The sequence below is a fragment of the Juglans regia genome, chromosome 6 (assembly GCF_001411555.2).
Source record: "Juglans regia cultivar Chandler chromosome 6, Walnut 2.0, whole genome shotgun sequence".
Lineage (NCBI taxonomy): Eukaryota > Viridiplantae > Streptophyta > Magnoliopsida > Fagales > Juglandaceae > Juglans > Juglans regia.
Genome location: NC_049906.1, coordinates 13,240,094 through 13,312,182, shown reverse-complemented (window position 1 = coordinate 13,312,182; position 72,089 = coordinate 13,240,094). Strand labels below are relative to the sequence as shown.

The 72,089-nt window shown below is 35.5% G+C and overlaps 5 protein-coding genes and 1 long non-coding RNA gene across 12 annotated transcripts in view; 5 read left to right on the top strand and 1 right to left on the bottom strand.

The window, feature by feature from the left end:
- The first annotated feature begins 3,769 nt into the window (after positions 1-3,769).
- On the top strand, positions 3,770-6,273 carry LOC108999742 (protein FAR1-RELATED SEQUENCE 5-like). Its single transcript, XM_035690669.1, has 5 exons — positions 3,770-4,669; positions 4,780-4,965; positions 5,116-5,913; positions 6,011-6,064; positions 6,178-6,273. The coding sequence occupies exons 1-5, from the start codon at positions 3,770-3,772 to the stop codon at positions 6,271-6,273; spliced, it is 2,034 nt and encodes a 677-aa protein (XP_035546562.1).
- Positions 6,274-11,457: 5,184 nt separating this feature from the next.
- On the top strand, positions 11,458-15,572 carry LOC108982805. The gene is made up of 6 exons (XM_018954267.2): positions 11,458-11,765; positions 11,860-11,967; positions 12,057-12,187; positions 12,688-12,788; positions 13,167-13,226; positions 15,192-15,572. The coding sequence occupies exons 1-6, from the start codon at positions 11,495-11,497 to the stop codon at positions 15,274-15,276; spliced, it is 756 nt and encodes a 251-aa protein (XP_018809812.1). The 5' UTR covers positions 11,458-11,494; the 3' UTR covers positions 15,277-15,572.
- Positions 15,573-17,063: 1,491 nt separating this feature from the next.
- LOC108982804 (putative S-adenosyl-L-methionine-dependent methyltransferase Mvan_0910) lies at positions 17,064-19,466 on the bottom strand. Its single transcript, XM_018954266.2, has 2 exons — positions 18,954-19,466; positions 17,064-18,016 (listed from the first exon to the last, which is right to left on the bottom strand). Exons 1-2 carry the CDS (start codon positions 19,333-19,335, stop codon positions 17,385-17,387), a joined length of 1,014 nt encoding a protein of 337 aa, XP_018809811.1. The 5' UTR covers positions 19,336-19,466; the 3' UTR covers positions 17,064-17,384.
- An 18,149-nt stretch (positions 19,467-37,615) lies between these two features.
- On the top strand, positions 37,616-48,701 carry LOC108982993 (DUF21 domain-containing protein At1g47330). 6 transcript variants are annotated; one of them, XM_035691042.1, is made up of 13 exons: positions 37,616-37,926; positions 40,285-40,361; positions 40,484-40,567; positions 40,688-40,801; positions 41,025-41,111; positions 41,314-41,453; positions 41,540-41,627; positions 45,035-45,108; positions 45,303-45,493; positions 46,204-46,466; positions 46,887-46,933; positions 47,181-47,304; positions 48,078-48,701. In XM_035691042.1, exons 1-12 carry the CDS (start codon positions 37,752-37,754, stop codon positions 47,293-47,295), a joined length of 1,455 nt encoding a protein of 484 aa, XP_035546935.1. In that variant the 5' UTR covers positions 37,616-37,751; the 3' UTR covers positions 47,296-47,304; positions 48,078-48,701. The 6 variants fall into 6 exon arrangements, with proteins under 6 accessions (XP_035546935.1, XP_035546936.1, XP_018810042.2 ...); XM_018954497.2 differs by having other exon boundaries at positions 37,643-37,926; positions 46,198-46,466; positions 48,078-48,632; XM_018954498.2 differs by lacking the exon at positions 48,078-48,701 and having other exon boundaries at positions 37,644-37,926; positions 47,181-47,589.
- Positions 48,702-49,868: 1,167 nt separating this feature from the next.
- LOC109018054 lies at positions 49,869-55,599 on the top strand. The gene is made up of 4 exons (XR_002000505.2): positions 49,869-49,943; positions 50,216-50,277; positions 51,323-52,106; positions 55,448-55,599. It is a non-coding gene; the product is annotated as an uncharacterized LOC109018054 (long non-coding RNA).
- Positions 55,600-66,922: 11,323 nt separating this feature from the next.
- The window catches only part of LOC108982991 (probable methyltransferase PMT28), a 13,331-nt gene continuing 8,164 nt past the window's right edge, over positions 66,923-72,089 (top strand). Inside the window, exons 1-8 of one of the 2 annotated variants that reach the window (XM_018954494.2) lie at positions 66,923-67,187; positions 67,689-68,555; positions 68,666-68,815; positions 69,280-69,550; positions 69,673-69,765; positions 70,565-70,739; positions 71,575-71,817; positions 72,045-72,089. The exon at positions 72,045-72,089 is cut by the window's right edge and continues 150 nt beyond it. In XM_018954494.2, coding sequence (XP_018810039.2) covers positions 67,695-68,555; positions 68,666-68,815; positions 69,280-69,550; positions 69,673-69,765; positions 70,565-70,739; positions 71,575-71,817; positions 72,045-72,089 — 1,838 coding nt within the window. In that variant the 5' untranslated portion in view covers positions 66,923-67,187; positions 67,689-67,694. Of the gene's footprint in view, positions 68,556-68,665; positions 68,816-69,279; positions 69,551-69,672; positions 69,766-70,564; positions 70,740-71,574; positions 71,818-72,044 lie in introns of both variants that reach the window. The other variant, XM_018954493.2, reaches the window with a different exon arrangement.

Below are 72,089 nucleotides of genomic sequence, written 5' to 3'. Positions count from 1 at the left end.
TGTTAATTTCGCCGTTTACAATTCCCGGCGACCGGTTATCGCACTGCTCCAGATTATTCCTGTTCTTTATAATTCCCAAGTTGTGCCCAATTATTCATTCCAGCCTTTTGATCAACTCGATGAATGAAAGTGCAACCTTCTCTCTTACATCTTATAGATATTGCATGCAACTCTTGCAAACGTATTTTTTGTCATTTTATTGGTGTAATTAATTAAAATAATTATTTTATATTAAAAAAAAAAGTGATGTAGCCAATTACGTCAGTAAAATATGTAAAAAAACGTAAAAGTGACTGTATATAAAGTTTTTGTATATATATTATATATAAATTATTTGTATAAGTTTCAAATTGACAAATCACATACAAATCCTTATAAAAAAGTAGATCAAACTTGAAAAGAAGTGAAAAAAAAACTATTTTTTATTAGTGTGATCAAATTTTTTACAAAAGCCTTGTATAAAATTTATCTATTTGAAACTTGTACATTGTATTATATATATATATATATATATATACACACTAGGAAACAGTCCCTGGTGCGTTAGTCCAGGGGTGCACCTGATAAAATGATTTAAATAAAAAAAGTAAAAAATTCAGTAGCTGATTTGTTTGGAAAAAAAATTACAAGGTTAAAGAAAGATAAAAAATCAAGATTAAAAAAAAATATAAATTTCAACAAAATATGAGCATTGGTCAATATTTATATTGGATTATCTATTTACTCTTTATATAATAATAAAATATTAGTAATTTAATAATTTTTTTAATTTTTAATTTTATGACATTTTATAGTTCCACTAATTAAAATATTAATAAAAATTATATTCTAATCAAATTAATAATATTCAATATTAATATTAATAATAATTATATTCTATTAAGGAGACGTTTGTATTCACAGCTCATCTCAACTCATCTCAACTCATCTCACTACTATTTATTACTATTCAGCAACTTTAACTCACAAATCTCACTACTATTCACAACTCATCTCACTACTATTTACAATCTATCTCAACTCATCTCAAGTCATCTTTGAATCCAAACAAAATAGATATTAAAATAAGGGTCTTTTGGTAAAATAAGATTTAATGGACTTAACGAAAAAATAATAAAAATTACTATTTACTTATTATAATAAAATAGATATATATGTTTGTGATATTTGTGGTTGGGGAGGTTTTCTCATCTCAGGACTCAAAGCAATACTTGACTATTGGTCGGGGCTTGGCATAATATTAAAAAGCTTATTGTCTAAACTAATCAAGGGCCCATTATGCATGTAAAGCACACCTTGAGAAGTGAAAGAAAGAAGAGACAAAAATCAGCCGAATGATAAACTAGAGTCACTTACTGACATACAAAAGACATTAAATAATTGACTTAAGCTGGTAGATTGATTAAGGGGAGGACATGCTATTAGAAAGAAGGAAAATGTTAGTGGAGTGTTTCAAATTTATTGTTGAATCTTATTGTTTATGTATTTTAATTTTTTTAATTTTTAATTTTTTACTTAATAAATAAGAAAATGATTATTAATAAAATTATATTTATTTTTTTAATAATTAGGAATATTTAAAAAATATTTTAAAAAAATATAATAACAATAAATTTATAATACATCTAACTATAAACGCTGGACGGTCTAGCACCGTTTTTAGAAACAGTAGTGCTAGATACTCCCAGCTTCGTATCCCCTTTGCGGCCTCGCGGCTGATGTGGCACATAATATTAAAAAAAAAAAAAAAAAGAACCCAGAAACATAACGCGGGAGAGTGGGAGAAATGTCGCATTTTGAAGAAGAAATTTAGCCCCAAACCAGAGCACCTCGCTTCCCGTCATCTGAGCCCCAAACCAGATCTTTTATGTGCCAATCTTCCGAGCCCCAAACCAGAGAGATTCTCTTCTCTTGCAGTCTTCGATCCCTGTGTTATTTCTCATCTTTGGTGTCTAAGTGCATTTTCTCATTTGAGTTTTAAGTGTAGTGTGTCATCTACATTTTTGGGTAAGAGAATGGCTTGTTGTTGGCTTTTTGGATTTTTCTTTCATAAAAAATTTAACTGGGTTGTTGCTCTAGGCTGCTTTTGTCTTTTTTGTTTGTATGTGGAAAATGACTTTGTTTGTTAGTGTTATGAACCCTCTTGAAATCTAGTTACGGTAATATGTTGCAATGTAATGAAAGTTGGGCTTTCTTTGTAATGAGATGAAGTTGCTGTAGAAAAATAAAGTGATTGTGGTAGAATAAAATTGTAGGAAATGTGTTTGTTTGGGGTGTATTTTTTAAGCTTAATGTTGGTGAGTCAAAGGCTGAGGGCATCAAATCTTGAGAGGAATTTTTAAGAAACTATCATTTAATAATTGGTTAATATATGAATTAAGTTATTTAGATCTTGATGCAGAAAACATACTTTGCTTGCCTTGTGTATTTTATGCACATCTTTGCAAATTACTAGAGTTTGTTACACAGCAGCTGTTTCTTTTGTTCTAATTAAAATGTGGTAGTGAGGAAGTTTTGAGTTGCTGGCTGTTTCCTATAAGTTTTGAGTTACACATGAAGTTTTGTTCTACTTGAAATTGCTTGCCTACCTATAATGTTGATATAGGAAGTTTCCTATAACTTTTGAGTTGTTTGAGTTGCCGGCTGTTTTGAGGGTTGGTTGCTCATGAATGCCTACCTATAATGGTCATTTTTCATCTACAATATAATTCATATTATCTCCCCCGTATCAATCATAAATGTATATGTGTAAGGGAAAAAAGTTAGTGGAATATATATAATGGTCATTGCAGGATTTCCTGTTAGTGGAATATATATATTGCTGCCACCAATGTTTTGAGTTGATGATTGTGGAAGTTTTGTTGCTGATGATTGATATATATATATCATCAGCCAGCAACCAATGTTTTCAATTAGAATATATATGTGGAAGGTCTGTTAGTGGAATTAAGGAATTTTAGCCACTGCCACAATATATATATATATATATATATATATATATATATATATATATAACACGGCCTTCTTATTAGTGGAAGGTCTAGCTAAGACTGAATTTTGGAAAAATTGATAAGACTGAATTTCTCCACATAAACTTTCTAAAATTTGTGTACTTGGGGAATTTGATAAGACTGAATTTTGGTTATTCTCTAAGTGAACTTTACAATTGCTTGGATATTGTTTTATTGTCATTGATTTTTACAATTCAATAGTTAATGTTTTCAGAATGGGAAACGGGAAAGAACAGCCAACTACGCAGACATTATCTAACTCAAATCCCCCATCCGAGGTATGTATATAATATGATTTAATATATCAATAATATTGGTATTTTTTAGTCGATGTTTATTTCCAAAATACATCAATAACTTTATCTAATAACATGTTAGGCCATACCATCAACTAGTCCAAACATCCCAAATTACATGACTGGTTACTTTGGACCAGTGCCTACGTGGTCACCGACTTTTCTACCATATTCGGTTGGCAACCAATATCCAATCACATACAGGTGGTGATAACTAATCATGATTTATTCTTAATAAGTTGGCTTCTTTGTAGGAGTTTAATTGCGGACTTTTTGTGTTTATTGTAGAATGCTGGTTACCCATTTTAATATATCATCGAACCTCCGACTCCTATCAGCAATACAAGCTCTGCCACAAGCAGAATAGTTGGTTCAGAGGATAATAGACCTGATGGTGGGGAAACTGAAGTGCCATGTACAAGTCCACAAGCTGAAGAATGTACTGAGGATAGGCCAAGTCCTATGGAACCTGGTGATGGCAGTGCTGAGAAATCTCAGAATGTCCAAGTGGATCATGATGATACAATTGAGGAGCCAAAATCAGGAATGGAGTTTAATTCCTTTGAAGATTTACTAAGTTATTATAAGGAATATGGTAAGAGGAGCGGGTTTGGGGTGATGACGAAGCGGACCGAGAGGGGAGAAGATGAGTCTGTTAGATATGTCACCCTCGCTTGTGCCCGCGGTGGGAAGGCCCGGAATAGGACGTTGAATGTTGCCAACCCACGTCCGACAGGGAAAACTGAATGTAAGGCAAAGATTAATGCCTTAAGGCAAGATGGTGTGCTTCGGTTGACGACAGTACATAATATCCATAATCACGGCCTCAGTCCAAAGAAATCCCGTTTCTTCCGATGTAATAGAGAAGTTAGTGATGCCGTAAAAAGGGTTCTCGATACAAATGATTTGGCTGGCATCCGAACGAATAAGAGTTACGGATCTCTTGTTGTTGGCGCGGGTGGATTTGAGAACCTCCCATTTTTGGAAAATGATTGTCGTAATTATATTGACAAGGCCAGACATTTACGACTTGGAGCAGGTGGTGCTGGAGCGCTCCGAGATTACTTTTTACGAATGCAGTACAAAAATCCTGGGTTCTTTTATATGATGGATATAGATGATGAGGGGAGGTTAAAGAACGTCTTCTGGGCAGACCCCCGTAGTAGAGCAGCGTACCAAGATTTTGGTGACGTGGTCACATTCGACACCACATACCTAACGAATCGATATGGGATGCCCTTTGCACCATTTGTTGGTGTAAACCACCATGGACAGTCAATTTTGTTGGGGGCAGGCTTGATTTCCAGTGAGATACCAAGACCTTTGTGTGGTTATTCGAGACATGGTTGCAATGCATGGATGGTATTGCTCCGAAGGCTATTATCACTGATCAGGATAGAGCGATGAAAAATGCGATCGCAATTGTTTTCCCAAAAACCCGGCATAGATTTTGTCTTTGGCATATATTAAAGAAAGTCCCCGAGAAGCTTGGCTCATATAGTTCGTACAAAACTGGGATGAAGAATGCATTGATGAAATGTGTCTACGACACCCAACTTGTTGATGAGTTTGAGAAATGTTGGGATCAGTTGATTAACACTTACAACTTACATGAGAATGCGTGGTTGCAAAGCCTATATGTTGAGCGTGAACATTGGGTACCGGCATTTCTGAATGAGTGTTTTTGGGCTGGAATGAGTACAACGCAGCGAAGCGAGAGCATGAATGCATTTTTTGATGGTTATGTTCATGTTAGGACAAACTTGAAGGAGTTTGTAGACCAATTTGATAATGCGTTGAAAAAAAAGATTGAGAATGAAAATCTTGCGGACTTCCAGTCATTTAATGCCACAATCCCCTGCATATCTAGATCTCCGATTGAAAATAGGTTTCAAGAGTTGTACACGAATGCTAAATTTAAGGAAGTTCAGCAACAAGTCCACGTCATCATTGACTTGAATCCAAAGTTACATAAAAGTGATGGTGTAGTAAAAACATATATGGTAGAGGATGAAGTTTGTTTAGAAGAGTTCACTAAGCTGGTTACCCATTTTGTGGACTTTAGTGACAAAGATGCAGTTGCAAAGTGCTCTTGTGGATTATTTGAGATGAGGGGGATATTATGTCGGCATATTTTGGCCGTTTTCAGATGTAACGATATTAAATTTTTGTCAGAAATCTACATTCTAGATCGATGGAGGAAGGATATTAAAAGGCGATACACATTAATCCACAGTAGCTACGATGGTGGGGAACAGCGGGCAGATGCTAGTAGATATTCAAATCTTTTAAATATCTGTTATCAGATGATTACTCACGCAGCGGGTTCGCAAGAGCATACTGAGGATGCGAGAACTAAGTTATATGCAATGATTAATTTGTATCGTGCCAATCAAGAACCCCCATCGATGATTCAAATTGGTTCCAATGTTGATAGTACGGTAAAGGACACTACGGTCGATGGTTCTAGGGAAGTACGTAGTCCGCGTGTTGTGCGAGGCAAAGGCAGACCTCCATCTCTAAGGAGAGCATCCAGGATGGAGATAGACATGCGGAAAGCTAAAGTAAAGACTAAGAAAGCACCAGCAAAGGGGAAGCGTAAAGAGGTGATGATATTTTAATATCCGCTTTTTATATATATTTTGTTGGCGAATAAAATTATTTAATTTTAATTTTAATTTTTTTTGTTAAATCAATCATTAGAGGGATGGAGGACATACCGAAGTCGTGGATAGAGGAGATACACCGATCGTAGAAGTATGCAGGAATTTATTTGGCTCTTCTGAGATGGTATATTCGATCCTATTTAAATATAAACTTATTACTAATTTCTATTATTTGGCTATATATTTACATTTGATTTCCATCAGGCTATTCCAGAAAGAGAAAGCGTGGCTGTAGACGTTATTGGAACCGAACCCCGAGAAACAGTGATGCAGAGTCAAGAAAGCTTAAGTGGTTCATAGCTTTTTTTTTTCAAGTAATATACTAATATATATTACTTGAATAATATTTTTTTTTTTTGTTTATTCTTTACAGATGCAATTTGGATTTGATGGATCACAACCGTTGCAATGATGGGTTCTAGGATAAACTTCACTTCTATTGAATGTATTGCACGGCATTTCTTTATACTTGTTGTAATGGTTGGATTTGATAATTTAGTTGTGGATTGGATATATTTTGTGTGTTTGAGGGAGGGACTTTGTTGAAATGGTTGGATTTGATAATTTAGTTGTGGATTGGATGAAACTTGACCATATCATAGTATGCTCAGATACGTGAAGCCCCCACATAGTTGCTCATTTACAAGGCAGAAGCTTGATTGTCTTTTGCAATTGTGGGCGGTATAAATCATCCACCAAAGGTACGATGGCATTTGGTATATTGTATCTATGTTCAATCATTGGCATTTGCCCACCCAAACTTATCAGATTTAGAACTAATAGCAGTTCTCTTCGGTCATGGCCAAACTTGTTCAGCTGTGAACTAATAGCAGTTCTCTTCGGTCATGGCCAAACTTCGCGGGTCTCAATCTTTATTAAAATATCCCATAATTTGATTGTGCTTAGGTCATACCACGTAATGCAAGAAAAGAAAACAAACAAAGAAAGAAAAAGAAAGAATATCATGGGTAAAGCCATGCCATGAGGCATGAAGATTTGTTTCAACATGTTGCACAGTTACGGGCATCACAATTGATGATAAAAGCAGGATAGGATCCATTTTAACTGCTCCTTATATTAGCTTCAAGCAAAAGAGTAGAAAGAATAATATTAGCATCAAACCAAAACTTCACTCATCGAAATTCAATTTTGGGGTCTACGCCGCGGCTGCATTCATCTACAAGAGCTAAACTTAACATTTCAGTGCAGAAATGATCATCGGATTTCAGTGCAGAAATCCTGATTTCATGACATAAATGGAAACAAATTCCAATCAGTAAAACAAAACCAGAGTTTATAATGCCATACTACTACTTGATACAACCATTCTCTAGCAACCAAGTTCAACATTTTCGCCATTTTAACTCACAACCATTCTCTAGCAACCATAATCTGTTTCTCTAGCAAAGATAAACTTAAGACAAACTGAAAACAAATGTACAAGTCCAATACAAATTTAAAACAAATGTACAAGTCCAATACCTAAACATAGAACTAACAACAATCCCAAATTACTTATATAACACTAGGTAAAATACATGTACAAATGCAAAATAGCAATAAATCCGAAGTAGCGTGCCTACACGCCTTATTTTAGCTTCTTGTGCATTAAGCAGCGACTCCTTTTGCATAACTTCGTCGCTTTTAGTGGATAGTACCATCTGCACCCTCTCGAGGCGATCCACTATCTTACGCAGCTCAATCTCCCTCTTTTCAAGAAGTTCGAGTATCTTCTCGACCTCTTTCTCTTTCTTTAACACTTCATTCATTTTTTCTTCAACTTGTAGCTCAATCACTTCATTGCCATCCAACCACTTGAAAAACTTACAGTATGGTAAACCCTGCTCATTTCATGCATATATTGTATTGTATTAGAAATGAATGAATTGTACTATATATGAAATTAATATATATAAAAAATGTTTCAGGCAACAAATAATGTAGTTACCTGGGTATTATACTTTGAACACCCTAAGAAGGGTCGTCTAGGATTTTTTGCAGTAGTTGACCATTTCAATGTGGCTTCGAGCTCGCAAAAGCACAATGGTTTTCCCAAAGTACGTTTGGGAAAAGATGAAGAAGATATTGATGAAGATGATGATGACATTCTAAGATGAACCCCCATAAAACAATTGAATAACAGTTTTATAATGATGGAATAAAATTAGTAGGCAAGAAGTTTTAATTAAGTAACTACGAGCCATCATTCAAGTTGTATAAGTATGCTATGAGTGTTTAATTATTTTGGTGTTCTTCAACTTGTAACAGGAAATCCAAGGATGAAGTTAACTATTTTCCCTTACACTGCAACCTTTGCAGCTTTTGAACTCCCTTTAACCCCCAAATCGTTACACTTGTTGAGAAAGTTAAAGCAAAACCCAAAAGTCTGATTTTTTTTCCTTTCATACACTCAAGTTGCTTATTCACATATTCTCCAGGATCCTAACTTGTTTCTCTTTTGGACCCAGGATAACTGCACTGCCTTTTGTGGAGTAAAGATGGCTATTTGATTCATACCCATTTATGGGATCCTTACAACCAAATGGGTGTAGAGATTAAAATTCTAGCGGCACATAATTCAACAAGTTTTTTTTTTTTTTTGGTCACAACTTCAGGAGATGGAGAAAGCAAAGGTGAATTTATAACATAGAAAGGCAATGGTACGTTTGTTAAGTTCCCAAACGAAACATCTAATTTCCTATAATTGCAATGTTTGGAACTAGAAGAAAAAAGCTTCTCTAGAACAATGGACTGCTTCTCATGTGGTCCAGCTGATACCATCACCGCTATTTATATAGGAGTTGTAATCAGACAGGAATCTACTCCAAATGTGCACCACTAAAACCTTTCTACTTCCTAGCTTAATTGGCTCCATTAAGCAAAGTTCTCCCCTCCATGTTCTAAGGCTCCGAAAGAGATTATTTGTTATATACATTAAGATACAGCAATGCCAATTTCCCTTTTTCCTATTTGTCTTTTTTTTTTTTTTTTTTCTCAAGCCCTCAAGAATCGTTTACAGTACACACACAGAAGCCCTACAAACCCACACACCCAAATATATTTCTAGCTATTCAAATGACATTTTCGGTTGTACATTGTTTCTCCTCGTAGTTATCTCTTGCACTGCAAAAAATATATTGCAAACTGCCCCATTGAATTCAAATGTAAGGTGCAAAGATAAATAAAAAAGCAAAAAATTCAAATTGCAAGGTATATAGCACTACTGATAAATAAACGAAATCCAAATAAACAAAATGTGAAAATCACAAGCACAAATTTGATTCATTAAAGTAAAAGAAAAAATCCAAATAAAACCTGGGGGTTAATCGAGCAGAGGGAGGACCGTCTCCAGTCGCGACCTCAGGGGTGAAGACGACGGGGATGGAGGTTCGGGGGAGAGGGAGGACGACGGGGATTTAACCATGCGGGTTCATGGAGAATCCGTTTCGGCTCGCGGGTTCGTGTGGGTTAGGGTTCGTGCGGAACAGAGGGATGCGGGCTATGGGTTAGGGTTCGTGCGTGGGGGAAGAAGAGAGGGGCGGGATGCGGGGGAAGGGTAGATTAGGGTTAGGGTTCGTGCGAAACGGAAGGGATTGGGTGCTATGGGTTAGGGTTCATGCGTGGGGGAAGAAGAGAGGGGCGGGATGCGGGGGGAGGGTAGTTTCGGCTCGCGGGTTTGTGTGGGTTAGGGTTCGTGCGAAAATGAGATGATGCGGGCTCTGGGTTAGGGTTCGTGCGAGAATGAGATGATGCGGGCTCTGGGGTTAGGGTTCGGGGGGAAGAAGAGAGGAATTCACCTTTGCGGGGGAAGGGAAGAGAGGGATGCCACGAAGCTTTGTGGAGGAAGGGAAGCTACCGAATTCAAATTAATCGATACGTCGTCGCATTAATGCCACGTAGGCGCCGAGGCCGCAACGGGGAAGATGCGCGGTTGCGTTTAGCATTTTGGTTTTAGAAAAAGGTCAAAAGCAATAGTTGATTCAAGTTGGCCGAGGAAATGACATAAAGCAAGTGTGTAGCTAGACTAGGGAGACGACATGTGACTAAGGGTAGATTTGGGGGGTGAGATGAGAATTTTGTGTTTTGTTTTGAAGTTTAAAATATTAAGTTTTAATATTATTATTGTTTTGGGATTTGAAAAATGTGTATTGGGATTTGAAAAAGTTGAATTGTTTATTATATTTTGTATGGAGATTTGAAAAAAATGTAATGATGATATGAGATGAGATGAGAATTTTGTGTTTTATTTTATGCCCCAAACCTACCCTAAAAAAGAGGAAACTTCTTCCGCAACTTCATCTTACCCAACCATTTCACCATTTTTATTAAGAGAAAATAGATAAAATTTATTTACAACTTCAACCACGCATAATCAATTTAAAAAAAATAAATAAAATATAGAACTCACATGTAAGAAAAATAGATCAGTCTTGATATTAGAAATAGGAAAATTCTATACACCATACTACTATTTCACTTTTATCTCTTTAAATATGATGTGATATATTTATCACCATTAAATGATCATTTATTACATTTTTGATATGTCATGTGACACTCGTCCTAATCAAATATTATGAACTTGAATGTATGTTTAAGCATTAATTATCTTATATTTATAAATAGAGATGAGAAAATTATCTATTGGAAGAAAAGTTAGAAAACTTATCCATAATAAATGTTTTAAAAAAATGAGTACTATTGGAGTAATTTCTTTTGGCGTGGCACCGTCACGTAGTGCAACGTGATTTATTAAATATATTAAAAAAAATATTCAAATAAAAAGGACATTCGAAAATGCAAAACGATATGAAGAGTAAGGGTCCGTTTGGGAATACTATCGTTCTCATGTATTTTTAGATATTTTTAAATATATTTTTTTTCAAATATCACCTAAACATAAGTTACTTTTCAATTTCAAAAATTTTCAATTTTTTCATATAATTATTATTTAATTATTATAATTTTTCTAAACTTCTAAACAAAACATAAAAAAAGATATAACTTTTTTAAATTTTAAAATAAAAATTATATTCAAATAATATATTAACTTAAAAATATTTTTATTTAATATTTTTTTATTTTTCAAAATTTAATAAAATATTTTAATTTAAATTATTTCATTACTATTCACATATATTTTAAAATATTCTTTTCATCCAAATCCAAATGAACTATGAAACTCTAATTTTAATTTCTTTTAATAAAGCAGTGGATTTACTGTTTACATAGCGGTCAAAGAGTACAATCTAAAAAGTAAATTTTAAATGGCTAAATAGCATTATTTAAAAAATATATATATATATATATAAATATAAATTATTATTAAAAATATTTATTTATTATGGTATTATTTAGATCATATATTTTTTTAAATAAATATTAAAAATAATCAATTAAAAATAATTATACAATAAATATAAAATATAAACTATTATAATCATAAAAGAAAAGAAACGAGTAGATATAGAGGTGGAGTGAGATTACAGTGGAAACAGAACACATGCACTAGCATCAAACCATGACAGCAGCATTGCCTCTGCACCGACTCTCCGCCTTATCATCATCTCCAAGCTGCCATCATCCTCATCACACCACCACTCTCAACGGCCTCTCTTTCTTCCCTCCAAATCCCCCAAATTCAAAACAAGCTCTCTTTCCTAAACCTCGAGATCATCATCCTTTCCGAATCCATATATCTCGCAGAGACGCTGCTTCCCTTTCCTTCCTTGCTCTAGTGCCTTTCTTCTCTCCGGTCGCGCCCCCTGCATCTGCCTTCTCCATCGGCATTTGTACGTATCCCTTTTTTCTTTTTCATTTGCATTCTCCGATTTCCTGTTTCTTGGTTCTTGCTACCCAGTCCCTAATTTCTTGATTGATACACAGCAGGACCGAAGGATTGGTTGAAAGAGCAAAAGAGGAAGGCTTCCAAATTCCTTTTGGCCCCTATTGACGCCTCAAGAGAAAGCCTTCGCGCTGCCTATCTCTTACTCAGTACTACTCTGTCCCTCTCACGCTCTCTCTCGAATTCATTGGTTTGGAAGGCTTTGTTTTGTCACTCAGTTTGGTTGGTTTGTGAACAGCCGCTGTGGGTTCTGAATATACCAATGAGGACTTAGAGAAAGTTCAAGGGCTGTTGCGGTCGGCCGCCAGGGATTGCGTTCCAGAGGATAGGAATTCTATTGTTAGCTTTCAAGCCAGCACGGGAGTCGAGGTTCGATCTCCTCATTTTCTTTCTCATGTTATAGTGTGTTTATCTCTCTCTCGCGCGCCCTCCCCCCCCCCCCAAAAAAAAAAAAAAAAAAAAAAAAAAAAAAAAAACAAAAAAGGGTTCATTCCGATTACTCTCGTTTAAAGGCTGCACTTTTTAATAAATGTTTTCCTAATTTTAACTCGGGTTCATATCATGTTTGATTATTTCACATGGACTTGGAAGTTTCGAGTGTCATTGACATGACATTCCTCTACGCTTTGAAATGTGGAGTTTTCAAGATTTTGTTGAATTTTCATGTCCTATGCAAAAAACTTTGAACAAATGATTATATTTTCTGGATACAACAAAGAATGGAGATGAAATAAGAATCTGAGGCCTCGAACGAGTTATGAAGAGAATGAATCATTTTAATATTCGTTCAAGTAACATTGAACAAGGGATAAGAATGTGAGCGACCGTTAAATAGTTAGAATCGTTGTTAAGGTTTCAATGATGGACAGGTTTGTACATTCCGATTGGTTGTGAAAAATGCAGCCTCACTGCTTGATAACAAAGATCCTGTGAAGCTGGAGGCTGAAGCTATACTGAGTGATCTTATAAGGTAGCCACCATTCTTTTGCTCGGTGCGTATACCGCTGGCTAGTACGCCTTTTTTTTTTCTTTTTTGGCTGAAGGCTAGTACACCTATTAGTGTGTAGCATGTCCTGTAAAATGATTGCTTGCAATATTAAGTAACCCTGCTGCTGCCAAGTTAGGCATAGCATATCAGGTTATTCAATCTCCCTTCTTCTGCATCTGAGAAAATGAGGGTAAAGCAACTTTAAGGACCAATTTGCTTGACAAACAATCCAGCTCTAAGCATTGTAAAACATGGACCTCCTTTTCCTCAATCTCCTCAATGCCCAAGAGAAGTGTCTGGACATCGATTTTATTTTATTTTGGGTATGATAGTTGACAGAATCTATGATTTTTGTTGCAGATCTTTCACTTCGCTGAATGGTCTAGCAAGTGAAGCGGATATTCAAGTTGCATCCAATAGGTACACCTTTCATGCCTAGCTTACAAGAAAGATGGTATAAGATGCATGGACAGAAATTTTATTCAATAAGATGCCTAACTGCATTTATGTAACTGCCAAGACAAATGATTGCTTTAATGAAAGGTGCTCAGTTGCTACTGAGGTGGCAATTGCATGGCATTCACAGATCACCTAACAATTAAAGAATGTGACTGAGATATATTGCTCATGGATACATTTTGGTAAAGACGTCTAGTGCCAAAATGGCATTTAAATTCCATGCGAAGGAAGCATTCTAGAGGGTGCTTGCCTAGCTAAGGCAGGATTCAAGATTTCCATGGGGTATGGAGGTCATGATCCTCCTGAGGGAACACTTCAAGGTTTTTGGGATGGGTTTTTTAAGCAAAGATATCATGGTGAAGGTGATACTAATACCTTATGGCAAATGGCTTGGTGCAAGGGTAATGCTTAAGCTAATACCTTGTGGTAAATTGCTTGGTCACATCCTTTCATATGTTGATATCATCATGCTGTCAGTCTTAGTGACACACATGACCTCATTCACCAACAATGTTAGATTGTGACATTTTGTCACAACTGCAAGATGCTTCTCACATAAGGACATAGGTCACATATCAACTTCCCCTAAAATGTACAATCCTAATCAAGGGAACTAGTACAAGAAGATGTATTACAAGAAGATGAACCAATTGGTTGGTCTTTGGGATCCCCACCATCTGGACGCTCATTGGTCCACAAAAGCCTTACCTTCTTCAGGATAAACTTAATTGCACTTGACAAAGCTTATTTCATTTCACAAGTAACTTCCATTTGCAAATACTGTAACAACCGAAAGAAAGTCCAACCCACATATGAGCTTATACTCCAAAATGACTAGTTATTGTTACATTTGGAGCCCTTTGAAATCATTGTAGAGGGCAAGAACATCTTCTTCCCAAGCAATATCGGATCTCATTCATTACCTTCCTATACTAAATTCTGGGTATTACTATCTCCCCCCTTAAATACTTGACATCCTTGTGGTCATTTCATCATTTGTGGCACACCACACTTCTTGTTGGAATTGTCTCTAATACCATAGCCACATCTGTACCATAATCATAAGAAGGCCAGTCAATTTGAAACTTCCCTAGAATCACCGGTCACGTATAAAACCCAGTTTCACTTAGTGCGTAGCCAATGTGGGACGAATTGCTCATGACTATTTTATACCCTATCCATTCTATGTTGATTATTCATATTCCCAATGTAGGACTGGGGTGTTACATATACTCATGTGTGATTGCCTTGCTTCTCTCCTCCTTACTATAGTCTAAAATGTTGTTCAATTATGTGATTGATGCACTTTTCTCAACTAATTAGGAATGTGCGGTGGTTACTACCCTCCAAGCGGGTAATTTCTTTCTCAACCAAAAGTCTAACAAAACTTTAATCTCAGAAATGCTAATAGTGAAAGGGAACTTTTCTAGGAATTAAAGGTCTCCTTGAAACATGTTTCCAAGCTATTAACCTCTATAAATATATTTGACAATTTGTCCCTGATTTAATTAAACTAAGTGATTGTTCCATTAGTAAAACTTGCGGAGATTCATCAACCTGAGCTAGGTGTATAAAATAATGTATCATGTTTTGGAAATACTAAGCAATAAGTACTAAATAGTTGTAAAAATCTAGTTTCTTTCTAGATCAATCAGCTAATAGTTATTGGCAACTGCGGAATAGGGCAGCTGAGACTGTTGCTTATATGACATCAGAGTGGCATTGAGTTCTGCTTTCTCTGCTCAAGTGTTCACCCAATGCCTGGCAATAAGCTTGATTCTCGATTCTAGTTTTATTGTGTGAATCGTTGTTAATTGATGTAGGGTTAAACACTGTGATACTTGATTCTGTTTGTGAGCCATTGCTAAATTGTTGCCATAACTGCTCTGACTCTTACCCATTTTACCTTTCTATTTTTAACTGCAGACAAAACGTAGCAGCTGCACTCATGGATACAATATCTTGTCTTGACAAGTTTGAGCAGGGTATTAAAGAATGCCTTGAAGTTTGACCATCATTTTAATGATTAAAGTAATCAAGTGTATATTGTGCTGGAAGGTTTTACGCTTCTGACTGTTGGACATGGAAGATGGTGGAAGTATGTCTATATTGAATTGTTCTTGATGTCCTGTAGTTCTCTTTCTAATGTCTCCTTTCCCATTTATCTCATTATTTTTAGTTGATGACTCCTTTTTCCTATGAGGCAAGATATTTGTAATTGAATGTTGTTATTGGAAGGGAGTTGATGTCAGTTTTCTTACTTGCTTGACCTATTGAAGTAAAGTTCTCTGGAATAATTATAGTCAATGCACTCACTTATCTCCACACAATGCGTTCTGACACACACATACACACTTGCACACGCATGCGCAAAATACACTTTTGTGTTCATCACTTCATTGTACTTTAAGCTTTTCGTGATGCTTCTATCTGTTGGAGTTAGAAGGTTGTGGGATTGTGGATTTAAAATGTTCTTTGCGGTAAAAAATTTAGTTGTTTTTTTCCCTTATCATCGTCTCAGTCCCTGCCCTTTATTTTTGCATTTGTTTCTAGCTCATTCTTTAGTAGTGGCGAGATATTTGTTTTCTGATATAATTATTCTGAAAGATTTTTGGTGTTGACCGTGGATAGTGTACTTGGGCTAAGCCTTTGTGCCCAAGCCTTTGTGCTCTTCGATAAAAGTTCCTATGTTGCCTGTTGCGCTTACTATCTCTCAATGTTTACTGCCGAATTATGATAAGGGCACATCCCTCTATCTCAACCAAAACTGCAGAAAAAGATTAATTTTATTACATGTTTCTGTATGAGTGTGTGGATTGTCAAATGCTTCCCTATCTCTGTCCTGTTCTGCAAATTAAACGTGACATAGTATATGGAATTGATGTGTTTTTGAGAATTTTGAGGCTGCTTGAGGTTTGGCCCTGGAGAAAATCTCATATGCTACTAGAATTCCCTGCGTCCATGATGAAGTCAACAAGTTTTTGTTTTGGGAATTGCGTATGAAACAAAAAACTTGTATAATCTTAACTATGTCGAAGATATAATTCTTTTTGGCAGTAACAAAGGTGAGGTATAACCTGGTAAGAAACAAATGATCAGTACTGTTTGGAAGCAGATCTCACCATTAATGTCAGGCAGTTTGTGCTGCTGCAGTTTTCTTCCCTTCACTATGAAATAAGTGCTCACAATGCATTAATTTTGCCAAGTTGAAGTATGATGCGTATACTTCATCTGAAATTGGGTTGCATATCAAGTGTGACTAAAAAAAGTTATAAACCCCACATGTTTGAAATGACATTGCTTTCGGTCCGACTTTCTTGCAAAAGCATTGTTGTTGTCGTCGTCGCTGTCATTTTTTGTCAATCTTTCATCCACCAGACTTGGGTTCTTCTCTTTGTGGTGAAGGGCACAGAACTATGTGAGTATAGAACAGATCCTTTTTAAGGTTTGGTCATAAATCTGTATCCTTGGAGACAAAAAGGTGACAGAAATCCAACCCTCAGTGCTAAGCATCTTGGTATAGTTATAAGTCAACTATTTCGTTTTAGCTATATTTAAAGACAATTTTGAGCTCTCCTTTACTCTGCTTTCTGTGCATACAAAAGGTTTACCAATGGTTAGTGGCTTGATGGGACGATGAGAATCTTGGCTGAACCTTCTGACCCTCATCCAAACAATCTGCTGTAGTTGTCCTCTTAATTGACGCAATAATGAAGAACCTTCATCAGATGTATCAGTTATGAATAACTTTCCCCCATCAATTTCACCTTTTATTTAGACTATTCCAGCTAAACCAGATTGCAGCAAGCAATAGAAGTAATTAGAATTTGCTATTAATATGACTTGATAAATACAGAACTATTAGAAAGTTTCTTCTCTAAGGAAGTCTTTATGCTCCATTTTTTTCTTGGAGAAAATTGGAACTACTTCAGAGCTTTGCTAGTTTATATACCTGCACAATTGCAGGAGAACCATCTAACGGCTATCATGTTTTCCTTCTGATTATCTTCAGGTGTAGTTCCTTACATACATTTTAGAGCAGTACTACAAACAATGATGCCTAAATCTATGCTATAACTGCTAGCTGTCTTCTTATATTATTACTGATCTCTTGGCTCTCTATGGAAGAATGGTTTGGTTGGGTGAACCAGAAGCCTGCACCAAATATAAGCGACAGCATGGTGTTCCATCATCTGGGTGGTTTTGTAGAGATCTAGGCAAGCTGCGAAGTCTGTTGAACAGATTTAGGGGATCATGCATTAACCCAAAATGAGCATCTGGATCACCAATTTGTGAAAGCTTAACATGAGAAAACCCGAGAGATGGCAGAAGATGATCAGGCCAATCACTGTAAAAGTGGAAGATGGAACTTGAAAGTGTGATTGATGATTTGTTCATGAAGTCTGCTAATAGGACTGTGCTGGTTAGGGCACACTTTTCAGCTATGGTCTTCAGTACCTGCATCGCCTGGGGCTGTGACAGGTAGTAAAGTATACCTTCAAGAACCCATATTGTGTTCTTCTCTGGCACAAAACCTGATATTTGAAGCTTTTCAAGCCAGTCACTATCTCTGATGTCAGCAGCCACCCTGGTCAGTGATTTTGATTTCAGTGTTAGATGCTGGTGTTCATTTGTGGTTTCCATTGCTGCCTGCAGAAGAGTGGTTTTCACTTGCAAAACTTTGGGAAAATCAACTTCAAAAACATCACTGTCCTTCAAACAGCTTAAACGGTATGCCCTTGCATCCATTCCTACAGGACAAAAGACCAAAGACATGTAATCTCAAAATAATAACGAATGCAGCTGACAATTTAGCTGGAGTTAACCACTAGGGAACGGCTCAAGTGGTAAGAACTTTGGTCTCGAGGGTATGCTACCCAGGTCTAAGGTTCGAACCTAGGGTGCAAACAAACAATTTCTATGGGCCCATGTGCATAAGTAGAAAAACCAATGATTAACCTAATCTGTGCCGTGTGGGTGCGAGACACGGGTGCGGGTTTAACTGGATAAAAAAAACATGTAGCAGTTGCACAGTCTCTAGAGTTCCTCGTCATCAAATAACATTTATCCAGAGTTAAAGAGGATTCCTCATTTGAACTGGGAATGCGAGCATATCTCATGCTTCTCAAACACTACCCATCTTGGATGCAAGTTATCGACATGTCAACTGGTGATGATCAAGTGTATATGGTAACTACTTTATAAATTGGCCATAGTCCATAACTTTATCGATTGAATTATCTTGGCTTTCTGTAGTGTGCATATGTATCTGCCAGCTATCATTAAAGATTTGTAAATCATGGTTCAGCTCTCTAGTTTAGTACAGAAACAATTTGCAAGAAGCTCTGGACCTATCATTTTCTTTAAAGTCGGGGTGTGGTTTTAATCAGCTGGTTTACTTCAGAGCAGGGTTGAGAAAGCAGGCATATGACAAGGTTTTTTATGATGAGAATCCCCAAGAAAGACTATACAAACGCAACATATCAAACATATGAGTCTATGACAAGGTAACATAACTAAATCACTTGTCTGGAATGATGGATAATCCTAGTTATGATTCGAGGCATTGGTCATCCAAAATTAGAATCTCTTTAGTTTCAACTGAATTCGTCCATATATAGTACAATGTAACATGATTGCTGGCTAAACATGAAATGCAAGAACTTGTGGTTAAGGAGAGTTACTAACCTGCACCGAGAATGACAACCTGCGCTTCTCTCCTAGTGAAGGAATTCAAAGCAGCTTCAAGTTTGGAATCAAACCAGAGGGTCCGGACAGCAAGAATCACCCCAGAAACTTCTCGTGCATTGTTGATACGGTCTTTCTTGATCTTCTCGTACAGGCTTGTGAGGTAAGTTTCTCCTGCAAGCAAGTCTGCAAGAGGGTCATGGATCAAATGCTTCCAAAGTGCTCTTCCTGCAGCTGTTTGACACGCTGAGCGCAGGAGGGGATCCCATTCATTTTCAATGGTGGCATGGACTTCTCTAACCGTGTCTGTAAATAGCAGTTCTGGGAGCTTAAGCTCAGGCCAAGTTGGGTCTGTAGGCAAGGCATTTTCTTGGTCTGACATGCCTGCAAATAACACCCCCAGAAGTTCAAGCTAATAAAAGAGAGCCAAGGAGATAATGCATGATATATAAGAGTGGAGAGAGATCACTCGGAGAGAAGAAATTTGTAGAGATAAGAAAAAGAGAGCCACACACAAAACCAACGCTGGAGAAAAGATCTTATATATCGTATGTCCTGCCTTCCTTGCCTTGCTCTTGTTGAAAAGGAGGGTGAAAATGTTGTCCACGACTGCCACAAATTCCACATGCCCCATTGTTTCCCAAAAAAGTAAAGCCCCAGAAATTGGCTCCACCAGAGATGGGTGACATGTTATCAGAGGTGAGTGGCTCCTAACAATATATTAAACTCTTCGAGTGTTTTGTCCATTAACGAGTAGTTTTTTTTGGCTGAATACGACCGGCTTGTCTGTAATGATCTGTATTCTGTATATCTCATGCCCTGAGAGCGAGAGAGAGAGAGAGAGAGAGCTCTGCGGCACGTCATCCACGTCGCCAACTGGTTGGCAGGGTTTTGGTGGGGAGTAGTTGACTAGTTGGGAGGGGTCTTAAAGGCAGTGCCTTTTCAGTTTTCACTTTGGGATGTTTACAACTTGAATAGAATTTAGCCACTCTAGTACTTGCGGTATTTCGGTCCCTCTCAATTGTTCGTCCCTATATACCTTTTTTCTTTTTTTTTTCCTTGCTTTTATTAATAAGAAAAAAATTTATTCATCATCCTCACACTACATATAATTCTTTAATTTTTTTTCTTTTATCAAATATGTGATGGATGGATGATGAATAAAAAAATAATTTGTATGGTAAGAATAAAACTAAACAAAATTTAAAAAAAAATTATAAAAAAAATAATAAGTGATGTATAGTGTGTAGGGATGATGAGTTACAAAACTCTCCAAATTATAGGTTGTGATGTCTTGTAACAGAAAAAATTTACTCATTATCCTTACACCACACACCACACATAATTTTTTAATTTTTTTCTTTTACCAAATATGTGATGAATGGATAATGAATAGACAAATTCAATTAGTTTAGGAAGAATAAAACTTAACAAAATTTAAAAAAAATAATAATAAAAAATAAAAATAAGTGTGGTGTATGTTGTGTAGGGATGATGAGTAGCAAAACTCTTTTAACTTTATGATTAATGAAGTATTTTTTAATGATTTTGTAAATTTTTATTTTTTCTAAATGCTTAAGGGGATTAAAAAAATACATAAAAAAAAAACAGAGCATTGCATGTCTCGGGAGGAATCCTCGGTGAGTGTAGTGCTGCCCTTATGTGATTACCTTGTTACAAGACATCACAACCCATAATTTGGGACTTTATAACTAGCAAAATTGTGTGTGATTGAAATGAAGAAAAAATTAATCAACAAATTCATTAGTTCTATCCTCTATTTACATAGAATGACGTGCCACATTGTGAAAAATCACAATACATAACTTATAATTTTTCAATTGAAAAAATTATGTATGTGATAATGTGACTGGAATGAAAAAAAATAAATGAATAAATTTGTGGGTTACATCCTCTATTTATAGAGAATGAAGTGGCACATTGTGAAAATCGACTTTTCAACTCAAAGTTATTAGTTTAAAGTATATAACTTTCATTTAAAGACCAATAAGTATACTTGGTCAAGTGGATAACCAGCTTGCACCTCTTAAGAGATGGCACCAGTTCGAGCCACTTAAGCTTAAACCAAAACTTCATATGTTAGGAACGAAAATACCGAACACATGATTCCATCCAATTTTAGCAAAATAATTCACAAACTTATTTGCACTAATCCATGTTTCATGAACATTTACCATTGTGTCATGCATAGCCAAATACTGATATCCTCATGCATACGAGAAGATATCTTTCGACTTAAACCTTATGGTAGAGTAAGTATCTCAATCGCTTAACAAAGTCTATGGTGACCTAATCTTAAACCAAAACTTTATATGTTAAGGAATGAAAATACAAAACACATGATTCTATCCAATTTTAGCGAAATAGCAAATTTAATTTGCACTAATCCATGTTTCATGAACATTTACAAAAGTAAACATTAAACTTTTGCTGGAAGTTGTCTCCATTTCTTATGTTCATATAGGTAAAGTTCATTTTGTATCTCTTTTACTTTAAAAACTTGCTAGTGAGAATCATTAAGAATATAATGTTCATCCTTCATTTATCGTAATAGTTAGCATTGAGCATCCTGGAATGAGTTTCTCAGATTAAATTAAAATCTTAGTTTTATTTTAGCCACATAACTGGAACTTGTTGTTACCCTCTAAATCTTAAACTATCTATTAATAGTGTAAGCTTGAGTTCCTATTACAGGTGACTTTTAGAAAAGAAAAAGGTTTCAAACTCATTTCACTAGATTACTAATCTCCAAATCTCTCTAGAGTACTTTGGTGAGAGGATCCGTCAAGTTTTTACTTGATCACACATATATAATAATGATAATACCATCACTTATTAATTGCTTAATATGTATAAATCTCTCATTATAGAGTTTACTATAAGACTTAGACATAGTAGCTTTACTATCATATTGCAAAGAAATGGCTGATATCAGTTGTAACTACAAATTTATATCAAATAACAAATTTCTCAGTCATTTGCCTATTTGTCTGTTGTCGCCAAGACTACAAATTCAGATTTCATTGTATAATGTTATATACTCATCTATTTCTTAGAAATTCTTGAAATATCTCCACTACCAAGTGTGACAACCAACCAGACATAATATTATTATCACTTATACTAGTAATCCAACTATCATCACAATATTCTTCTAGTACACTAGGAAAATTGATGTAATACAATCCGAACTAGTTCTTTTAAGCTACCCAATGACTCTATTAATTGCTTTCAAATGTTTTGTACTATGATTATTTGTATATCTAGAAAGTTTGCATACTACAAATGAAATATATACCCTAGTGCAGTGCAGTGCATATATTAAGCTACCAATTGCATTCTTGTTTAATTTAAATGAAAAATTATATTGGGTGTTTGTTTTTTTAATTCCAAGTGTTAAAATTTAAGAAGCATTTTTTTAACGTAATGAGATTGACATAAAATATATCTCCCACTATATCTCCCCATACCCTTAGGTATTCTAGTTTTGATTTTATGCCTTTCCATAGTTCATATGGTGGAACTTTAAATTTTGTAGAATATATTTTATTATGCAAATGGTATTTTGTAAGCAAGTCTTTCCCTACAAATTAAAAAACAATTTTGTATTCAAAATTGTAGTAGCATTTAACATATCAACTAGTTTCCTATTTTTTCTTTTTGCTAAGCCATTTTTTTGTAAGGTATAGGATGTGCTAGTTTGATGTATAATGGCATTCTCTTCTCAATATAAAGAAAAGTCAATGGGAAAATATTCTCTATCATTGTGAAGTATCTTAATTTCTCTTTTCTTAATTTTCAAGAGCAGACTTTTAACGTTTTGAACATATTAAAGGCCTTATATTTACTTTTCATTAAATATATATATATATATATCTAGAAAAGTCATCAATAAAAGTAATAAAATATTTATTGCATCATCTAGTTAAAATACCATTAAATTTACAAATATCAGAATGCACAAATCCTAATAATTGTGTATTTATGATTGTTTTCGAGAGATGTTTCTTTGTCATTTTCTATTAAATGCAAATCTCACATTTAGCATTATGGTCATGATTATATGAAATTAAACTATACTTTGACATAAAATTTAAATGTGTAAAATGATTGTGCCACAAAGTAGAAGACTCAACAATATACGTAGAATCATAATTTCTTTGATAAATACTCAGTTTAAACATGCCATCATAAGTGTACAATTTTCCAACAAACACTCATTTTGAAATAATCACATTATCATATTTAATTACAGTTTTGACATCTTTCTTAAAAAGTAAATTTGCAAATACAAGGTTTTTCCTTATTTTTTGGACATAAAGAATATTAACAAGGATAAGTTTCTTCCCAAAAGTAAACTGAGCTTCTACAGTTCATTTTCCCGCAAATTTTGTAGAGTTGTGGTTTCCCTTTTGTATTATATATCCATCCGTTGCATCTTTATAATGCTATTGAGATTGCCATTTTTTTTACTTTATTTCTTTTTGTACCTGCATTCCCATTTAAGATGCCCATTTTTTTTACAATTGTAACAAATTTTATTTTTCTTGTATTTGACACCATTGTTGGGAAACTAATTGTATTTTCTCTTGTTTCCTTCAAAATTATTTTAAAAACTATTCCCCTTTTCAACAAATTCACTTTAGAGCTATTTGTGGAAAATAATTTCTTATAATGAATTCAGGTTTCCTCTTCATATCGTAAATATTTTTGAATTTGCTCTATTTTGAAATCATCTATTGTGTATGATATGAATCCGTGGAAATAGAATTCACTGAGAATTCATTGAACCCACAATTAATTTGAAAACTCACCCAAGAAAGCCAAAATCAAGCTAATGGAAAATTTAGACCCGTTGAGGAACTTGTTTCAAGAACCTAGATTATATGAAAATATAAATCCATTAAAAAACTTGTCTCAAGAACCTAAAGTATAAGGAAGAACGCAACAAGAATTGTCATTTACTTTTGATAAGTTCAAAAGTTCATTTATGAACAAGATGAGATAAACTCAACTCACAATGAATAAATTCATCAAATTTCATAAACTAATTAAAATGAAACTACAAAGAGTATTTAAATCAAAACCTAATTAAAACCTTAACCAAAATAAAGTCATTTCTTTCAAAAATACCCCTGAATAAATAGTGCAGCAGTTACAGTAACTTCTTGAAACCCTAGTTTAACAAAATAAAATATATGTAGACCAAATATCCTCAAGCCCAATTATTCTAGACTAATAAAACAAATCATTTAAATGATTTAAACAAATTGAAAGCCTTCAATAACAATAGGCCCAAACAATAACTCTAAGTTATGTCTTCCACAACTTGTATCAAGTGGATCAAAACTAGTTCTTCTTCTTTGAAGCTCATCTTATATGTTGGGCTCTTGCTAGCTTCATCCCAAGTGGGTTGCACCAATCCTTGCATTATTTCCTTGATCTTCTTAGCTCTTGATCGTGTAATTGGCTCATCTGAAACTTGCAAAAGATTTTTAAGACTAGATCCATATTATGCCCATCATTCCCCCTCCTCAAAAGGATTCGACTTCGAATCTTCGCCTACATCAAAAGGAGAAATGTTAGAAACATTGAAAGTAGCAAACACTTTATACTCATCTGGAAGATCAATTTTATATGCATTGTCATTAATTTTCTCAAGAATCTAGAATGGTCCTCTTCTCGAGGATGCAACTTAGTCCGTCTATGGTTTAGGAATATTTCTTTGCGCATGTGAACTCAAACTCAATCTCCTAGTTCAAAAATGATATGCATTCGCCCTTTATTGGCTTGGGAAGCAAACATCTCATTCTTTTGGGTAATTTGAAGTCGTACCCTCTCATGAAGTGACTTCACTAACTCCGTCTTCTTTCGTCCATCTAAGCTACTCCTGCCATTAACATGTAAAGATATCAAATCTAAATATGTAAGTGGATTAAAACCATTAACAATTTCAGAAGGAGAATATGAAGTAGTTGTATGCATGATCTTATTATATGCAAACTCTATGAATGGCAAACAATCATCCCAAGTTTTTAAATTCTTATGAACAACAGTGCATAAAGGTTGAGTTAAAGTCTTATTAACTACTTCAGTCTGATCGTCAGTTTGTGGATGACAAGTAATGGAAAATAAGAGTTTAGTACCCAATTTCCTCACAACACCTTCCAAAAGTAGCTAAGGAATTTAATATCTCTATCAAAAACAATACTCCTAGGCACACCATGGAATCGCACTATCTTCCTGAAAAATAAGTTAGCTATGTTTGTTTGTAGCATCATCTGTTTTATGGTATGGAATGAAATGTGTCAGCTTACTAAATCTATCCACAATCACAAAAATAGAATCTCTAACCCTTTTTGTCCTAGGCAGCCCCAAGAAAAAGTTCATAGATATGTCTACCCATGGCTCACTAGGAACGGGTAAGGGTGTATACAACCCATATGACAAAACCTTAGATTTGGCATTTTTACATGTAATGCATATGCCACAAATGCGATTGACGTCTCTCTTCATCTTAGGCCAAAAGAAATGTTCATGCAAAATGTCTAAAGTTTTATTGACACCAAAGTGTCCCATTAATCCCCCACCACGTGTTTCACACAGCAATAACTCACACACAGAACAACTTGGCACACAAAGTTTGCTTTCTTTAAACAAATAACCATCATACTTGTAAAACTTATTAATTGCCGCATTATCACATGCCATATATACATAAAAAAAAGCCAACGTCATCGGCATACATGTCTTTCACATATTCAAATCCAAGCATTTTGGCACTCAAAGAAGTAAAAATGACATACCTTTGGGATAACGCATCAACAACAATGTTCTCCTTACCTTACTTGTAACGAATGACATATGAAAATGTCTCAATGTATTCCATCCATCTAGCATGCCTTTTATTCAACTTACCTTGACATTTGAGATGCTTCAATGATTCATGATCGGTGTGAACCACAAATTCCCTAGGCTATAGGTAGTGCTGCCAAGTCTTTAAAGCACGAATAAGAGCATAAAGCTCTTTGTCATAAGTAGGGTACTTTAGGGACACCCCACTTAACTTCTCACTGAAGAAGGCTATAGGTTGTCCATCCTACATCAAAACGGCTCAAATCCCTATTCCTGAGTGTTAAATAAAGAATACCCACTGTCATAAGCACCAACTCAAATGACAAAGAGAATCCTCTCATCAATAAAGGACACAGCCAACGGCAAAAGGAGCAGAAGCACTCAGTAAAACAGAGGCACCAAATACTCTGCAATGAAGGACATGGCGCACGGAAAAGGCCTCAAGAGCACTCAGCAAATGTATCAGAGCAGAGAAATGAAATACCCTTGTAACAGAAATGTACTATATCATACACGTGTCATCAGTCTAGAGGGAAAGTTTCTTATGACTCTGTGTATAAATACATGTAAATGTAAAAGAAGCAAAGTGTGAAAAAGACAGATATTATTTAATACATTTTCGCCCATTGAGGCATTTCACAGAACAGCTTTCGGGCTCTCCTATTCTCATGATTTAATATGGTATCAGGAGATCAGTAAGACTCACGTCTTCCTCACCTCATCATGGCGTCTTCACCCCTACCCCCACCCCCATGCCCAGCTTACTCTGTTACCAACACCAACAATACCAACAACTGTGTTCCCATTAAACTTACAATTGATAACTATTTATTAAGGAAAGCCCAAATGGTTCATTTTCTCAAAGGAAACCAGTTATATGATTATGTGGATGACACTTTATCTATGCCTCCCCCCATGATTAATAACCAACCAAATCCACATTTCACATAGTGGAACTTAGTTGATCAATGAATACTTTCTGCACTTAACTTTTCCCTCTCTGAAAATGTGTTGGCGCAGGTACTGGACTGTACCATCTCCAGCGAGGTTTGGCGTACACTTCAAGAGCTTTTCACAGCTCAATTCTCAGCACATCTTATGCAGACTCATTTTCAGCTGGCAACACTAAAAAGAGGTTCCGAGAGTATCACTGAGTATTATAACAAAGCTAAGTCTCTTGCATCCTCTTTAAGTGCGGTAGGTCAATCCTTATCATCCACTGAGTTTTATGTCTATCTCCTTGCTGGTTTAGGTTTCGATTATGAATCTCTTGTTACCTCACTCGTTACATGAGCTGATTATTTATCATCACAACAGATTTACAATTTTCTCTTAAATCATGAGTCTCGACTAGCTCATCAATCTCATTCTCTGTTATTGGGTAATCAATTTTCTGCCCACCTCACTGTCACCAAACAGCCTCCCACCACTTTTCATTCTTCAAATTACAGAGGCAGGGGTGGTCGTACAAACAGGGGTCGAGGTCGTGGTAATGGGAAAGGGCCCTCGAATTTTTTCTCCAACAGAAATGATTCTAGACCTACATGCCAAGTCTGTCATAAGCTGGTGCACACTGCACTAACCTGTTACTATAGGTTTAATCAAGCCTATCAAGCTTCCCCCCACCATATTTCTTGGCTAACTATACTACTACTCAGACTCCTTTTACCCCACCTATTTTTAATCAATTGTTCCCATATAGTGCAGCTATGACTCATTTTACAGGAGATGTTCACAATCTCAACTTGGATGCAATGTCTTATCAAGGCTCAGATCAAGTCAGCATTGGAGATGGCTCTTCCATTTCCATCCAACATACTGGTTCGGCTCATCTCCATATGCCAAATGACAATTTTCTACTCAGTCAACTTTTACATGTTCCTTCTATAACAAAAAATCTTTTATCTGTGAGACAATTTTGCTTGGACAATTCAGTTTACTTTGAGTTTTATTCCTCTGGTTTTCTTATGAAGTATTTACAAACATAGGAGGTTCGACTTCAGGGCACTGTTAAGGATGGCTTGTATGTCCTCTCATCAACAGTTTCGACCTCACCAAAAACTGCTTCCGCACATCATGCACTCATTGGCACTCGCACATCTCCCTCTACCTAGCACATGCGTCTTGGACATACTTCACCCAGCATCACGTCACTTGTTATTAACAGTTCTTAGCTTCCTTTAAATACTAATCTACTGCTCACACTTGTACAACTTGTTTACAAGTTAAATCACATGCTCTCCCACATCCTTCCTTTCCTTCCATCTCCGCCACTCCTTTTCAATTAATGTTTTTAGATGTTTGGGGTCCGGCACTTGTCCTCTACAGGTTACAGTTACCATCTTGTTGTAGTTGATGATTTTACAAAATACAGTTGGTTGTTTCCTTTGCAATACATTATTCAAAGACAGATATTATTCAATACATTTTCGCTCATTGAGGCATTTCACAGAACACCTTTCGGACTCTCCTATTCTCATGATTTAATACTGAGGGATCACATTCAATCTCAAAAACTTTGTTAAAGTCAGGTAATGCTAACACAGGTGCAAAGCACAACCTTCTTTGATAGTAGTAAAAGCATTCTCTTGATCAGCCCCTAATGAAACCCAACATTCTTTTTAATTACTTTAGTGAGTGGTGCAACAATGGTGCTAAAGTCTTTAACAAAATGCCGATAAAAGCTAACTAAGCCATGAACGCTTCTTACCTCAATGATGCTTTTAGGCGTTGGACATTCCTTGATGGCCTTGACTTTCTCTTCGTCCACCTCAATACCTTTTGTACTAACAACATAACAAAAAAAAAAAAAAAACTTTTTCCATGTAAAATGTACATTTCTTAAAATTGGCATACAACTTTTTACATCTCAACACATCAAACACATATCTCAAATGCTGAATATGCTCATTTAAGTCATTGTTGTAGGATATCATCAAAGTACACAACCACAAACTTCCATATGAACGCATGTAGGACATAGTTCATTAATATCATGAAAGTACTAGGCACATTTGTAAGTCCAAATGGCATAACCAACCATTCATAAAGCCCATACTTTGTCTTAAAAGCAGTTTTTCATTCATCACTCTCTTTTATTCTAATTTGATGGTACCCACTTTTAAGATTAATTTTACTGAAAATACATGAAACATGCAATTCATCAAGTATATCATCTAATCTAGGAATGGGGTGGCGATACTTTATCGTGATATTGTTGACCGCTCTGCAATCAATGGACATCATCCACGTCCCATCCTTCTTTGGCACTAGTAGCATTAGTACTACACATGGGTTCATGCTCTCCCTCATATACCCCTTGCTCATCAAATCCTCAACTTACATTTGAAGCTCATTTGTCTCCTCTGGATTACTCCTATAGGCTGATTGGTTTAGAATAGCAATTCCGGGTACAAAATCAATCTGATGCTCAATGCCTCTAATGAGTGGCAACTCATTCGGCATCTCCTCTGGGAATACATCCTCAAACTCTTGCAACAAATAAACAACCAAACTAGGAAGAGACCGGTTAGTTTCATCAAGATTAAGATAAGACTCTTTATAGAAAATAAAAATCATAGTGCGATCTGCTAAGAAAGCCATCTTAACCTCAATCTCTTTTGCTTAGAAACTCACTTTTGTCTTTCATTTTCTCTCCGCATGCTTTCTTTGTTTTTTTCTCTCGTGGCTCTACTCTTTTTTCTTTACTCTCAGGCACCTTTCTATTTTTTCTTTCACTTTTTTTTTTTGTTGCTCATTTTCACTCTCACTCTTTATTTTTTGTTCAATCTCTTTTTCATTCTTTCTTTTTTAATCACTCTCACTTCCATTCTTTCTTTTTTGAGCAACCTCACTTTTCAGTTTCAGTTGGTCTTCATGGACATGTCTTGGAGTTAAAAAAGCAAACTGGATTATTTTGCCCTCCTTTACAAAGCTGTACATGTTCTTGAACCCATCATGGGTTACCCTACTATCATAGTGTCACACCCTCCCCAACAAAATATGGCCAGAATGCATAGACACAATATTACAAAACACCTTATCCTGATACTTCTCAATGGAAAAAATAACTAACACTTGTCTATCCACCTTAACCTCTCCACAATTATTCAATCACTGCAACTTGTATTGCCTAAAGTGTTTCAAGGTAGGTAAATTTAACTTCTCAACTAAAGAAGTGCTAGCCACATTGGTACAACTCCCCCCATCAATTGATCATACTACATACATTGTTGTTGACGTGGCATCTAGTATGAAAAATGTTCTCCCTTTATTGCTCTGCATCATCCATATTAATATGTGTATTGAGAGCACGCCTGGCAACAAGAGATTCACCTGTCACGGCGTATTCCACTCCATCATCATCACTAGCATCAACCAACTCAGGCATCTCATCACTATCATTCTCATTCTCAATCATCACCTCCCCATTGTCACGCATAATCATCACCCATTTGTTTGGACATTGAGAAGCGATGTGCCCTGAATCCAAACATTTAAAATATTTAATATCTCTATTCCTTGAAGGTTGGATTTCTATGTTGGGTTTGTTCTTGCTAGTTCCCTCATCTTTTCCCTTAGGTGGTTCGGTCTTTCTCTTTGCTATAGTTTGATCATTCTTATCCCACTTTGATTTCCAATAAGTGCTAAAAATCGAAGTGTACCTTGTTGTCCCATTTCTTTTTAACTGTCTCTCTACCTTTATAACCATGTGCACCATGTTTTCTTTCTCCACATAATGATGCAATTCTACTACATTGGCTATTTTCCTATTCAAACTACTAAAAAATCTAACCATGGTGGCCTCCCGGTCCTCCTCTACATTAGTTCGAATCATCGCCAACTCCATCTCTTTATAGTAATCCTCCACACTTCTAGACCCATGTGTAAAATTTTGTAATTTCTGGTAAAGGTCTCTATAATAATGGCTAGATACAAATCTCTTCCTCATGAGAGCTTTCAACTCTCCCCATGTCTCAACACGCTTCTCATAATTCCTCATCCTATTGGTCACTAATTGAGCCTATCAAATAATAGCATAATCAGTGAAATCAATTACCGCAAACTTTACTTTCTTCTCCTCTGAATAATTATGACAATTAAAGATCAATTCTATCTTTTTCTCTCACTCTAAATAAGCTTCAGGGTCAGTTATTCTTTGGAAAGATGGTATTTTTATTTTGATGCTCCTAAGATTTCTATCTACTCCAACCCGACCCCTTGGGTTCCCCCTAAGTCATCTTTCACGCCTAACTCCTCTATGTCTGCCTAATCCAAGCATCCCAACTTCCGATGTTACATCTTCCTCATCATCACCATATTCGTCATTCTCATACCTATTTTCAACACTAGACTCACGTCGCCTCCTATCTCTCATGCTCTGTAGATTTCTAATTATTGCTTCGTTATGATTCATCCTATCCCTGACTTCACCCAACACCAAGTTCAACCGCTCAAACTGTTGTTGCATGGCTTGCAACACAAATGATGAGTTATTTGCCATCCCCTTTGGTGATGAGTCACTCCTATGAGACATCGTAATATGCTATACAAAAAGAATGTTAGTGAAAAACCTCACACACTCCCTTACGTGTTTATACTCGAATAATGACATTCCACTCGTTTTTCACTTTTAATTAGTTTTTCTCTGATAATAGTCTCACACTCTATTGCATTTTACCTAAATAATTTTTCCACTCAAGTTCTTTAAGAACTAGTTGAACTAAATCAAGAAAATACGACCTTGTATTATTCCAATCAGCAATAGGTTCAAGAAACAAGAACAATAAACAAAGAAGGAATAAAATGACACGAAACTCAAGGAATTTAAACTAAGAAAAGAGTAATTATAAAACAAGATATCAACTAGAAAGATGTATTCAACCTCTTTGATGATAAAACTCAATCAACAAATGTCTTTATTTCTTTTTATTATAATTATGTAGCAACTTTTGGATATGCTATCTTTCTTTTTTTTTTTGAATTTTCTTTTCTTTTCTTTTCCTTTCATTTCTTTTTTTTTTCTTTAATTCAATCACACAAATCAATATTCAATTATGATAATCAAGCAACTAAATTCAAACACATAAGAATTGACAATAAAATAGAAGAAAATCAATGGAACGACACTCCAAGCAATTGACAAAATTAGAGATGCAAGAAACTCTAGAATTTTGAAACCCTAGGTGATGTAAATTTCAGCCAAACAAAAAATCCTAAGAATTTCGATAGCCTACTTTTTATTTTTATTTTTTGTTTTATTTTTTGTTTTATTTTTGCAACCCTAGAACAATGTAACCCTAGAATTAAATTTGAAGATGCAATAATTTAAAGATAGAATCAGGCCTAATTGGAAGCCGACCTTTAAATACCAAATGATATGAACTCGTAGAAATTGAATCCCTTGAACCCACAATTAATTTGAAAACTCACTCAAGAAAGCCAAAATCAAGCCAACGGAAAATTTAGACATATTGAGGAACTCGTTTTAAGAATCTAGATTATATGAAAACCTAAATCTGTTGAAGAAACTGCCTCAAGAACCTAAATTATAAGGAAAAACTTCATAAAAATTGTAATTTACCTTTGATAAGTTCAAAAGTTCATTAATGAACAAGAGAAGATAAACTCAACTCACAATAAATAAATTCATCAAATTTCATAAACTAATTAAAATGAGGCTACAAAGAGTATTTAAATCAAAACCTAATCAAAACCCTAACCAAAATAAAAACCTTTCTTTCAAAAATACCCCTGAATGAATAGTGCTGCGACTACAGTAACTCGGTTACAATAATTTCTTCAAACCCTAGTTCAACAAAATAAAACATCCTCAAACTTAATTATTCTAAACTAATAAAATAAACCCTTTAAATGATTTAAACAAATTGAAAGTCTTCAATAACAATGTGCTCAAACAATAACTCTAAGTCATGTCTTTCACAGCTTGTATCAAGTAGATCAAAACTGGTTCTTCTTCTTTAAAGCTCATCTTGTGTGTTGGGCTCTTGCTAGCTTCATCCCAAGTGGATTGCACCAATCCTTGCATTGCTTCATTGATCTTCTTAACTCTTAATCTTGTAATTGACCCATCTGAAACTTGCAAAGGATCTTTAAGACTAGGTCCATGTTGGTGCCCATCAGTATGCATAAGTTTCTTTTTATAATTGTTCTAACTTGGAAGAAGTTCAGCACTTATAGCCCCAACTTGCAAAGGTTCAAAAAAATTAACCTTAAGTTCTCGAAGTTTGTTCACCATAACTCGCAACTCATGGACTTGATCCATCAAAAAAATATTATCATTCATTGTAAAATTTAAAATATTTTTTAATAAGGAATTTATCCATATCTTGTTTTTCGATTCTATACTTGAATTCTAATGCCTCCCAAATCTCTCTTAGAGACTTGATTGATGTAAAAATTCGTAGAGATGATCAGAAAATGTGTTTAGAATGTGTCTCCTCTATACACTACACTTTCTCCACGTTTCTTGCATTCAACCTTGATTTAGTCATTGTCACTAGATTTGGATTCCAGAAGTATTGGCAAGTTTAGATCTAAAATGTATGAAATTTTCAATGTAGTAAGAAATAATATCAACTTGTCACCATATCAAATTCGAATTCCGTTGTGGTTATCACCTTAAACCTATTGAAGAAGATTGAGTAAAATACAACAATATGAAAATAAATGCAACTTTTAGGTGTATAGAACACTATCTTTAAAGTAATAATTACCCCCACTCGAAAGATTTTGCTATTAAGTTACAAGTAATTCATCTTCACGATACAACAAAGTCAGCAATTTTAGACAAGGGTTTTGAAGTTTTTTCTTAATTTAAAGTTTCTATTCAAAATTGTATATGTGATTGAAATGTCAAAAAAATTAATGAATAAATCGTAGATTACATCCTCTATTTATAGAATAAAGTGACACATTGTGAAACTTAAACTCATCCCCTTGATACTAACATGTTCTTAATATTGAGCCATGCATCCAACATGTGCCATTAATTCAAAAGAATTGCTTATAACTTTAGCATGCCACATTCCACCAAACCTACCTATTTAGTCTCAATCTACAATAAATCAAACACAAACAACAGTTTTGACAATGGACCAATTCTATCCCAAAGCCATCAGTTTACAATTAGTTGGAAATCTGTTTCAGCCTCCACATTCATCAGGTTCAACTTACCCCGTTTGGATTCAGAAATGAGTTGAAATGATTTTAGATGAGTTGAATAAAATATTATTAGAATATTATTTTTTAATATTATTATTGTCTTGAGATTTGAAAAAGTTGAATTATTTATTATATTTTGTGTGAGAATTTAAGAAAGTTATAATGATGAGATGAGATGAGTTTCCAATCCAAACCGGGGCTTTAACTCCATCCAATGAAACTTTTTGTACTCACTCCATGATAAATAAAAAAACCCCAATCAAATCGCCTCCTACATCTCGAAATATCCCTTTCACCATATTCTCTTGGATTGTCCAGATTATATTCATCAATATTTATTTAATAAAACCCAACTAATGAATTAAGGTCACCTACAAATTTCATTAGTCCCGACAAGGGTATCGGTAGCGGTGTAATCGGTTTGGTTTTGAACAAATTTTAAAACCGAACCGATATACATCAGTTTTGAAAATTTAAAAATCAATACGAGTTGATTCATTACTGAAATCGAAACTTTTGGTTTTTCAATTTCGGTCCAGTCCAGTCCGGATTTTCTAATTTTTCATTTACAGGTGTGGCACTATAGAAGTTGTGACTTGAGAGCTGGTTCTTCTAATATTTGGTTTTTTCAAAATTAGATTTATATTAATAACTTAATATTAATACTGTCCATGTTTAAGATTAAAATCTTATATAATATTAATTTTATGTTATAAGATTAATAAAAATGAATAATAAGATAAAACTTCATGTTATATTAATTAGCAATTTAGCATATAACATATATAATATAATATAAAAAATTAAAAGAGATATATATATATATATATAATATACCGGTCTGTTTTAAACCGGTTTTCAAAATATGAAAACCAGTACTGAACTGATTTCGGTTATTAATAAATGGTATTGGACCAAACTAGTTATGAACCGGACCGAATCCATTGGTTCGGTTCAACCAATTTTTCTCTTTTTTTACACCCCTACTTACCGGTCCCACAATCCTAGCCAGATGAGCAGCTGCCTTGGTCACTTGTCCAGAGGCTGTGTGACCCACAACTCCCTCTCTTAAACTCTTGCCCAATTGCTTGCAATCTGACAAAAAAGAGAAGTGTTCAATCACTAAGAGATTCCATTAAAATAAACTCACAAACTGATATAATTTTATATGATATATTAGATTTATTTTACAATAAAAATAATTTTATAATATAACGTACCACATTAATTTATAGATTTACTTTTTTAAAATCTCTTTATAGTTAAAATATTTCTCGATAAAAAATTGTAAGAGATCTAAATTGATATACCACTACGCCTGTGATTGATCAAGATACAAAATAATTTATTCAAGTTAGCAAGTGTTTTGATCAAAACATGGACCAAAAAACTGTTGTTGCCTTCAAATTTAGAACAAACAAACATTAGTTTTCATTTGCTAAAGGACAGAAAAGAGTAAGGGTGTTGCTATTGTGAGTGTGAGGAGCGATCGATGAGTCCTCTCGATCTCTCCTCCTAGGCATATTAGCATTGAGTAATGATATACGTACAACATATTGTACAATATATTATACAATAATATTATAAAATAAATATATTTTTATAAAATGATGTTACTTTTATAAGATATTATATAAAAAAATCTATCATTTAAAATATAATTATATAGAATATTATAAAAAATATTACATGTAAATCATTTTCCATTAGCGTATTCCAAAGAATAATAGCCAATTGCGGATCCAATGGACATAATTTGGGGAATCCTACATTTTCTTTCATTTTTTGTTATTATCTTTCATACAAAGTCAATTTACTTCTTGGGGACCACTTGCTGGGAGCGACCCTACATGAGGCATATAATGCAACATTCTAAAGATATTCCCAGTCACTCATAATTATTATTAAAAATAAATAAACACATTATTAAATAAACATTTTACTCGTGCGTTTCTTTCAACTGTTTTTTTTTTTTAAATTATATTTTTATTTTTCACTTCCATTACTTTATTTGAGTAATGTTATATATAATCATGAAATGCGTAAGCATCACAAAATCATTTTAAAAGGAATAAAATTTATTATTAAAAAATTAATTTTTTCAAAGAAATTATCTAACACTTATGCATTCTATAATTATAAATATTATTATTTTTAATATTAAAAAAATACAAAAAAACGTTAATAATAACTTTAAAAGGTATATTTGAGAGGATTAGATAACATTTTTGTTATAATAATTATAAAGCTTTTTTTCCACTATTTATTTATCTCGAAACAATTTTTTAATTTCTTTTAAAAAAAATAAAAGAAAATAATATAGGACAAGAAAAATGATATAAGAACAACAATATGTTTACAACTAATTATAAAAAAATTATTATTTTATTTATTTTGAACTATTGCAAGTACATAAATTTTGAATGAAAGTAGAAAATATTAATATTTTAATATATAATAGTAGTTAAGTTGTAAAAAAAAATATTTTTTATTTTTTTTATTATCTTTTTATTATTTTATGATATAGTATTAGATAATAAATTTATAAATAAAATATAATAAATAATTTTTAATTATTTAATATTATATTATAAATTAATAAAAAAATAATAAAAATTAAGATGATAAATAATATTAATTTAAATTATAATATAGTTGGTGGTGGATCCTTGTCATGGGATAAAGTGGGGTCTCAAATCGCAATAAAAGGTGTTAGGTGTCGGCTTATGGTTGGACGTAAAAAAAGTAGGGTGTGATGGCATTGGAATGGGATGGGTATCGCCCGCTGTACAAAATAGAATCGGTATGTCTGAAAGTCGGGCTACTCTTTTCATTATTTCTGAAGAGTCGGCCAGAGTAGCCGCTCATTTGACCCCCAGTTATTTTTATAATTTTTTATTTTATTTTTTAAATATATTTAAAAAATAAAAAAATAAAAAAATATATTTAAAATCAATTTTTTAGTAAAAATAATAATAATATAGAGTAATGTTAAAGAGAAGTCATTATAGTAGTATACACTTTATACTCACTGCGTGACTGCTTCTAGTTAATTATTTCTAACACTTATTTGAAGAGATGTGTGATCTAGATGATGCCACATCATGTGTACAAAATAGATTCTCCTAAGAGCATTGGTAATGGACTAGTCAAATATCAATATAAGTCTAAACTTTAGATAGATGTGAGAAAAAACTTTCACATTGGACTAGCCCAAAGTTCAAAACTTAAGACTTGAGCTACAGTAAATCTTAAATCCTCTCCAAACATGATTAGCTACTATTCACAATAGAAAATAATATTTTATTATTTTATCACTTCTCTCTCTTTGAATGGTAAAAGATGCATGGCATGCACATTATTTATTCTATTAATTACGAATATTGATAGAGTAGATATATTATTTTTATAAAACATGAAGATCTAAGAAATATATGAATTATATTTATAAAAAAAAAAATTAAAAAAAATAATATTATATTATTATTTTAACTTTAAGATAATTAATCTAATATAAATTCATTTAGTCAAAAATTAATACTATAATTAAAAATTAAGATTTTAACTAAATTTTATACGTGGTAATGCCAATTGCCATGGCCAATGCTCTAATAGTAACTTCTCTATAATTATTCACAGAGGAAATAGGCAAAAGTTGGAGAAAAGTGAAACATTGAAGAAAGTGTCGAACCCGCACGGTTGCAGATTTTTCTTCAACTGAAAGAGAGAGGGAGAGAGATGGCGGACCTGGCGTGCTGTGGGACGGAGTTCTCGTTGTACGTGCTGGCGATTATAGGTCTGGTTTGCTTTGCCGGGCTTATGGCTGGACTCACCCTTGGACTCATGTCTCTCGGTCTCGTCGACCTCGAGGTCCTCATCAAGTCCGGTCGTCCTCAGGATCGCGCACACGCCGGTATTTCTTTCTCAAGTTTCATCCTCTTTCCTTTCCCTTTGTGTGTGAGTTTTTAAGCTGGAAATAAAAAGGCATGTGTGGAAGTTAGTGTAAAGAAAACTGTGAATCTCGACGACTTCGTCCGTTCATTTCCATTTTTACGGCGATTAGTTGGTTTCTGAATTAATTTTGGGACTGGTGATGAACGGTAAATAGATTTTGGTGCTGATAATTCACGCCATTTGCTTTCTTGAGCTTCTGAACTTGGAAGAATTAATATGGGTTATTTGTGGAGGTTTTTGTAGGACCCTTATGCAATCAAGCGGAGAACTTGCTGCTTTTCCATTGGTTTGTACGGATTCTATTTCAACTTATATAATTCCTCTTTTAAACAACTTGGGGATACTGGATTTTCGGTAGGAAATGCCTTCCCGGAGAGAGAAAGAAGGTTAAGGCTGTTCTTTCATCGTAAAAAATATCTACCAGAAAACATATTATGGAAAAGTACTACATTTTAAGTCATTTGGTCGGAATCCTGAAGATAATATAAAATCATTTTCTGATGTTCGGTTACCACTTGAAACTAATTTTTTTTTTTTTTAAGTATAAATCAATCAAAACTCCCATTATCACTTGAAACTATTTTTATAACAAGGAATCCTAGAGATCGTCCAAACACAACATGTTTTTTACTTGATTAAATCCCGGAGTGTAATAGACGCAGCCCCTAGAGATTGTTTGCACCCAAGGCTTCAAACCTTAGACCTGGATGGAGCATACCTCCAAAACCAAAATCCTTACTACCAAAAATTATTATCCTTTAATCTGACCAGAAACGATCTGAAACCAAAAACTATAGCATCTCTTAGCCACTTGCCTCATCCAAATCATCACACTCAAAATTGTCATAAATCTCCTGTTTAGATTGTGCAGGCAGATTAATTAAAGTGTAATACCCCCGTATTAGTTATAGGATGATGTTGAATAGGATCTGGTTTTATAATGATTCCGAATTGTTACCTTGATTAGTCCTTTTAGAGAATAGGGTCGGATTTGGATTTTCATCGGGTTCGTTACAGTATTAGAGCCAATCTCTAGTTAGAAGCATGGGACTTGAGTTGTGCCACCTATAATGAACTGACCTGACGAGGGGACCTCTAGAATTTAAGGGGGAACATCGTAATGCTCCATATTGTGTGGGAAGGTGGTAAGTGGGATCCTACAATGCTTGTGAAGGAAAATTTATTGCCTTTTAGAATATTCCAAGGGGCTCCAATTGTTAACTTTACTAGTCCTTTTGGAGTATAGATCTACATGCTTGAACTTTTCTGGGGTCATTACATAAATGGACCTTCTTTGTCCATGAGAATTTTGGTGCATACAGGATTGTTGAGGATCTATGGTAAGGCGAAATCTCAGCAACGAGATAACTGCTGTTTTATTAGAGAGAGAAGCAGGAACAATTATTAATTATATAAAAGTTTATACATGATATTGAATTCTAATTTTCATTGTATGCTCTCTTTTTTCTGTGTGTGGATATAGGAATATAAGATTTTTGTTTACATCTTTATCAACTATTTTTTGATAAGTAAATGACACTATTTTGTTTTCGTTTCTTCTTATGCTTGAGTTTCATCAAGATCAAAATTGCCACTCTCAGGTGCTCCTACGGTGATTCTAGAAATTTGTGTTTTAAAGCTAACCTTCTCAATAGATAATGTGTTTTGTGTGGGAGCAAATATTAGTCGTTTTTAGAAAAATAAGAAAAGAAAACTCAAGACTTATAGCTTACTTGTAAAATAAAATAAAATAACTTGGGAAATAAACAGGCTGATTGGTTGATTGGGTCCCTCGCTCCCCATTGAGTTTCGACATCTAAAGCCCATATAATATTCTCAACAACACAAAAGAAATCCAAACCTACATCAGAAACCAAAACACTAACCCTCGTTTCTATCTCCCCCATGGGGTGCTACCATCTCTTGCTTAGCTATTTTATATATACCATCATTTTTGAGTAAATAGAGAGGAGTGAGGCGAGACAGAGTAAGGCAAATAATCGTTCCCTCTTAGCAATAGCAGAAGTCATTTTCTGCCCATAACAGAGTTTTTCTTTGATCTCGGGGACATTTTTCCTTGGGTCGCATCTCTCAGTTCCACCAAACACCAGAAATTGTAGGAAATACTTTCCATCATGTGTTTTACATACACATAAACATAGCCTATGTTACATATCTTTTTGTATATTCACTTGGTTGAGTTGACTCACTGCATAATGAGCAAATACCTGAGCTAATAGTATTTGTAGGAAATTATCACATGGATTGGACTGAAGAGACAAAGTTATGTGATTTTTTATTTTTTTTTATCTGGCAGCTAAAATATTTCCAGTGGTAAAGAATCAGCATCTTCTACTTTGTACACTATTGATTGGAAACTCTTTAGCAATGGAGGTAACCATTTGATTCTAGGGGAAGCTAGAGTACATTGTTTAAAAGATTGTTAATCATGTCAGTTGTTATATTATCTTCTTTTCTTTTCTTTTTTCAAAATAAAATATTTTCTCACTCTTCAGGCCCTTCCCATATTCTTGGACAAGCTTGTGCCTCCATGGGCAGCAATACTGATATCAGTGACTCTGATCCTCATGTTTGGTGAGGTCGTTCATCATCAACTCAAAATGTGAATATTTTTATTCCTAATGTATTTTGCCTGCACTAATTATTACTCTCTCTGTTTTTTTTTTTTTTTTTCCATACACGTGTATATTTCATTACAGATTTTGCCACAAGCGGTCTGCACTCGCTATGGCTTGAGGGTTGGAGCAATCATGGCTCCCCTAGTTCGTCTTCTTCTTTTGCTGTTCTTCCCTCTTTCTTATCCAATTAGTAAGGTAGAATGAATAGAAAGATTATATGAAGTTATATGTTTGTAAACTGTGTTTTGTTCAAGTTGGGTTGGCTATTTGATTTAGTGTTGTGGAAAATAGTGTATGCTATTCTTTATTAATACATTTTTACTTATAAAAAAAAAAATAGCATATGCTATTCTTTTCTTATGTTCAAGCTTTGTATGTTGTTTTCTTCTTTAAATTAACACTATAGTACTAAGTGCAGGTGTTGGATTGGATGTTGGGTAAGGGACATGCCGTCCTCTTACGGCGAGCGGAGCTCAAAACTTTTGTGAATTTCCATGGCAATGAGGTATGATGTTCAGCTTTAGAGTTTCTGCAATATAAGTTATAAAATAGTTTGCATTAGACATGTTGTCTCCTTGGAATTTTATAGATGCTATTTATTTCCAGATAGATGTCCACCGAATGACTTACGTTTCATTGTGCTGGACTATATCCCACTCCCCCTGGTTCTCTGATGTAAAATGGTATACACCTGTTTTGTTGTTTAGGCCGGGAAAGGCGGGGATTTAACACATGATGAGACTACTATCATCACTGGGGCTCTTGAATTGACCGAAAAGACTGCAAAAGATGCCATGACCCCCATATCGAATGCATTTTCCCTTGATCTGGATGCAAATCTTGATTTGTGGGTTTCTGGATTCTTGTTTAGTTCTCTCCTGCATGTTTATGCATTGTGTTCTAACCTCCCCCCCCTCTCTCTCAACTATACAGGGAAACATTGAATGCGATAATGACAAAGGGTCATAGTAGAGTCCCGGTTTATGCTGGAAGCCAAAAGAACATAATTGGACTTGTTCTGGTATTTCATTTTCTTCTGTTAGAATGATGTGGTTTATAGTTTTTTTTTTTTTTCCGGTGGGTAATTTGGCATATAAATTTGTTGATATTCTACATGTGTTTTTTTTCATCTGCTTTGATAATGTACCTTGTTTGCGTGATCATGTCTATTTTTTCTGTTCTTTTTCATTTTTCCCTTTTATTAATGTTTGTGTTCAAACCTTAATTGAGATATTGACATTCTTAGATAAGTTTATCTTTGATAAGCTGTATCTTTATTTGTTGGTCAGATAGGAGTTTATCTTTCTCTTGTTGATCAGATAGGGTTCTTTTGAGATAGTTTGTAATTCAACTCCCATAACTCTTATATTTGTATTTCTATAACGTTACAGATCCTCAGGCTCTCAGAGTGCCTTATTGGATTAGTGAACCAATCTAGCATGCTGTGGAGTTGGGCCTGGTTCTTATTTGTATATCTTTATTATGTTATTCTACAGAACTCCCATTTTGTTGCTGCAATACAGCTCTTTGCTTACATGGGAGCTATAAATGTTCTAATCATATTTGCCAGTCTGTGCATGAATGGTTCAGAAGATTATAAATATTTCTAATCATTGTGCTGTTCGGGATGGGTTGCTCTGCTGGTTTTTACAAGTAGTTTTGTTTGGCAAATGGCTACTATTCTAGTGTAAACACATCTATCTTCGTCATAGCCAAACTTCATATGTTGAACCAAGTCTGAGGAGATTGCTTGAGACCATATATTGGCCTTTTCGACTGCTTACAACTTTTACTTTGGGAGCCTCGAGGATCTAGTGTGTGGCATTAAGGAGTATTCCCCAGTAGATTAGTTAACTCACAGATGAAGCATGTTAGTGAAGTGCGAATTTATGGAAGTGACATGAAGGTAGTCTAAGGTTAGGAACTGATGAGATAAATGGGTCTTCAGATGAGTTCCACTTGAGCAGTTGAGTGCTTCCCCTTCTAATGACTTCTGGTAGATACTTCTGTGTGATTGTCTAAGTTGTGTATTTAGGTGCTAAGCTGACATTGATTTTCATTATAATAATGCCTACATTGCCTATATTTTCTTAAGGCCTTGTCATGCCAGCTTGAACATTTGGTTGAGCCCTTACGACCATGCCCTGGAATATTTTCTCCTATTGAGGTTGTTGATTGAAAAATATAATGTGGTTGGTGGGAGGGTGCAGGTTGTACCTGCATACAAGAATACAGATTGGGATAAAGCATTATTGTTGTGATGTGTGTGTGTGTGTGTGTGTGTATATGTATATATAATATTTCTGAACGGTATATATTTTATTGCAAAGTTCTTCAATAATTGCATAACTATACTTCTTTTCAAATAGCTTTTTGGGGTTTGTTACAGATATTTCCCTTGTACTTTAACATTGTCTATTAATCTTTCATTCCGAGCATGCGGGCCACACAAGCTATGCTGTGTCTTGATTCCCCATATCATGGCGGCAGGACCCACCTTGCTGGCCAAGGTACCTTTAAGCTTCATTTTCGCCCCCACCAAGGTCTGGCACTGCTCACATTAGAAGGTCAACATCAACCTCAGGTATTAGGGCATTGTCTCAGCCATCATTATCCCTACCATCCCCCTTCCTTGCCTACAGTCACCTCATAGAGTCTGTCCCCAAAATGCTCCATGGTGAGTTGCTTCATTCATGGTTTTAATCCCACAACTATAGGTAATGTTGGTCTAGGAATATAACTAGGAGCAAACACCGGGATTAATCAATTTATATTTGGTGTAGGATTAAATTCCTAACATTTTTTGTTGGAAGCAATAAGCGTACTAGCTGAACGTAACGAAAAGATAAATAGAGATGCTGCATATATGGGTGAAAGCACAAGAAGGCTTCCTTTCCTTTCTCAATCAGTGACAGAGCACTAATACAGAAGGAAGACCCCAACCACATATTGTATTGCTTGCTTAATACCAAGTTTTCTATCAACTGATTGAACAAAAGGTTAATCCTTTTGATGTGAAGAGTCACATCTGCAACTGAAAGTGATTCTTCTTCTTCAGGGAATAGAAGCAACAGTAGTAGTAATTCTTGAATTTACAGAATATTAGTGGTAGCTTCCAAAACCATAATTAAAGGTTGATGTGGTTGTATTGTTGGGCTTTAGGGGCACTGTTTAGGGTTTTAACAGGTCATGGACTGGAGGTTTAATAGTGTTTGGTTTGTGACTGTAGTATCGTCCATGGTGGTAAAAAAATCTTGGACCATTAAGGAATGGTAGTTAATTATGTCATTTAAAAATATAGACAATATGACTCTGAACTTTAATAGAAAGTGTTAACAATAAGGTTGATTTGTCTTGAACCTTAAGTCCAAGGGATCAATTGTCAAATTGAAAATGTAGCGACCAGATTGGCACTCGTGAAACTGCCAGGGGGATGTTTGTAAAAGCCCCTAATTTTTTAAGTGATTAGTTACTTCAGAAATAAGGTACCTGACCTACTGTGTATGTTTCGTTGTCAGTTAAATCGAGAAAGGTTTGATGCTATTTGACTCAGAACATGGTTGTTATAGAAGGATGCAGATAGTGGTACCCACATACACAGAAATATGGTGTGATTGAGATGATGCTCATTTACATCTTAATGCTGTAAAATAAAAGGTCTTCATTTATACTCATTTACACCTTTTTCTTTCTTTTTTCTGTTGGGTGGTATCCCTGGTCAAAGTGTTGACAACTGAAAATCTTAGAAGGAGAGGTATGTACATTGCTGATTGGTGTGTCATGTGCAAGAAGGATGGGGAATCTGTTAATCACCTCGTTCTTCATTGTGAAGTGCCAGGTTCTTGTGGAATGAGGTTTTGAATCGGACTGGTTTACTTTGGATAATGCCCAAGGAAGTGGTGGATTTATTGGTATGGTGGAAGGGTAGCAAGAATGCCGTTCATGTTTGGAAGATGATTCCTTGTCTCATGTGGTGCCTATGGCTTGAAGGGAATGGGAGATGCTTCGAAGACAAAGAATGTTCATTGGGAGACCTTAGGGATTTTTTCTTTGGTACTTTGAGTTTGTGGGCTAAAACTTTTGTAATGGAAGATAATTTCCAGAATCTGTTTTAGATTTCCTTTCGTTTTTAGAAAGTAGTTGGTATTTACTTTGTATACATCCTGTGCACTTGCGCTTATGCCTATTCTTCGGAATAAAATCCCTTAATACTTATATATAAAAAAAAAAGGGTTAGCGCTATAAGATGGTCCGTAGCTAAGAGTTGTTATAACTTAAGCCTTGTTTGCCCCAAAACATAATAATCTGCAATTGTTTCATAGTACTGTCAATGTTGTTCCTTTGCATGGCAAAGATCTTCCATAATTATCGTTTGATGATTTCTCTTCTTTGTTGTATCCTCTCAAACTTAATACCATTTATGTGCAGGTTAAAAATTTGTTGACAGTTGATCCAGACGATGCAGTTCCTTTGAGAACAATGATCATAAGGAAAATTCCTAGGTAGGATTATACTGCATTTTTAGATTATATTCTGTGGAGAGAAGACATGATTTTGCCTATGATTATATAGGGAATATGGACCGTGAAAGTATAATTAGCATTAGTGGATGTCTTGCATATGTTGAATTTGCTTATATATCTTTTGTATCCTCTTTTCTGATGGTCTTGTTTTGCTCTGTGACTGATCTTTCCAGGGTTTCAGAGGAGATGCCACTATATGATATTCTAAATGAATTTCAGAAGGGTCACAGCCACATTGCTGTTGTATATAAGGATCTAAATGAGAAAAAAGATACAGCAAAGAAGGTTAAGGGGGCTGAACAACTTGAATTTAAGGACAGTTGTAGGAAGTACAGAGGCAAATCTGAGGTACCACTGGGTAAAGGTAAGGATCTATGAAGCAGGGACTGAAGGAAGCTTTGGATATTTTTATGCTATTGTTGTATTAGCAACTTGCTTGCTTTTCAGGCATTTTTGAGCTATGTTTTTTTCCCGAACATCAAAGTTGGATATTTTTATGCTATTGTTGTATTAGCAACTTGCTTGCTTTTCAGGCATTTTTGAGCTATGTTTTTTTCCCGAACATCAAAGTTGAGCTTTTTATACTTCATTCAATTTACTGTTATCCTGCCAATAGTTGTGTAAGACCTGTATTTGTTTGTATGTTTCTCTCATCCCATCTGCATTCATGAATTCATGAACTTTTTTGGCCTAATTTGTGCCTAATTTTTCTGTGATCGGCGATGTCTCCGCCTTAATTTCATTTCTTATACCCATCGATTTCTGAAATAGTTGAATCTTGTAATTGCATTGGTGGTTCTACTGAATTTGTGTTTCTTCTTTTTTTCCTTTTAAATACTATTTCCAGTCCACAACTCATATGTGTCCTTTTCACCACTTGTTTATTAATGATGTCGCAGTTGATGATTTAATTATGACTGATCATGCCTAACATGCGGCTTTAATCAGTCTTAGGTCTTTACAAATATTTTGAGATTGATATGACCTTATAGGTTTGTCATACCTCAATATCTTAGGTTCTTGCATCTGTTTCTTTTGGAAAATTTCTTATTCATCTGCTTTGTGTTGAACCAGATAATCTTGATGTTGGCCCTACTTCTGCCACTCAAAGTTTGGGGACTGAATCAAAATCACAAGATTCTCGGACAGGTGTGACTAAGAACGATAGAGGTCAACAGATAGAGAAGACCCCGCTGTCTACTGCCTATAAAAAGCGACATAGAGGTTGTTCGTATTGCATTCTGGACATCGAAAATGTTCCAATTCCAGAGTTCCCATCCAATGAAGAGGTTGTTGGTGTAATTACTATGGAGGATGTCATTGAAGAGCTTCTTCAGGTAATCTTTTCTTCATTATAAAGTCATCGCTGGGTAAACATAAAAAATGGATCCATGTACTTGGGTCAAATCATCTTCTGGTCGTTAACGATTGTCATAGTCATATTTCCCATCATAATCATGCTGATGACTATTATAGAGGAAGCCCATTCCCATCTGTTTATAAGGAGTGTGGCATGGACCCATTCTTTTCCATTTTCTGTACTAAGAACTGAATATGGGTTACGTTTGACCTCAATTCTCGAGGATGGGTTAGGTTAATTTTTTTTTTGATAAGTAGGATGGGTTAGGTTAATTGAAAAAATATATTGGTCATAAGCAGCTGAAACTCCTATTGAAAAGCCCCTCTTAAATGGTGGAGTATTCTTTTTGAATTTTGTGATATATGGTTATCTCAGTTCAAATGTTTTCTCATGTCAGGAGGAAATATTGGATGAAACTGACGAGTATGTCAACATACACAACAGGTAAACATTAACCGTTAGTTGCCTTATTTGGTTCTGTTGCTTGCATATATATAAATATATATATATATATATATGTGTGTGTGTGTGTGTGTGTGAAGCCTGCAACTTAATTGTGTCATGGTAAAAGGTCAAGAGACTATGCTTCTCAGAAAATTGAAAGAACACCTTGGTTCCTTGATTTGCCATATAGTGAGCAGTGTTTGAACTAATACAATATTGAAACTGACATCATTGTTTGTGAATGCAGGATAAAGGTCAACATGCATGCGTCTAAGGAAATGGCTATGGAGTTGAACTCACCAGAGCCCTCTCCCATGGATTCATCTGTCACTAGCACTTCTCCAATTCCTAACCCTTCTTAGCATCTGCAGGTCTGCACATATCTACCACTTTTTCAATGACAGGCTCACCCTGCCACAACACATCAAATTTCTTAAGCAGAGATGTCAAAGGGATTGATTCCTCTTATGAATAATAAACGTAGATTCAGTTAGAAACCCTTTAAGGCTGGGGATAAGTTAGTTAGCATTAGCAAAAGAATATATGCTTACACGACTTAAAAACTTATATAGATTGCCTGGAATTGTGTGCTGTAATTATATAGAAAGCAGTGCTCTCCTTTTGACGTTCTGCAATTTATCACATGTTCTGCTCAAGTTGATTATGGCATTTTCAGCAACCATAGAGACAACTCCTTTTACAACTATTTGTTACTCTTTCAAATTGAGGATATTTTTATACAATAGGAGTTGTAAGAGTATCATTAATTTATAAAAAGATCCTCCATTTTACAGAGAGTTATAAAAGGAGTTGTGTTTCTATCATTGTCCTGGCTTTTTGCATGTGAAGTCAAAACCGAAGGTAGAACCAATCTCTCTCTCAAAGCACGTATGCCGCTTGAGACGCGTTACCATAGAAAATAAAACAATGGATATGATAAATTAAAGATCAATCATGAATAAATTGTACCTAAAAAAAATTGCAATTGGTAAAATGATAACAATATTAGTCTAAAGATTATTATTTATTTTTATGAATTATTTTAGAAAATAAGATGAACACAATCGCTATTTTTTTTCTAAATAATATTATATAGGAATAACAATAATTTTTAAATCTAAAAAACTTTTCAATTATTGTGCAGAGTGCTTGATTCAGGGTAAGCAACAGTAATTTCCAACGGGACGAGCAAAGAGTGCTTACAACCCAGGGCGAGTACCTGGAAGAGTAATAGTGTTTTCCATAGTGGCATGTGTTGGTCTGCTTGGTTACTCCGAGCTTGTGTTTTGCCCGGATGGATCTCGATCCATGATCACAATTGAGGGTTGTTGGGTTGCTCTGCTTAGTTATCTTGAGTAGTATTTTGACTTAACTAGCATTGCTCGACTATCTTGAGCAATAGCTATTCTCTAGCTTTGCTCAGTAAGCTAGAGCAAGGCTTGTTTTCTCGCTCTTCTTGAAAATTCTAAGCAAGCGTTATTGTGTTGCTTTGCTCAGTTATCCCGAGCAATGTTTCGATCGAACTGGCATTGCTCGGTCATCTCGAGTAACGATTATTCAATCTTTGGTTAGATTACTGGAAAAACCTCAAGGCGAGCACTTGTTGTCTCAGGGCAAGCTTCATTGCTTGGGAGAAACTTCAAGGGAAGCACTTGTTGCTCACCCTGTGCGAGATGTTGTTACTACAATAATTTGTAAGAATAAGCAATATTCGTTGGAATAACATTGTTATCATTTTACAAATGCAATTCTTATTTTTAGGTTTCAATTTATGCATTGATTCATGATTAGTCTTTAATATATCATATCAACGGTTTAATTTTCTACTATAATGCATGCTCGCCTTGATCATGATTTGTCTTTCCTGTGGCCGAGCACTTTTCCCTTACTCTCTACTCGCACAAGGTAAGACCTTCAAACTTCTCCCATTGTGCTCTCCCTAAAGGCGAGCACTGTTACTCTTCATGGTGCTCGTCTCGGCTTCGAAGTACTCTTTGCTCTCCCAACCATTAGTGCATGGCAACATAAGTGATGGCATGGATGTTGCTCAGGGACGAGTCTTAGTCCTCGTTCATCATAATCTCGCTATGCTAGTTGTTTAGGGTGAGTAACACCATCTTGCACCAAGTGAGAGGAGAGTGCTGGCAACATTGGCTGAGCACCCTGAAGAGCAATAGTGTTAGCCTCAAAGTGAGCATTTGTCAAACATACATGTTGTGCAAACCATCACATCTCACAAATTGGTCTGGCCGCCCAATCTGCTCGTCCCGCTAGGGGACTGGTGGGCAACCCACCCATCGACATAATATATATATATAAACATCTATATAAACCTAAAAATCATAATTTCTCTCTCTCTCTCTCCCATTTTCCTCTCTTGGCACCCACCTCTCTTCTCTCTCCCTTCTCTTCTCTTCCTCTCATTCCTCTCACATCGACACCTCTCTCTTTCCTCTCACGTTGATGCCCTTCTCATCTTGTTCTCCTCCTCCTCTTATTCTCTTCTTCTTTTTCTCCTCCTTTTAGTCCTCTTCTTCTCTGGAATCTCCACACCCACAAACAAGTCGTGGTTGTGGGTCATGGGTAATCACCATGTTGGGTCCAACTGCCAATCGTGATCGTGGGTCTTTGCGCAGTGGTTCTCTACACAAATCCATGGTGTGACTGTGGTTTTCTGTGCATTTCTTTGGCTTAATATGTTTTTTTGTTGGATCTACGTATTATTTTATTTTTTTAGTGTATTTGGACTTGAATCTATAGATTTCAAGGTTGGATCTGTTGACTTGGAGGTTGGATCTATTGATTTGAAGGTTAGATCTATTGATTTGAAGGTTGAAAACATGTTTGATTTTTGTTTGGCAAATTCCAGACGGCCTGCAAGGCCATCTGCCCGCCTGGTGACCATACAGGGATACCTGCATATGCAGGTTGGTGTTGGGGAATGAGGCTGGCAAGTGTCCCTCCCGACCAGATAGAGGCAGGGAGTGGATTGGGCAATTGTCCACCCTAGGTAGGCTTTAATACATCCTATACCATCACAAAGTTCAGGAATAAAAATGTAATGTAGTTATAAAATACAAATTCGTGATAGACGATTTTATTAATAGAACAATGGTGCTACACAGAAGCCTTTAAATTAAACACACTGCATGAAAAATTCTGACTTGGATTAAAAAAGAAAAAAATCAACTACAAATTCTCCCTCCTTTCTCTCGTACAGAACACCCCCCCCCTTCCCCAAAAATAAAAAAATCGTTTCTTCTCTTCTTCTGCCTCTCCCAGGATTTCCTCACTCAGCATCCCTTGCTCAGCATTCCTCCCTCGCTCAATGCAGAACATTCAAGGTAATCATCTCTCTCTCTCTCTCTCTCTCTCTCTCTCTCTCTCTCTCTCTCTCTATCTATCTATCTATCTATCTATCTATCTATTTATCTATATCTTCCTGATTTATATACTTGCACTGATCAATATTTAGACGATATTTTAGAACTACCAACATTTTTCTTGACAATTACAATTAAGTGAACACGATCAAAATATGCATTTATGTTTCAATAGATGAGTTAAACTCTTTAACCCCAAATGGTGAAAGAAAAAAGCATAGTTAATATTTCAATAATAGTACCTTCTATATAAAGATATTATAGTAACTTTCATGTTTAGCCATTAATCTTCCTCGTCCTATTTTCATGTTATTTACCTTTTTGAGAGTTTCTCACGAAAAGCCCTTAATCATAACTAAGGAAAATCACAAAGGGATACTTAAGTAACCTTCAATTTCAAAAGTTCCAACATTACAAAAGATGATTTGCTATTTAATTTTGTAAATTATAATGCCAAATAACTGTATAAGTTGTTGACAAGTTCTTGCAGAAAGGCATTGTTTCTTACATTGATTATTTTTTTTCCTTTGAGTCAAATCCCAAAAATTGATTATGTTGCTACTGAATTAGCAATTTAATGGATAGGGACATACAACTCCCCAGCTTGAGAAACATGATTAGATGATTACTTAATGCATACATAAATTTTCACAAAGTCCATCTACACCCACTGATCTTAAAAAACAAAGTACAGAAGAGACACTATCAATTGACATTGAAATGAACATGGAACTGGGAGAAGTTTGTGCATAAAAGATCTAATTTTTTTTTACAAGAAACAAATTTCATTAAAAAATGCAAAAGGTGCAATCTAGGTACACATGATGCATATGAGAGAATTGCATGCATCCCACTAAATATTGCAATAATTATCTACTTTTTTTTTTCTTGGAGAGTGAGAGTTCAGGGTAATTGGTAGATTGTAGATACCATATTTATTTTTTATGTTGTTAGTTCTTTGATTGTATGAAATAAATGATTCTAGAAGTGTATGATGTTTTTTTAGCCTAAAGCTCGATGGACAAAGAGGAAGATAAGGCACAAAGTTATAATGACCCGCCAAACATATCCTTGACAGATTGTTCAAACTCTATGAAGGTTATGGCTTTGTTTATAGATTGTTTTGGTCAACCTTGTTCTTATTATTGTTGGCAAATTGAAACTAATGATATATTGCTTTTGTTTTTTGTTTTTATCTAGGCTTTTATGATGCCATATCAAAAACATCTGTTGTTGGGTTATAACCTCTATATGCTCCTCCAATCCCGAATGCCCATCCAAATCCATATCCTGCACCACGTCCCTATCCTACAAATCCATATGGTCCAACCCCATACGCTAATCAAAATTTATACATGCAACCAAATCTCTATGCTCCGCCTCCAAACCCATATGCTACTACAAATCAGAATGCTCCATCTTCAAGCATCAATGCTCCTTCAACTTGTTACCCCTATATATGGGGCTATTACGTCAATATAATACATTTTTTTGACTAATTTATTATACGTAATATTATTAATCAAATTTCAACTTTATTTGATGGGTTCGTTAAAGTTAATTAACTTATTAGCTTTTAACCACTTTGTAGCCTCCAGTTATCCAACCATTTGGCTCATGTAGCATGGATAAATCAAGAAAAGTTGAGGAATTTGCTAAAAGTAGGCATGACAATACTTCACAAACAATTAATTAGAGTATGAAGAAGGAGCTCCCTGCAAGTAAAGAAGGTACAAGTTTCCACTGAAGCGAGCATAATATTGAACAAGTGGATTGCATTATTCAAACTGGTGAGTCAATTGTAAGACTTCAAATTTTAAAAATTCCTTATTGAATTTTTGGTTGTTTAATTATATATGCTTGCTATGAAATGTCATAAGAAGATTGTGAGATGGATGCTGAGAGGGGTATTGATGAGGATTGTAGTGTGAGAAATCTTGAACATGCACTTGTTGATGAACCCTTATCTGGGATGACTTTTAAGGATGAAGCTACAAGTACATATTACAAGCATTATGCAAAGCAAGAGGGATTTGGCATAAGGACACAAAGGACTAAATGAGATTCAAATGGGAAAGTGAAATATATCACACTTGGTTGTTCAAGGGGTGGAAAGCATACAAGTAGCGTCAGTAATGTATCGAAGCCATGTCGCACAACAAAGATAGAATGTAAGGCAAAAATCAATGCCTGGTTTATTAATGGTGAGTGGTGTTTAACTACTGTAGAACTTGCCCACAATCATGTATTGAGCCCACACAAATCTAGATACTTTAGATGTCATCGAAAAATAAACTCACTTGCTAAATGGGAGCAAGAATTGAATGACAGAGCTGGGATAAAGATGAATAAGAGCTTTAATGCATTTGTTGTTGAAGCAGGAGGCTTTGAGAACCTTGAGTTCACAGAAAAGGACTGCTGAAATTTTATTGATAATGCAAGACACCTTCGCCTTGGCAAAGGAGGTTGTGTGGCAGTCTTGAAATATCTTGTGAGGATACATGATATGGATTGTGATTTTCACACCACTATGGATTTGAATGAGGAAAATAGATTAAGAAATATATTTTGAGCTGATATACGAAGTAAGGCATCGTACCTATACTTTGGGGATGTCATAATATTTGATACGATTTATTTGACTAATAAGTACGGGATTTCATTTTCACCATTTGTCGATGTAAATCATCATGGTCAATCCATACTTCTAGACGCAGGGTTGATATCTAGTAAAGATACAGAGATGTTTGTATGGTTGTTTCAGACGTGGTTAAAGTGGATGGATGGCCGAACCCCAGTTGCAATCATAACAAATCAGGACTGTGCAATGAAGAATGTAATTGCAATTATTTTCCTATAAACTAAACATAGATACCGTCTATGGCACATATTGAAAAAACTCTTAGAAAAACTTGGCTCACATTCTATGTACAATTATGGTATAAAATCCTCCATTATGGGGTATGTGTATGATTCTCAAACATGTGTTGAATTTGAGGAGAGTTGGGGAAGCCTGCTGGATGCATACAACCTTCATGATAATGCATGGCTAATTGGGTTATACAAGAAGTGTCTATTTTGGGTACCAGTTTATTTGAAGGATGTATTTTGGACTGGTATGAGCACCACTCAGCGAAGCGAAATCATGAACTTTTTCTTTGATGGGTTTGTAAATTCAGGTACTACACTTAAAGAGTTTGTTGTCAATTTGACAATGGCCCCAGGAAAAAACTTGAGAATGAGCAATCTGTTGACTTTAACTTCTTTAATGCTACAATACCATGTATTTCAATTTGCAAAATAAAGAAACAGTTCCAAAGTATGTACACCAATGAGAAATTCAAGGAGGTGCAATGGGAAATAATGAGAATGATTTCCTGTAGCTACTCACTTGTATGAAATGAGGATGTGATTTCAACCTATGAGGTATCTGATACTATGCAAGTTGAGAACTTCATCAAAGACGTATAGGTTTGTGTTTATTTCAATATCGAGGAATTCGAGCTGAAGTGTACTTGTGCTTTGTTTAAGACTCCGGGCATTTTGTGTAGGCATGCCTTTTCTGTGCTTAGAGCCCAATGTTGTGACACTTTATTACCGTTTAAGTATATCTTAGACCGTTAGAGAAAGGATTTGACGTGCAAATACACACTTATTAAGAGTAGTCATGATATTTGCGTGACAACCCTGATACACGGAGGCATGATTAGGGCTGAGCATAAATCCGACTCCGATAAGTCGGAGTTGGAGTTTTTTTAACCAAAAAAGTCAAAATTGGAGTAAGAGGTGGTGATGTACTAACTCCGACTCCACTCTGACTCCAACTCCAATTGTCCGACTACGACTTCAACTCCGATATTGTACATATTTTATAAAATACATGTATTTTTTTAATATTAATCATATATATTATATAACTATAACTTTTACAGTTAATTAAATTCAATAATATACTAGTATGAGCAAATTATAATAAAATAATATGTTTATACTATAATATAAATAGACTAAATTCACTAATAATAGTTTAGTATATGTAAACACCATACTATTAACTATTACTACCATGTAACATTAATGTATAATAACAACTAATGTATAAACACTAATGTATAATAACATGTAATACTAATTATATAATAAGTAACGTATAATAACATTTAATACTAATGTATTGTGTATAAACACAAATATATAAATTTATAATAACATGTAATACTAATATATAATAACTAAAGTATAATAACATGTACTAATAATGTATAATAATCAATATATAATAACATGTAATACTAATGTATAATAACAATAATCTATACAATGATTTATTTTTTCAATTTTGATTATATTTTAATAAAATTGAAATTGAAAAATATTTTTAGAAAACTGAAATCTGGAAGGCCAAATCCGATTTCTGAGAACTAAGATTGCGAAATTGGCTAAGAAAAGAAGTCCAATAAAAAAGCCGAAATCCGACTCCACTCTGACAAGTCGGAGTTAGAGTCGGATCGGAGGTTATGTGAATCGGAGTCAGAGTCGAAGGTCAAATCCGACCTACGACAAAGTTGGAGTCAGAGGTAGGGCACTCTGACTCTGACATTGTCGATGCTTAGCCCTAGGAATGATCATCCTATGAGGTTGTATGCTGAGGTAGCACCACTTATCTTGAGATATGAGGAGCAGTACAATAACATCGTGGACCATTTACTCAATGTAAAAGCCTAATGTTGTGCCGCAATGTGTGAACCAAGGCCTTCAAAATAAAGAGATACACTGGTGCAATTGTAGAGAAAGGTAAAAAGGTCTTCAGTTGAGTGTTGTGAGAGGTAAAAGGAGACCGCCAACAAGATGCAAAGTGGGCACAATTTAGAGGATTGTTAAGAAGAAGAAAAATAACAACAAGAAACAAAAGGTGATTGTGTTTTATATATGGTTTTAAACTTACTGCCGTAAAATTTTGTTATATTAACACTCACCTTTAATTTCCACCCAGCCCTCAACATAAGTGAATCAAATGATATGCTACCAACCCCCTCCAACTCAAGTCACCACAATTTGTACGGTATGCCTTTTTGTGCTTTTCTATGCATTAAATTCCTCACTAATAATTTTTGTTCCTTCATCTTAACAGGAAGAATGTACAACGCCCACTGGAGTCTAATACATACTGGAGTCTAATGCGTGTTTTGATGGCTGCCATGAGACTATATTTTTGTTTTGTACAACATTTTGTTTAGCATTGATGGCTATAAATTGTTTAGCTTTGATGGCTCCAATGGCTGCAAAGAGAAGAGACAATTGTTTAACTTTGTACACCATTTTCTTTAGTTTTGATAACTACAAATTGTTTAGCCTTGATGGAAAGCATAAGAATAGTTATGAACAATGTGATTTTTTTAAATGTATTGGAATTGAAAGCACAGGGTTTGAACATGGTTGTTTTATAAAAAAAAAAAAAAAAAGAATATCTCGATGGTATACACTAGTGATCAACGCTTGAATCACCACAACATTGCATAGTCTCCAAAAGCGGATCTTTTACAAAGTTGCATTCAACATCTCATTCACGAAGTAGAAGGTGAAACACAGTTTTGCATTACACAACATCTCAGTCACAAAATCTAAGAGTAGAATTTTACACAATATTTTACAAAAGTACACTATAAGCCAAATACAATATAATTGTAAATCCCTAGTGCTTTCTACGATGATGGTATTGATCATGGAGAAATGCCTTTTTTGACTGGGGTCACCATTTGCTCCAAAGTGGCTGAAAATGAGGAAGTTGATTATAATGAACAATCCCCAATACGTGCACAAACATAGCCGTGCACACCTATTTTTCAGCATTTCTCTTCGAAGACCATCATACTTATTTTCAATACCATACAAATGTGAGATGGTTGCCAGATTTGTATGGTTGATGGGGCTGAAATTAAGCACGCCACTTGATCTATTCTACTATACAAATGTGACTGTGAAACGATGCTCAATCTTATTAATTATGAAAGTTTGAAGTTTTGCCATCTTTCTAGTTGTAGTTTAATTTGTTTGGTTTTAAATGTAGAGGCTACTCCAAAGGGTGTGTTGAAGCTGATGAATGTCAAAGGTCCAGCCATCTATCATGTGAAAAGCCACATATAGGTACTTACATTTACATACAACTGCTGAATTAGATGGAATGTAGACTGAGCCACTATTCATATTGAACCTATACTGTTATATATATATATGTCATTTTTATGCTGTGTCTTTGTTGGGAAACATATCCTCTTGTGTAATTTCTTCACTTTGTTACTTTAAAGTTACATAGACATCAAAGCTCAAAACCAACCACTTTATGGAGGCTTACTATAACAAGAGGTTGGCCACACAATGAATTCAGACAAAATACGATCACAAATACGATTGTAGTTTTATTCATATCAAAATTGCTATCTTAATTTCCATTTTCTAGCATTTTAATATTTTCCAATTTTCATGTTTAATGCATGGCATAGATATATGCACCAATAATATTACTGCCCATGATGATCATTAACCATATTTATTTGATTTTTGTTTTTCCATTAATTTAGGTATGGGGCGGTATTTAGAACAAGTTTTGTTTTTTTTAGGAAAGAGGACAGTACCCTCCATTTTATTGATTACCCTCGTTTATGGTGGAGGAATATCGTGGTAACAAGCCAGACACTTGGGATTTAAAAGTAGTCAATAAAACCATCCCAAGCATCAAAACCAAATCAATAAAAAGCCTATACAGTAAACTAAACAAATAAACCAATAACCAATCTAAATATACTTATTTTTAGTGGTTCTACCCGCCCTCTACGGGGCGAGGGCACCCCTTCCCCGCACTCCGCCTCGGTGGGCGGGGTGGATTCTCAATCCGCCCTGCCTCCTACTTAAAAAAAAATACTATATTTTATTTGATTTAAAAATTATTTCTAAGTGTAAAAGTAATTAAAAATACATTTTTAGACCCAAATTATAAATTTAAATTTTGTAAATATGACTATAATTTAAAAACTATGTAATTTTTAAATTTGCTAGTACATATTTTGTGTAAATTGTAGTGTATTAATTTTTAAACTATGTAGTTTTTAAATTTGCTAATGCATATTTTGTGAACAAGTCTAATAAATTGTAATATATATTTATATATACACAATTTGTAAAATATAAATATATATTTATGTTTATATATATGTATATAATATATATATATATATATATTTAAATGTAAGCGGGGGAAATGCAAGGTGGGGTTGGGCCCTCCCCGCCACCCGCCCCTGCTAGGGGCCCTAGAAGCGGGGCGGGGGGCCCTTCCCCAGCATGGGTGGAGCGGGGTTGCATGCCCCGCCATGTGGGGGCGAGGCAGCAGGCTCCCGCTGTCCAACCCTAACTTATTTTAAATCAAAACCGGTAAAAACAAAATACCAACAAAACAAACAATACTAAAGAAATTAAGTTCTAAGACTAGGGAGACCAACTTGTCCAGCTGAATAATACTTCGCAACTGTCTCGAAAGCACTCCTCTTTCCGCATATCTGCATGTCAAACTAGCTTATTCTTGTCGATCCAAAAAATTCGCAACTTGGTTTGCTTCTCTATAAATATGTCTTATAGAGAAATGGACTCCTTGAAGCTCCTCAACTACCGCTTCCCAAAACTCCCAAAGATACCAAACCATACAATTACCAGAGATGATCCAGTCAACTACTATTTTGGAATCACATTCAATTTCCAAATTAAAGAAATCCAACTCTTTACATAAAATCACACCCTCAAGGAGGGCACGAAGTTCAGCTTTATTGTTCGTACCTTGTCCAAAGCAAGCAGAGAATGCACCTTTTATATTACCATAAACATCTCGGATTGCACCTCCTCCACCACAAGAACCCGGATTACCCCTACAACTCCCATCAACATTCAGCTTTACACCTCCATAGTTCGGTTTCCCCCACGTAACTAAACGTGGTTTGCGTCTATGCGTTTGCACCAAAGGAATGTCTAGAAAATCCAGCACCTGTGCATCACTAGACTAAACCGATCCAACTTTGGCATCTTCAGCCATCATTCTTTTGAGCCACAATTTATTAGAAATCCACACCCCTTCAGTAGATTCGTTTATTCCTTCCATGCGTGCCTTGCATTGATGTTGTCAAAGCCTCCACGTAATGATCATCGGCATCAAACTAATAAGGACTGCCCTTTGCGAAGATTTCTTGGCCAATGAGAACCAGTTGAAAACTCGCCCCCATCAAGTTCCGACAAGCATAAGTGGAAGCCCCATCACCATAGCAGCTCGATCCCAAATCTTCAAAGCAAACTTACCCGAATTAAGAACATGTTCCATCGTCTCATATTGCTGAATAGTGCAACAATCACGCCTGGAGGCCAATGGTATTCCACTTTGCTACACTCTAGAATCCACGGCTAAACATTGAAATCTCGCCCCCCACATACACAAAGAATTTTTTTTTGGCAAAAGCTTATGTCAAATCCACTTCATTCCTGAAAACTTTCCTTGTTTCATGTGTATCACCTCCCACGCACTCGTTGTCGAGAACACTCCATCCAACGTTAGCTTCCAAATGAGGACGTACATCCCATCTTTCCGGGTAGGTAAGCTATAAAAAATCTCTCCCATAACCTCCATGCCAACCAAAGCCTCTAACTGATCGAAATCCCACCCAATATCACCGCAACAAACTTTTATTTGAAGAAGAGGATTAGACATCGCAGACGCAAGCAAACAAAGTGGTCCAGAAGCAAGCCACCGATCAAACCAAAAAGACACTCTTCTTCTCTAACCCGCCAACTAATATTATCACAAACATCCGGCAGGACCTTCATCATCGATTTCCAGAACCTAGAGCAGGCTTGCGTATTTTTTGCAAGCAATAGGTGACCAAGCTTCACATACTTAGCTTTGAAAAAGCGAGTCCAGAGATTATCCATAGACAACAAGCGCCACACAAATTTCATGTGAAGTGAGTGTTGCACGTCCCCAAACTCCCTAAGACCCAGCTCCCCTTCTAAAATTGGCGAGCACATCTTAGACCAAGGAAACCATTTTTTCCTTGCCTTACCACCCCAAAAGAAGGTAGATAAGATGAAGTTTATTTTCTTCAAAGTAACCCGTGGCACATCAAGCACAGCTAACAAAGGAGTTGCCATACAAGAAAGAATATGCTTCAAAAGAACCAAATGACCCTCTTTCGAAAGCAACTTAAATTTCCAACCTGCCATCTTATTTCAGATTTTTTGAACAAGAGGCTCAATAAATTTGGCATTAAGATGACCAGACACTAGAGGAACTCCGAGATAGGTTGCAGGAAAAAACCCTTCAACAAATCCCGAACACCTCAACAAAGCACGCCGGCGACACAAATTAATATGCTTAGAAAAATAAAGAGCAGATTTCTCCTTACTAATTTGCTACCCGAACCAATGTCCATAAAGGTCCAAGGTGCTCAACAATGTCCGAAAGGACCGTATATCTTCATTAGTAAAAATCAACAAATCATCATGATAGAATAAATATGAAATCAAAGGTGCCCCCAATCAGATGGTAAAATTTACCAATACTCAATTCCACAACTTTCTGAGATAAAAGTCAAGAGAGAATTTCTTCCTTAATAATAAAGAGATAATGCGAGAGAGGGTCGCCTTGCCGTAAGTCTCTACAAGGCTGGAAAAAACCTTCATAGGTTCCATTCAGAATAATAGAAAACCAAGGGGATTGAATACACTCCGCAATCAGCTTGCAAAAACTAGCATTGAAACCAAAACCATTAAGAACCCCCAAAAGGAAAGGCCAATGTACTTTGTCATACGCCTTTGTCATGCTAATCTTCATCATGATATTGCCGCCTTGATTTTTCCTATTAATCGAATGAACCATCTCTTGAGCAAACGTAATATTTTCAAAGATACTACGTATACATACTAAACTTATATTTGAGGTTTATTAATAAATCTTTTAGTTATTATTTTATTATTATTATGATTATTATTTTTATTAATATTAAGATTTTATTTATTGATTATCATTATTTTTATTTTTAAATCCAGACTCAGTATTAAGTTTTATCGGATGTAAACACTAGACTAAATCTCTAGTGATTTATAAGATTTTCCTAGTCAGTTTTATCTACACCGAAACCCATTTTACATTAAACCTCTCTACACTTCAAGTCACCCCCTTCATTATTCCTCTATTTTCGGTGACAGGCTGAGTCTTCCTCTAGCAAACTTCCTAAAGTACTTTGAATGGGTCACGTTCAAGACGGTTTCTCTATTTATTCCTTCCTTGTCTGTATTTTTTCAATCACAAAAGCATTAAGATCACACAACTACTCACACAAATCTAATTTGCTCTCCATCTTACTCAGAACCGACATTCATCATTTTTACCTTCAAGGGTGTTTTGAGAGGCCTCCCTCAGTGCTCCACCAGCAGCATCTCTTCCTCTCCGTAAGTTCTCTGTTTCAAAACTCCATCCCTCTACTTGTTGTTTCTGTTTGACAACATCCAATGGTCTCTCTCTCTCTCTCTCTCTCTCTCTCTCTCTCTCTCTCTCTCTCTCTCTCTCTCTCTCTCTCCAGCCACACCACCCACGGTCGATAATTAGCTTCATCGCACTGTGCCTTCGTTCAGACGGTGCCTCTTCTACTCGGTGAGTATTGTTGCACTGCTTCTATAATGGTTAAAGTTTCCTTATTTGTCTTCAGTTTTCAGAAAAAAGTAGGTTGCTATAATTACAAATGCTTTTAGCCTTTAGGTCTCTAGAAAAGTATAAACCTATGTTCCTATAATTGCAAGATTGCCATTTTAAAAATATTTTTCTCTCATTATGAATTGTTACTCTGCAACCTTAGTATTACATAAGGGTAATCTTTAATTTTAATTACCTGCATATCCTTTAACACATGGCAACCAACGTTGGGCTTAAAACTTATCCCCTGCCATGGTATTTTGGACTTTTTTTTTTTTTTACAAAGTGTTGGTCTTTCTACTTCAGAAATGTTTTTAAGTTAGGTTGAGTTGATTTTTATTGGACTTGGTTAATTTTTAAGTGGGCTAGTGTTATTTTGAATAATTATGTTAATCCAAAAATCCTATGATTTACATAAAATGATCTATGTTTTTAATTATTAAATTTTATAGTGAAAGTTTATTAAATTTTATAATAAAAAGTTTAAATTTATTTTGAATGCTTTAAATGGAGTAAATCTATTTTTATGAAATGAGTTTTCATTGTGAGTTAATATATTTAAATACAATACGATTTCCCACTAAATTAAAATATGTTATTGGTATTTAAATAATTTAAAATATTAACATTCATTGATTTTATATTAAACAGAATATTTATTCGTTATATTCTATAGTATGAATTTAAATTAAGTGGAATATTAGGACATGTTTTCCTAGACAGATTTAGTGACGTTTAATACTTCATATAGGTGATAGGCTACGGAGTAAAATTCAGGAAATAGCACTGCGAGGTAAGTAATTTGATCACAAGTCACGAACTCAAGCGTGGTCCACAATAGTATGCCATAATACTATCAGCAGCTCCCCTCGCGGTCGCGAGACGTGGGCCGATGCACATCCTCGCACACAAGGTTAAGTGTGTTGGCTAGTCAGATCAATCAGTTAATTCAGATAAATCAGTCATGCATAACATAAACATCAGTATGAACATTCATGAATTTAAGCTCTCAGCATGAAAACTTTTCTGAAAATCTTATGTCTATTATGTTTACGTTGTGATGGATTTCTTGCTGAGTCTTCGACTAATTTTAATTTATTTTCATGTTTTTAACTACCCAGGTGAGGATGATGAATACGAGCAGGCAGGCCAGGATTAGAATGAACAATTGATTTAGTTTCAGACCTTCTAGAATAAAATTATTTTTATGACATAAATTTTATTCAGATTATTCATTTAATATTTTTGGAAGACATTTTATTAGACATTTTTCTACAAGATAAATCCTAATTTCATTTATGAAATATGAGATCTCTTGCCGGGTTTATTTTATGAAAAATACGTGACACTTCTAGCCTACGGGAATGGGGTGTTACACTACGCCCAGGAATAAACGCTCCCTGTTCCTGCGAAATCAACTTTGGCAGCACATGTCAACCTTTGAACCAAAATCTTAGAAAATATTTTATAAGCCACCGAACAAAGGCTTATGGTTCGAAACTTGTCAACACTTTTTGGGTCCGGAACTTTTGGAATTAAAACAATGTATGAAGATGAAAAAAACTGTGGCAAAGGAGTATCATTAAAAAAATCTCTTACATCATCCACTACATCATCCTTCACTATCTCCCAACAAGACATATAAAAACTGGAACCAAAGCAATCCGGTCCAGGCAAACTATATTTTAGAATAGAGAAAACTGCTGCCTGAACCTCCTCAACCAAAGGAACCTCACAAAGCATTGTATTTTCAGCTTCGGAAATCATAGGATGAATAAGAATATAAATGTCCGCCTGTTGCACATTCAGCGTCTTTGTTAGGAAATTCTGAAAATGAATCGCGGCACCTTGATGGATTTCCTCCAGTGTTGATAAAATAGTTCCATCCGAGAGATGCATGCATGTCATAGTAGAAGACTTCCATCTTTGATTAACAGAGGCATGAAAGAACCTAGAGTTTTGATCCCCCATCTTGTAGCCATTGCCTCTTAGTTTTCTATGCCCATTGAATTTCCTCTCTAGCCTCCCAATTGGCTAGCTCAATCTTAGTCCTCAAAAACTCTACTTTCACTTCTGGATCATATCGCTCCTGAAGCTGAAAATCAAGAAACTCTAACTTCTTCTCTAACGTCTTACGAGTGAGATCAACATGACCAAAAATATTTTTATTCCACAATTTCAATGCAATCTTCAATTTTTTGAGTTTTGCTGCCAGCTTCAACAACCCACTACTTAGTTCCAGTTGACGCTAAACATCCTCTACAAATTTAAAAAAGGATTCATGCAAACACCACATATTTTGAAAATGAAAAGGAGAAGGATCATACGAACCTCTCAGAAAACTCAAATGCACCATCATAGGATAGTAATCAGACGACTTTCTCATAAGATACTCCATATAAGTCGACCCAAATAAGTTAGAAAAAGCAATATTTACAACTGCTCTATCCAGGCATGCCCAGCTTCAGGACGATCCCTCATGTCCATTACACCAAGACATGCTTCTTCCCTAAAATCTCATTTCGACAAGGCCACAATTATCCAAACAACCACAATTATCCAAACAACAACTGAGGATTTTCCCAGTACGCTCAGTATCCGAGTGAATTGCGTTAAAATCCCCTACCACCAACCAAGGGGACTCATCAATTTGAACATTTTCAAATTCAGCCCACAAGCCTCTGCACTCTAACTGAGTGCACTTTGCATAAACGAAAGTTACCAAAATTTGATAAGAAGCTAAACTCAGCCAACCCGTAAGAGCTTGATTGATCTTATGCACCATATCAAAATCATAAACTTCCTTCCATAAAATCCAGACCTTACCACTTGAAGTTTCATTACAACACTACTTAGGAAGACCCAAATAAGAAGCCAATCTAGCCATTTTCCCAACATCTTGAAAGGGTTCCAAGATGCCCACAATTCTCACATGATCTTTTCTAATTAGACTCTTAAGTCGCTTCTGAGCACATCCCAGGCCACAAAGATTCCACACCAAAATTGTATCAATCATAAATTAATTTTAGAGGTGCAGGTTGCAACCCATTGTGACTGCCGAATACCTTGCAAACACTGGTCTTTACATTTGGATTTAGAACCATGATGATCTTGATCAGATTCATAGGCATTTTTTTTCATCACTGCTACGACGCGATCATCCTCTTCCCTATCCGATGTATACTCTCGAAAACCCTCAATTTGCAGACCCCTTTCAGAGTACTCACAACGACTTTCCAACTCCAAAACCTCAGTACCACATGGCACTATCCACCATCAACCACCCCATCAGCAGAAAATCCTTGAGGGAGCAAATCTGAATCAATCATTGCTGGTTCTAAAATTCTTGGAACATCCATCTGTTTCAAAACACCACACTGCCTAACTAGCGGATCAGCTTCACATTCAATCTCCTCACAAACCTCCTCATCCAGATCAGTTGCATGCAATATAACCAAAGCCTTATTGCTCTTACACCCATCCGCCACTACATCCATAGATGATTAAGCACCACCCTGCACATTCACCGCAACCACCCCCACCCGTTCAGTTTCGGACACTACACAATCATTCTCCCCTTCCTTCAATGTGTTTTCCACTATCTTATTTTTTTTCCTGCCATACCCGCTTGGCCAAAGGTTTCAACACCACCTTATCCCCCTCTGTTTTCTTCACACCAGCCTTGCACACCATTGAAGTATGACCATGTCGATGACAATTGAAACAATTAAAACCATGCTTCTCATACTTCACCTTCTGCCATATTTTCTTTGTTGCAAACATCATTATAGGAAACCCTTGCACAAGTTCCTCCAATAGATCCACCTCTATACACATCTGTGCTCCAGATGTCCTAGTTTTATGAAGAGTGGCATTGTCAGTACCCAAATAACGACCAAATCAAGTCGCCAATATTTGTAAACAGTCCGTACGATATAGATGTAAAGGCAGCCCTAGAAGAAAAATCCACTCAGGTGCAAGCATAGATTCCTTCAATAAATCAAAGTCCTTAGTCCATCTGAATAACCAAAAGGTAGAGCCACACATAGTTCACCCTTCACGAGCCCATGCATGCAAGAAATCACATTCGCTTCTCATCTAAACAAGAACTTGCAGATCATCCATAAAGCTAACAATAGGAACCTCAAGCAATCCCCACGATTTCGCAACATTAGAACGTATATCATCAATGGAAGGCCGTGTACGAGAGAACTTGAGAACCAGAGCAAATTTGAAATCGTTTGCAGCCTTAGACATTTCAACCTCAGAAAAAACATACCCCTGCTCACCATCAACCTCCACCGGATATCTCATCGAAAGCTTGAAGGACTACCTCGATGAATTAGAAACGACTTGTGCAAACATTTGCACTCTCTGACTCACCGCTACAACCCCCAACAAGGGAGGGGGAGGGCCGGCCACCATGGCCAAACCCTAGCAAACCAACAATAATTTGCCAAATTTGGAAATTCCGTGAATCACGGGATAACCAAAAACATCTCCAAAACAGGATTCGAACAAGCTTAGTTGGGAAAAATGTGGTAGTTTCCACGGATCCTGAAGTCAACACTTATATTTTCCAATAGGAAGATTGATCTGTCTTATTATGGTACACCCAAGTTTCATGAAAGTTCTTGAAAAAAAAAGTTTTCATACTCATCACGGGGTGATGGGCAAATACCTCAAGAACTTAATTCTACACCTTGTTGGCCCAGAAACCCTCAAGGCAAATGTAATGCATGAATTGGATGCAGTAATTTACGCACATTTGCATACTTGGGCCAGACATGGAACTGTAGACTTGAAAGTAGTAACCTCAAACGTAATAATATTATCGGAATTCATGCGATCTATTTTTACTCAAATAAAGTTGGGTTCTCATCAATGGACAAAACAATCATAGAAAAATACGAGAAATACCAAAATTTGTTTGTCTGAAACCCTAATTGTTCACAATGAGAGAACCCAATATGATCTCATTAATGTTCTCAAGATACAAGAAATCCAACTTGATGAAATAGAAAATTGAAAGAAAATCATCACCTATTTGTTGCGTCCCACGACTGGGTGAGCCTTCCATCGGCGAGTGATTCTTCCTCTTCCTCCCGTGTTCTTTCCTTCCTCCTGGGCTAGTGATTCGTCCTCTTCCTCCATGAATCTTCCGTGGGTGAGCTCTTTCTCCCAACTCGTTGGATGATTTCATCTGAACTGAAAGGGATTGCTAGTAAGTTTGCATCATTTTCATTTTTGGAGTTAAGAGGATTCATTTAACACATTTTGACTTATCAATAGAAATAATCTTACTAGTAAAAGTTTGCAAGACAATGGAACCTTGTGTAAAGTATTCAGTAACTACCTGGAGATACAACAAATGCTATATAATCCAAGGTTTGATTTCTATACTTGTTATTCACTTATCAACACTCTGGGTCACAAGGCCTAGAACTGAAAGTGAAATGCTAGATTATCCAACTAACTGTATAAACTAGTTAATTTGGAAAGGAATTTCTGTCTGAGAAACTCACAACCTTAATCAGGCAATATTTGTAACTTATCCTAGTACCAGTATGATGAACAGGAATAATTAAGTTATATAAAATAATATTACGAAAATATTATGTAATAAAGATTAAAAAAAATACTCATCCATAGTTAAAAAAAATATAGAATAAGATCAAAATTTTATTATGTTTTTATAATAATTTAAGAACCTCAAATGAGAGAAGTAAATATATGACGTAGATTTATATCATTTATTAAATATTTTATAAATAGTAATCCTACGTACAGTTTTAAAAATTTGGATAATAAGATTTTTAATTTTTAATAATTACTCAAAATCTTAGAACTCTGGAACATTTGCGCTTTTTGTAAGTTGCGAGTTAGGACAGACACAAAACATTGGGGCGTGTTCCTTTCCGTTGATGGCGCCTCCATCAATGCTGCCGATACTCCGAGGTGACATACAGTCTTCTTCTGTACAATGTAATTTCAAAGAGTTCCTCAAACTTTTCTAATACGAACTCGATCACCTTCCACTCACTTTTGTTACTATCCATTCTTTATCACTCTCCCGTCTTGAAAGAGACATCTCTCCAAACGCTAGAGGCTGAATTCGGTTGGTGATACTACTGGAAGAAAGATCCAGGTGAAGTTCATCATCTGTAATGCATTCCAATCTGGGGTAGTTCTGATCTACTCGTTTGTTCTCAGCAAAATCTTGATGGGACGTTCTTAACTTTAATTTTTTGTAATGGGCGCCCTCAGTTTCTCTTGCTCTAGTTGAAACCAAACCAGAACTTATTTTATACTTGTCATTTCTTGGTTTCTTGTCGGTTATCTTACTAACGCGATGGAAATCTGTTATGTCTTTAGTATGCTGAAATGTTGAGAGATATAGATCCTTGGAGATTTTAATTTGGAAGTTGCTTGGTTGTGCTACTCCATTGGAGCACTCAGTTTTTCTTGATTTAGTCGAAAATTTCAGTCGAATCCTTATTTATATATGATTCTTGAATTTTTTGCCCGTGATCTTGCTTTGAATCGAATCTTTGAATCTCTGCTCTCTTTTTATGAAGGATTTTCATAGTTGAGTATAGATTTCCTTGTTTCATTTACTTACTTCAAAGTAGTATTTATTGGGGATTAGCGAGAGATGGCAATAGCTCGGTTTGTCCGCCAAGCAAAACGCCCGCATGGGTTCTGTGTGAAGATGACTGCAGTGGCAATATTGGGTCTCTGCTTTATCTTTGTGTGGTCTATGTTTTCTTCTCCCTCCTCTTCTTTAGTCAGTCAAAGGGAAAGTTTTGATGGCATCGTGGAACCGGTGTCAACAAACACACGCGCAAGCAGTTCTGGGACCCAGTCCAACAAGAAGGAAGTGAAAAAGCATGGATTAAGCAAAGAACATAAGAAGGCGAAAGTTGAGTCTGATTTGAATAGGAAGCATGAAAAGAAGGTTAATGGGTCTGTGGCTTTGGATATTAGTGAGCACAAGTCTGGGAAAAGGGATGAGAAAGAAGTAACTAAAGAGAAAAACGCAAAACAAATAAAGGGAGTGGCTGAGGATAATGATGGGTCAAAGAACTCTGAGGGTGAAGATTCACCAGAAGAAAAGGAAGAGCAAGAAGAAGTGGAAGTATTAGATGGGAAGGAAGAAGGGCCGGATGGTGAAGGTGAAGAAAATGGGGATAAAGAAGGAGACAGTGATTTAGTTGAACCAGTGGATACGGAATCTGACGAGAAGTTGGAAGATGGAAGTGGTGAGTCAAGGAACAGTGGGAGGAAGAAAAAGATAAGAGGTCCTTTGTTCGATCCTAAAGCGCATTACACTTGGAAATTATGTAACACAAAGAGCAAGCACAATTATATTCCTTGTATTGATATTGAAAGTGGCAAGCTGCAGAGCTATCGACATAGGGAGAGGAGTTGCCCAAGAGCACCTCTGATGTGTCTTGTTCCTCTAACTCATGGTGGTTATGGGTTGCCAGTGCGCTGGCCTGAGAGCAAAATGAAGGTATATCATATATGCAGGGTATTAATCGGTTGCATTATATGAGTTTCAATACATAAGAGATAGCGGTTTGCATGATTGTTTCTCATAGTGATGCTCTTCTGTTAGTGCAGATACTGTATAAGAATGTGGCACATCCAAAACTTGCTGCATTTGTTAAGAAACATAGTTGGGTGGCTGAGTCCGGAGAATATCTTACATTTCCTCAAGACCAGTCTGAGTTCAAAGGTGGAATTCTTCACTACCTTGAATCCATTGAAGAGGTAAGTTTTTCCAGCTCCCAGGGTCTTGACTCTTGAGCATATTAATGATTTTGTTGATAAAAGGCGATCGATAGATATTCCCCATCTATCCACTAGTGTTACTACTAGTGCAATACAGGATAACCCTTGATTGTGGTTTTTTTCCCATTGCTGCTGTTGCCACCCTACCTTGTCTAAGCCCACCTCCAGTATGCCAATCACAGATACCCACCACTCAATTTCTCATGATGTTGCCTTTTAAAAAACTCCAGTATTTGCTATTTACAATGGACAATTGAAGAACTCTTTCTGTTTGCAACACTTATCTACTTATGAATGAGATTATATTTGTGTCAGCTAGCTGGAACCTGCAGGTCGTGATAATTTTTCTTCTCAGTTGTTCTCTGATCTTTTTAAGGAAATGGTGAAACCATAATTTTGTACTTAACACATTTAGCTATTTGAAATTCAATTGGATATGATAGATGGTACCAGACATTGAATGGGGAAAGAATATCCGTGTGGTATTGGACATCGGATGTACAGATTCAAGCTTTTCAGCTTCTCTTCTTGATAAGGAGGTACTAACATTGTCACTAGGCTTAAAGGATGACCTAGTAGACCTGGCCCAGATTGCCCTAGAGCGTGGTTTTCCTGCAGTTGTTAGCCCCCTTGGAACTAGAAGGCTTTCTTTTCCTAGTGGTGTATTTGATGCTATTCATTGTGGCAGATGTGGCTTGTCTTGGCATTTGAATGGTTGGTCTTTACTCTTTTTCTCTTTCCTTCCTATTTTTTGTCTTTTGCTTTTCCTTCTCTTAATATGAACTTTTATTTCTAAAGTTAATAGTTGAACTTATTATATCTTTTTTCATTTTCAGGGGGTAAGCTTCTTCTAGAGATGAATCGGATTTTACGGCCTGGTGGATACTTTATTTTGTCTTCTAAACATGACAGCATTGAAGAAGAAGAAGGTTGGCCTCATAGAAGTGTCTTGGTTGCTTAATGAAGTTTGCTTTATGATATATTTGTTTCAATTTTTTTTATACAAAAGAAAATAATATTTTGTTTCAACTTAAAATGTGGCTTTCCTTAGATTTTAGTTTCGTCTGTATCACCTTTTGAAATTGATTTTATTCCTAGGCTAACTTAGGATATTTGAGAGTATTAGTTGGATGACTGAACTTGAATTTATAGGCAGCTGGCATGCTGATGTGTTGTGTGCATTGGGTTTGAACTTTATAAACTCAAAAAACTTTATCCTTCCCTTCACATTCATATGGTATACCCTACATATATTGAGTTGAGCCCAGAAGTTAACAGGCTGCACTCATCTCTAACTTTTTTCTTCGTTATCATATTTCCTTACTGGTGGCAATTAAGTTTTCCTTCTACAATAGTGCATATGAGTCACCACATCAAAAATTATACCGCAATAGGTTTTATTTGCTAGTCACCTTCTGCTTGTGAAGGAGGTAAAATGATTTACAAGCCATGTCCTTAAAAGAAGTTGCCAGATGCGCATGCTTCTTGTTACATAATGGTGGGATGACTAAATGAATTTAACATGTTAAGTGAGAATATAGGGTGTTGAACTTCATGGAAGTCTTATCGTGCTAGTTTGGGGTCAGCTTATGGATCATATGCCACATTAATGCCTACCAAGCTGCACTACAGTTTGTTCTTTCTACATGTGCGGAAGAACTGTTTATGTTTACACATTACTAATAAAAAAAAACTTCTAGTATTTACTAACACTTAATCTCTTTCCAGCCATGACCAGATTAACAGCATCTATCTGCTGGAATATTCTGGCTCATAAAACTGACGAAGTCAGTGAAGTTGGTGTTAAAATATACCAGAAGCCTGAATCAAATGATATTTATGAATTGAGAAGGAAGAAAAATCCACCTCTATGCAAGGAAAATGAAAATCCAGATGCAGCCTGGTATGCCTAGATGAGCTTATTTTGTCATTATCTTCCTATTTGGTTCTGTTAATTTGAACTGTGGATTTAAGAATAGTGAAATCTATTTTCAGTGTGGAAGTCTACTTTACTCTTTTAGAAATTGAAGGGAAAAATCCTCATTCTGATTTGAACAACGATGGATGCACCTTTTTACTTGATTTTTTTTAATGGATGCTCCTTTTAATTAAACGTTTGCATTACATGGCCAAAAGGTTGAATGATACTTCCCCATTGGTTTGAGTTGGCCATCTGTCATCAAGTTACTGACTATCTAATAATAGTGCTGATCGGTTCAAGCTTCTTCTGTGAAGATCATCAGTGGCATGATCATGCCTAATGACCTCCTACCAAGAACTTTATAAATAGACTGTCAGACTCCACTGGAATTAAATATAAATGAACCAGTTTTCTCCTGGTTCAACATCATGACCTGCCTTACAATGTTTTCAAGTAGTGAAAAACTAACCATTTTCCCTTTGGTGTGAGTATCCTCCTATACCTAACTGGCATTCTCGGCTTATGGTTATCCTTCAACCATTTTCCCTATCTATTGGTGTCAATGTCTAATTTGGTTGAACTCAAGATATATATATATATATTATAATTATTAAGAGTAATCAAAGTCCAATGAAACTATCACATATGACTTTAATGAAAGAATGTACTTGCTATAGTGAACTATCGTTTTTTTTCCCTCATTTCTGGTACTTTCTTACCTTTTCCTTTTTCTTTTCTTTTTTTTTTTCTTTTTTTCTCATCAGTTTCAGTTTTATGCCCATTTACTTAGTGGCTGCCGCATATATTTTTTGAACAGGTATATTTCTATAAAGACTTGCTTGCACACCATTCCATCAGCAATTGAACAGCATGGAGCAGAGTGGCCTGAGGAATGGCCCAAAAGGCTTGAAACTTATCCTGAATGGTTGAATGACAAAGAAAAATTGATTGCAGACACCAACCACTGGAAAGCTATTGTTGACAAGTCCTATCTCACTGGAATCGGTATTGACTGGTCAAATATACGGAATGTGCTTGACATGAAAGCCATCTACGGAGGGTATGCAACCAAAAGAATGGAAGAATCAATTTTATTTGATATTTTTACTGTTTTTTTTTATTTTTTATATTCAACAAGGTATCAAATGGCTAGATGTACAAAATGTATGCATTTGCTCTACGCTTAAACACTGAAGTCCTGTCCCCATCTGATTACATGGCTGCTTTTTTCATTAACTTCATATAACCATGCCAGGAAGTAGAGTAATATGTGCATTTACGATACAGATTTGCAGCAGCTCTCTCTCAACAGAAGGTTTGGGTGATGAATGT

Bases quoted from the DNA above. Each gene is read 5' to 3' on its own strand.
- LOC108982805 (XM_018954267.2), top strand. From the start codon at position 11,495: ATGACAGCAGCATTGCCTCTGCACCGACTCTCCGCCTTATCATCATCT. The intron at 11,766-11,859 runs GTACGTATCCCT...ATTGATACACAG, and splicing joins TGCCTTCTCCATCGGCATTT to CAGGACCGAAGGATTGGTTG. The intron at 12,789-13,166 runs GTAGCCACCATT...TTTTTGTTGCAG, and splicing joins ATACTGAGTGATCTTATAAG to ATCTTTCACTTCGCTGAATG.
- LOC108982804 (XM_018954266.2), bottom strand. From the start codon at position 19,335: ATGTCAGACCAAGAAAATGCCTTGCCTACAGACCCAACTTGGCCTGAG. The intron at 18,017-18,953 runs GTTAGTAACTCT...TTTGTCCTGTAG, and splicing joins GGTTGTCATTCTCGGTGCAG to GAATGGATGCAAGGGCATAC.
- LOC108982993 (XM_018954497.2), top strand. From the start codon at position 37,752: ATGGCGGACCTGGCGTGCTGTGGGACGGAGTTCTCGTTGTACGTGCTG. The intron at 40,802-41,024 runs GTAGAATGAATA...TACTAAGTGCAG, and splicing joins TTTCTTATCCAATTAGTAAG to GTGTTGGATTGGATGTTGGG. The intron at 45,494-46,197 runs GTAAGGATCTAT...TGCTTTGTGTTG, and splicing joins TGAGGTACCACTGGGTAAAG to AACCAGATAATCTTGATGTT.
- LOC108999742 (XM_035690669.1), top strand. From the start codon at position 3,770: ATGGAACCTGGTGATGGCAGTGCTGAGAAATCTCAGAATGTCCAAGTG. The intron at 4,670-4,779 runs GTATTGCTCCGA...CATATATTAAAG, and splicing joins ATGGTTGCAATGCATGGATG to AAAGTCCCCGAGAAGCTTGG. The intron at 6,065-6,177 runs GTATGCAGGAAT...GATTTCCATCAG, and splicing joins GAGATACACCGATCGTAGAA to GCTATTCCAGAAAGAGAAAG.